Source organism: Nicotiana sylvestris, chromosome 7 (assembly GCF_000393655.2).
Source record: "Nicotiana sylvestris chromosome 7, ASM39365v2, whole genome shotgun sequence".
NCBI lineage: Eukaryota > Viridiplantae > Streptophyta > Magnoliopsida > Solanales > Solanaceae > Nicotiana > Nicotiana sylvestris.
This window is the reverse complement of record NC_091063.1, coordinates 28,918,799-28,990,887: the sequence shown is the minus strand read 5'-3', so window position 1 is coordinate 28,990,887 and position 72,089 is coordinate 28,918,799. Positions and strand designations below refer to the sequence as shown.

General features: G+C 40.5%; 4 protein-coding genes and 1 long non-coding RNA gene across 5 annotated transcripts; all 5 read right to left on the bottom strand.

The window, feature by feature from the left end:
* Positions 1–28,902: 28,902 nt before the first annotated feature.
* Positions 28,903–30,343, bottom strand: LOC138872653 (uncharacterized). Its single transcript, XR_011401128.1, has 2 exons — positions 29,889–30,343; positions 28,903–29,123 (listed from the first exon to the last, which is right to left on the bottom strand). It is a non-coding gene; the product is annotated as an uncharacterized lncRNA (long non-coding RNA).
* Positions 30,344–34,205: 3,862 nt separating this feature from the next.
* LOC138872914 (uncharacterized) lies at positions 34,206–34,718 on the bottom strand. The gene has a single exon (XM_070151334.1). It carries the CDS (start codon positions 34,716–34,718, stop codon positions 34,206–34,208), a length of 513 nt encoding a protein of 170 aa, XP_070007435.1.
* Positions 34,719–35,684: 966 nt separating this feature from the next.
* LOC138872913 (uncharacterized) lies at positions 35,685–37,637 on the bottom strand. The gene is made up of 3 exons (XM_070151333.1): positions 37,128–37,637; positions 36,276–37,034; positions 35,685–36,053 (listed from the first exon to the last, which is right to left on the bottom strand). Exons 1-3 carry the CDS (start codon positions 37,635–37,637, stop codon positions 35,685–35,687), a joined length of 1,638 nt encoding a protein of 545 aa, XP_070007434.1.
* Positions 37,638–51,547: 13,910 nt separating this feature from the next.
* LOC138872912 (uncharacterized) lies at positions 51,548–52,015 on the bottom strand. The gene has a single exon (XM_070151332.1). It carries the CDS (start codon positions 52,013–52,015, stop codon positions 51,548–51,550), a length of 468 nt encoding a protein of 155 aa, XP_070007433.1.
* An 11,937-nt stretch (positions 52,016–63,952) lies between these two features.
* LOC138872911 (uncharacterized) lies at positions 63,953–66,180 on the bottom strand. The gene is made up of 3 exons (XM_070151331.1): positions 65,229–66,180; positions 64,637–64,856; positions 63,953–64,199 (listed from the first exon to the last, which is right to left on the bottom strand). The coding sequence occupies exons 1-3, from the start codon at positions 66,178–66,180 to the stop codon at positions 63,953–63,955; spliced, it is 1,419 nt and encodes a 472-aa protein (XP_070007432.1).
* Between the last annotated feature and the right edge of the window lie 5,909 nt (positions 66,181–72,089).

Here is a 72,089-nt window from a genome sequence, read left to right as displayed (position 1 = left end):
TAGGTCTGAGAACTTAAAACTGAAACTAGGAACATGAAAGAAGAAAGCTGATCACACTCATCTCACCCTAGAAGAAAACTTAGGAAAAATAAATGATGAGCTATACAGGAAAGATAAGCAGATAAGAGTACTAAAAGAAGATATAGGGAAGGTAAAACTTGAACTAGACAAATCTTGCATATGGAACAATGCTTCTGATGCACTCTCCTGGTTACACGAACATCACAGTGTCGACGCCCCCTTTTCCTCTAACCGTGGGGTAAGAAATTGGGTATACGACATTGGGAGGACAACTCTATTCCCTTTCGAGAATTGGGTTTGGAAGTTGAAGAGTCGCCACCTAATGATTATAGTGCATTAGGACACTTTAAGAAGGGTTTGAGATGAAGAGACCAGAGATTAGGGTAAGGGCTAGAAATTATCCCGAAGGGAAGGTGTTAGGCACCCCTCAAGATCCACTAGTGTGGTTCCCGGCCATGTTGTAATTGTGACTTTACAAGTAAATAATCAAGGCTCAAATAAGAATTCGCACATAAGATTGCGACCAAGTTGAAAATTTTCAAAGATAAGTAGAGAAGGCAGAAATTCATGAAAAAGAGATTTGAACAGTTTTACAAGGAGAGATGAAAGCAAGTAAAGGGAGAGGAGTCCTAAGTTTATAATTAATATGGATCACTTCAATGCAATACCCAACGATCACTCCTCAGAAGAGGGGTCGCACGTGATATTAGCGCATCGGTCATCATATCTTACGAACATATTGTTTAGACGACCACCTTCACACCACCCGGAGAGAGCGTCGGCCCTGTTTCGCCAAAATCGTAAAACCCCTCGCAAAGGGCAGAACTAAATTAAGTCGACAGAAAGTGATACACAACAAGAGGATGTTCTTCACCGTGTGACACATCGCCGGTATCAATGCCCCACCCTAGGGAGGATCGAAGGGTAAGAAAACCACATCTTCAGCCAAGCCTAATAAAACACGACGGAGGGCTGAACGGGCTCACACCCCAAAGGAATAGAAACATAACTAATCTCAAAACATCGCATATACATCTCGCGGTAAGGAAGAACTGCTTTACTCCCTTGTTATTTTTTTGCTAACCTGTATGCAAACAACTGGACAGGATATTCAGAGGTTCTAACTCTACCCGGAGACCCCTAGGCCTTAAAATGGGGGGAGCCGCACTCTTACTCCTTAGTCGGGATTCCACCCCAAAGAGGGCCTTGTCAGCAAGATTATTAGCGGAGAAACATACCCCCAGAGGAGGATCCGATAAGGTTGCAGGCCTTATTCTACAGTCCAACGATGAAGCAATGATCTACTTCTAAGGGCACCGTTCCCTCGGGAGGACCGGGAAATGGCAGGCTAAACCCCAATCGGTAATTATGTACCGAATCAAATGATCCGAGAAGCCGCACCCGCGGGGGCCGAGCTTACGACAATGAAACAATGTATGTCTACGCGAAGCAATAAAAAGATATATTTTCAACATCTTATTCTCCAAGCAAGGATATCTCAAATATACCCCCGACAGGCGCCTCTCCACCAAACGCGTCCTGAGATACTCGGAGACTTAACATCAGCAATTCTGCACACGCACGACCCTGGGGCTGGAACTCTGGTCTCATAAAGCCCCTACAAGGCAACTCCGAGCTCACAAAAGTGGTCTTCACGCTTAAACAAATTCGATGACTCAGAGACTGTCAATCATCGCCAATCGCCATCGCTGGAAAACCCGAAACTGAAAGACCCCTTGCGGGCAGATTTGACGTAACCAGATCAATTCTACAAAAACTGTAAGACCTCAACAGGCATGACAAACTGTAAGACCTCAACAAGCATGAAAATTCCGAAGTTCAGACTATACGTCGCATTTGTAAGAATCCCAAAAGGGCATACCCTCGGTGTACACGCCTAAACTATCACTCGGAATAAAAAATAGCTACAGCCAAACGCATATGACTATGGTCAAAACGGTTGATACAACCAAACTAATACAACTCGGGGATGCCCGACCATCGCTAAACAATCGCAGGCCACTACTTCGAATATACTTCGGAAAGAACCGGTTAAAACAGGCTTCCCTAAATAGGCAAAAATGAGCTTCAACCATGTCAGTTCCAAATCACAAGGCTTTGACCTACTCAGCCTCCGAGATATGAACCTTCCTAGGTTCTCAAAACATCGCCGATAACGACTTGAAATCGAGGTTCTCCGAAATCAACGACGAGTCAGGAAAAAAACTTTCAAAAGACCTTAACAAGCGGAAAACAAAGCCTACAAAAAGGCCACGGGCAAAAACAGAGTAAGAGCTATTGTCGCCAGCTAAGCAAGCTTTCGGGCCACATATTAAAAGGTCTCTACGACCAAACAGCGTAAGAGCCATTGTTGCCAGCTAAAAAGTTTATAACTCAAAGATTAAAATGAGCTCGAATCGTAACCCGTTTCGGAGACCAGATCCAAAATAGTTAACCAAGCAAGCCTCCGGGCCACATATTAAAACGTCTCTACGACCAAATAGTGTAAGAGCTATTGTCGCCAGCTAAAAAATTGACAACTTAAGGGTCAATTCAAGCTCGAATCGCAACGCGACTCGGAGACTGGACCCAAAATATTTAAACAACAATATGCCTAAGGGAACGACATAAATGCCACTATCGCCAGCGAGTGAGCCTCCGGGCCACACACCTGTATGGTCACTCCGACTCGAAGCATAAAAGGCCATCACCATCCGCCCATGCAGACAAGAAGGAACTTGAGGGCCAATTGAAGCTCGAATCGCAACGCGACTCGGAGACTGGACCCAAAATAGTTAAACCACAATATGCCTAAGGGCATGGCATAAATGCCACTATCGCCAGCCGAGTGAGCCTCCGGGACACACACCTGTAAGGTCACTCTGACCCGAAGCACAAAAGGCCATCGCCATCCACCCATGCAGGCAGGAAAGAACTTGAGGGTTGACCTAAATTAGTCCAAATAGCAAAATGCCCAAGGGCAATAAATGGGAGCAATTACTACCTACCTACACATGCATAAATGATTTAAGGGCAAAAAGGCTCGAGCGAAAGCCCGACTCGGAGACTAAGCCTAAACAGCCGGGAAAAGCACGGAGGCCCCAGAACCCGCTCACGTCAACGATCACACTTAAGATCCCCCGAGCCTATCCGATCAGTTTTAGACCTACAAGGATCCTGCCAAACACCGAAACCAGTCTGCCTGGTCGAAAGCAATAACAGAAAAAAGGTATAGGAGAAATAAAGCTTCAAGTCTCTTCTTATATTACATATGGCAGAAAAAGGCGCATTCTCCATCCACAGACATGCTCTACATATATCAAAAACAAAGCGACAAAGTGGCAAAGTTTACGCTCTGCTCCAAAGGGCTACAGCTTGCCGGGTTCGCTCTTCGCCTCATCATCAAGAAGAGACCGCGCGTCGTGCTCATCCGCCTTTGCTCGAGCCAATTCCTCTGATAGAAGGAAGCCCCTCGCACCAATCTCATCGAGTACTTCTCTTCGGGATTGTCAATGAACATATTCCTCGATCCTCTTCTCCCGATCAAGGGATCACTTCAACTCGGCTTGAGCGTCCGCAACGTCTTTCATATGAATCGCCATCTCCTGATCAGCCTTGGTTCGTCCTAGCACCGCTTTAGCCCGGGCATCAATTATTTCAGCCCTGACCTTTGAGAGATCAGATTCAAGTTTCCCTATCATATTCACTTGAACTTTTGCATTATCACGAGTCACGCGGAGTTGGGATTCAAAGGCGGAGACCTTGGCCGAGGCTCCTACCTCCTCTAAAGCTTGAGCTTGCACCCGAGCCCTTAGCTCACCACAGGCGATTCTGACGTAGTCGATGTCACCCTTGAGGTACTATTGGGCATTCGTCCCTTTTTGCAGCTAATATAACAAAAAGAGGGTTAAACTTAAGGTCTAAGAAGAGCAAAGCACGAGTTGCAGGAAGTTACCTGCCCCGTCAAATAATTCTCATAATTCAAGCTCCGGTATGCCTTATATCGCCAATGCTGCAACTCAACTTCCTTCTCCTCGATAAGGAGCCTAAGGGACTCGCCCTCGCCCAGAGTTTTCTAATGCTTGGCCCATTGACGGAGTAGCTCAGACATAAGCCTATCACAGGCCTGCACAAGGAAAGTTCAATAAAGGGAGGAGGACACAGAATATAGCGGATCTTTGCCCAAACTCACCACAAAGTAAAGTCGACGAACTTCATCGAAGTCGGAACACACTCTTGTTGATCCTTCCTCTTCGGCCCCAGGAGAACCGACCACAGGCATAGTATGCTCACTCAAAGGAACCATCAATCAAAAATTAGGTACTCTAGGAGCAGCAAACTCGGATGATGCCCTCTCCTTAGAAACACAGGCCTGATCAGCACCACTAAAAGCTCTATCACACCGCGGACGCCGATCCCCCTTATTGCCGTCGTCCCTCAGCTCGGAGGTCGACGACTCTTTCCCCTCTTCGGAAGAGCATCGCCTCATCCCAAGGAACCGCTCGATAGATGCAAGAGACAAATCTAGTACAAATGGAAGGGGAAAATGTTACCTCAAATATACGAAGGCCAAGGCAAAGGCAGCGTGCGCACATACCTTGGGATTTCGCTCCCCATCTGTCATGGACTACAACTCGCCACCGACGCTCATCGCAGGACGAATGGGTCACCAGCCTCCGGACCCAATCTGGTAGTTCAAGGACTTCGTCCGACGTCCATGAAGTTGCTGAAACAAAAGAGACAACGTTATTACTCAACTGATTTTCGCTATAGGCAAAATCTGAAAAAGCACCAGACGCTCCACTCACGTGCATAATCCCACCCTTCGGGGAATGGCAAAAGCTCCACAAGGATAATGTCGACCGTTCGGACTCGGATAAACCAACCAGCCCACTCTCGAACCCCCATTTTCTTCATCGTCAACTACAAAAGGCATGGACGAATGGCACCTCAGGGTTAGCAGGCCCTAGTGATGAAAGGGACGGTATAGCCTGACGAGATGGTTAAGCATAAATTCAAGTCCAGCCTTCTCCGCAAAAAACCTCACCATCAGCACCACCCGCCAAAACGACGGATGTATCTACTCCAAAATCAAGCACAACCATATCAAGGGAACCAAACAGGAAAGGATATAGATACACGCTTAAGAATCCATCTGCAGAGTCCTTGATACTCTCGTTTGGGGGAAGCACCTACAACGCTAAGCCCTCGCTTCATCCATAGTATTTCCTCACCATCTCCAGATGTTCCTCTCTTATCAAAGACGTCGTCTTTAGAGCGAACTCCCTCGATTCCTGAGCGCCAGGAGCAACACTCCCCATTCCCTGCCGGACCGACCCCGAAGTGGTTTCCATGACTATGGTAAAACTAACAGGTCAAGGCAAGGGCGTGCACCAACACTTTTTGCGCCTAAAGAGATGAAGTACCATATGCCAAAGTGGAAAAGTGGCTATCTAAAAATAGTAAGGTCTTGCAAAGAAGCCGAAGCCTCCCTACATATATGCAAGAAGCAGCGACGACTCGCCTACTTGGAGCGAGCCCTGAGAAACCTACAGCCTCAATACAGATCGACGGGGTCATACCCGATCCTGAAAGCATCCTTTGATGAGGAGTTAAAGTTTGAGAAATTGTCTGTATTATCTCCAATCTCGAGACAACGCTCTACCCCGAGGATCCCCGCCAAGGAAAAGTCGGACTTCAGGAAGCTTTCAATGCCATCACTTGACGCAAGGCAAATACCTGGTCTTGTGGTTCCCTCTTTCTAAAAAGAGGAATAAACACAGAAAGCTCCAATCATGAAAGCTCCACGGAGGACCGAGACAGTGCCTGAGTAAAAGATACTCCTCAGCAGAAGTTTATCCTATACGCTTTAAAAAAGGTCTATTTACATCAAGATCAAAAGGGACCCCCGGGTACCCGAAGCTAACCTTCATTCAGGATAACATTCCCGAAGGCCCGGAATTCGACGCATTATCTCTATACAACTCGGAAGGCCTCGGTAGCCCGGGCCTATCAGATCAATCCAAGATTGGTCCGAAGTATGACGATAGGTTAGAAAGAGAGCCATGTCGATCCGCAGAGAACGCTCATGCCCAAGTTAGATATCGGTAGTTAACAAATAAAAGAAGGCATTCAAAGGGCCTCAAGGGCATGAGAGCATACAAAAGTGAGGAAAGCAGAGGTCAGTAAAGTGTATTCTTATTCATAAAAAATTGTGTACAAGCAGCGCTCGAGGGGTCATTACATATAATTACAAAATCCTACAGAAGTCTACACCTAAAGTGGAGGAATGGAAGGATGTACATGTGATGAATCCGGGATGCCCGGTCTACCCTCAAAGATTCATCTCCGATATCAGCATCCTCGAGCACCGCCTCCTCGAGCACGCGTCATCAACGGTGATTACTTCAACCTCCAACTCCTATAGGTTCCCAGCTCAATCCCCCGAGGGATTCCCACCGGAGAAGATGAAGAAGAGGAGAAGGAGGGGACTCAGAGAAGGCAGAGAAAAGAGACATGGCCTGCCGAAGCCAAAGGTTGAAGATTCGGCGGGCCCCTGCCTCAACGGCCGGTCGCGCCACTTTATCCTTTGGGAAATAACAAACCATAGGGATGAAGTGCAGCACCAGGATTAGGTAGGAGAGTAAGCTGCGGTGCATAATTCGAACGACTATCTACATAAGGGGGAAAACAACTCCCTATCCATCATCAACTCGGACCAACAGCAGTAGCCACATTGAGCATGTTAACAGCCACAACATTAGCGGGATAACATGGTTATGCTCGACGAAAGGAAGCCCCAGCAGAAGGCCACAACACAGTCTAAGGAAACTCTGCCAAACGGCCTTGAGGCCATGAGCCTCAAGCATAATGTTTAAAGGTAGAAGAAGATTGTAAGAGGGAATAGGTGAGCAAGCCAACAAAGGCACTAGGATAAGAAAGACAATGCAAAAACATCCCTATTTATAGGGGGCTATGATACGGTCGTCGAGGCCTTAGAAGATTGACCAACGGCCGCAGTTAATGCATCCTTGGAAAAACAAACCGAAGGCAGTACCTTCACCTTGGAGAACGGGAATCAGGAGTGCATTGAATAAAGTCGAAAATGCATGAGCCCATAGATGCCCCAGTCGCCGCAAAGCTCGCTCCAAAAGTTGCATCATCAGAATGACATCGCTGTAAAGAGCTCGAGGAGTCATTTCCCATCACTTCGTTATGGAAAATACAAAGACTATCTGTATGCGGCAAAATTAGAGGACTTGATTTCTTGCTGTCAAGTAATTTCAGAAGAACGCCTCGAGACCCCGAGGACGGGAGGCGACGACCGAGTTCCCAACCTCGAGCCTGACTCAGAAAAAACCGAAGATCGAAGCCAGGACGAAGGGGGAAGCTCCCAAGGCACATGGTTAGGCCTGACGGGGCCGACCTATATAGAGCCTATGTTGAGGTATCGCGTCAAACCATCCCATCTCCATACTTAGTAATTAATCTCCACGTACTAGTAGCCGATCTCCCCTTTCCTATATAAAGAGGACTTATACTACCTTGTAACGGACTGATGTTGCTCCATTTCTCCACAAGTTCAATAATATCTCTCTTTCTCTTTCTTTCTAACTTGTTCGTTCTCACTCCCCCGAGGTCGCCTCGATATTCATCGCTTTCTTATTTGTTCTTCATCATATAACTTAGTATTGGCCATAATGAGCCTTGTTTATTTATATCTTCAACTGTTATCCCATCCCCGACCGTCCCCGATAGCTTGAACTCGACCCTGACATCGACTCCGAGGTTTCTCATCGACCAGACACACGTCCGGGAAGTAGGCCCTGCTGTTCGATCATCATCCCATTTTAGCTTGTACTTAATCTTTAAACTCCATATTATTAGCATCAACTGCTCTAACAACTAGCTCGGGAATAGATCACGTATTTTTAGAATCCCATTTACAAATTTAATTGTTGTTACCATTTTCACGGTAAACACCATTCTTTTCTCGTCAATGAGCATGAGTTGTTCTTGCCTGACTTGTATCCACTCGACGTTGTCCAATTGTGCATCTTGAATGACTCTTAAGGACGGTATTTTGACTTCTACAGGTATCACTGCTTTGGTTCCATCTACCAACATGTATGACGTTGCCCTAGTAGATGTTCTCATGGTAGTCCGATAACATAATAAGTGAAAGGTAGCTTCTCATGCCATTGCCCATGATTGTCCACTATCTTTCGTAGAATCCTCTTGATATTCTTATTGGCTACTTTGACTGCCCCATTCATTTGTGGTCTATAAACTTTGGAATTGCGGTGGATGATTCTAAACTTCTTGTAGATTTCCCTCAGGAGGTCGCCATTGAGGTTGGCAACATTATCAGTGATGATGGACTCTGGTATCCCAAATCTGTAAATGATGTTGTTCTGGACAAAATATGCCACCACTTTCTTTGTGACGACCTTGTAAGTAGATGCCTCGACCCATTTGGTGAAATATTCGATGTCTACCAAAATGAAATGATGTCCGTTTGATGTTTCAGGCTCTATAGGTCCTATCACATCCATGCCCCAGGCGACAAAAAGCTAGGTTAAACCAATTACATTTAACTCATTTGGTGGAACCCTGATTAAATCTATATGAATTTGGCACTGGTGACACTTCTACACATAACGGATGTTGTCGCTTTCCATAGTCATCCATCTTGGCTAACATGAACAGTTTCATGTTGGGTCCACACGTCCCTGCATATATTTCTTCCAACAGTCTAGTTTGGTGGCGTCTACACATCTCAACAAACCTAAGTCTGGGGTCCTCCTGTACAACACTTCCCCGTTGAGGAAAAAGTGGTTTGCCAACCTTCTGAGGGCTCACATATGACCATTAGTAGCATTTTCTAGGTACTCTTCAGTCACAAGTGTTGGCCCAAGTAAAGGTTAGTTTTGAAGACTGACAAAGGAACTCCGGATGAATCAGGTTCATCCCTCAAGCGCACAAAAACGGGCAGATTTGAGCATGCGGGTTGCACGTGAAGGAGATAAGCTTAACTTGGTGTATTTAATATCTCCTAATCGAAAAGGTTGATAACTGATAAGGAGAAGGACTCCTTAATCAAAGACAACACTATCCAAGATAGGGAAGGAGTTAGAAGTTGAAATCAACTAGAACTCTTCCACCAAGGAAGAGTTGCATCAGAACTACAATTATTTCTTTATCTACTAACTCTATAAATTATAGGATGTTCTCACATTATAGGTGTTGCACAAAAATGCAGAAGTTAAACGTGAATTGGGAGCAAAATAGCAACACTTTTGCAAGCAGTTCGCATGTGATTCAAGTGTGCAAACTTGAAGCTACATGAACCAGATTGAAGAACCAGCTCCATAAAGAGTTTTATGTGTCTTTCTTTATTTCTAGTTCAATTGTAGTAGGTGTTTTCATATTTTACTTTTCAGCTTTATCTAGAAGCAATTGTAATAGGTACTTTGAGTATTCAAGTTAGAGTTAACTTGAAGTTATCGCAACAGTTAGAGGTTGGTTGCTACAAAGGGATTAGAGGTAATCCTTAGGTTTACAAAGAGTTTTTTAAATGCTGTTTTGTCTTAGTGATTTAGTGAAGTGTTAGGGAAAATCCTACTGAGTAGTAGGTCGTGGTTTTTTCACCTTTTGAGTCGGGTGTTTTCCACGTAAAAATACTTGTGTTCTTTACTTTCTTTATTTATTATTCCGTAACAGTAGTAGTTGGAACACATTGAAGAACCAGGTCCTTCCATAAACACTTTAAGCGAAAAACCGGTCGCCACACAAATCACTCCCCCCCTCTTGTGTGGTATTGACGCTTAGAACATCAATTGGTATCAGAGCAGGTTATCCTTGAAGAGGCTAACACCTTAGGAATAGATCAAGATGAGCACACCACCTGGAAACTGGGAAGGGCAATCTACTGCCAGGCCTCCACTTTTCAATGGTCAGTACTATTCTTGGTGGAAGAACAGGATGAGGGATCACATCATAGGAGAAGACTATGAGCTCTGGGACATAGTCACTGATGGTCCTCTAGCAACTACAAAGAAGAATGCTGAAGTAGTGGATGTGCCTAAGACAAGGGCTGACTGCACTACTGAAGACTTGAAGACGTGGGAGAAAAATGCCAAGGCCAAGAAATGGCTTGTGTGTGGACAAGGTCCAGATGAGTACAGTAGAATTTAAAGTTGTACTACTGCTAAGGAAATCTGGGATACTCTGCACGTGTCTCATGAAGGAACACCTCAAGTGAAGAGGTCCAGAGGAACACTGCTGTACTCCTAGTATGAGAACTTCACCATGAAGGAAGGAGAAACCATCCAAGAGATGTATACAAGGTTCACCATACTGACAAATGAACTTAAATCTCTTGGAAGGATTATTCTCGAAGAAGACAAAGTTGAGAAGATATTGACTAGGGTTTTGCCAGTCTCTTGGGAAAGCAAAATCACTGCTATTCAGAAATCAAAGAACATTGGTACCCTCAAGCTGGATGAACTAATAGGAAACCTTACTACCTATGAACTGAGAAGGCAGACCATGAAAATGGATGCACCCAAGAAGGAAAGAAGTCTGTCTCTCAGAATTGCTGAAGGTTCAGATCTGGAGGATGATGAAATGACTATGATCACTAGAAATTTCAAAAATTACTTAATGAGAGTAAAGGATTATTCAAGAGGTACAACCTTCAACAAACCAAGGGCTCCTGAGAAACAGACCAATGAGAGCTGCTACAAGTGTGGTAAGACTGATCACATGATCAAGAACTGCCCTCAATGGGAAATTGAGTGGAGGAAGGAAAGGGCTAAACGAAGGAGCAGGAAGAAGGAATAGGTTCAACCAAAAAGGAACAAAGGATCAACAAAGGCTATGGTTGCTGCCTGGGGAGAAACATCAGATGAGGACTTAGAAGATAAAGCTGGAGATGAACAAGCTCTTATGGCCATAGGAGAATCAGATGATGAACAAGAGGTAAGTGTTCTTAATCTCAAAGACAAGATTAAATTCCTGTCTAAAGAAAGGTTGTCTGAGCTATTGCAGGATTTCATTAATGAGTTTGAGATAATTAACAATAACAAGGAAGAGTTGTTTAGGGAATGTATGATCCTAAAAGCTAAGTGCAAAAATCTAGAGTCTAGGGCTAATGAGAGTGAAAGTGAAAATACTGAGTTGAAGAACCAGGTTCTTCAACTTGACACTAGTGTCCTAGAACTTAGGTCTGAGAACTTAAAACTAAAACTAGGAACATGAAAGAAGAAAGCCGATCACACTCATCTCACCCTAGAAGAAAACTTAGGAAAAATAAATGATTAGCTATACAGGAAAGATGTGCAGATAAGAGTACTAAAAGAAGATCTAGGGAAGGTAAAACATGAACTAGACAAATCTTGCAAATGGAACAAGGCTTCTGATGCACTCTCCTGGTTACACGAACATCACAGTGTCGATGCCCTCTTTTCCTCTAACCGTGGGGTAAGAAATCGGGTATACGACATTGGGAGGACAACTCTATTCCCTTTCAAGAATTGGGTTTGGAAGTTGAAGAGTCGCCACCTAATGATTATAGTGCATTAGGACACTTTAAGAAGGGTTTGAGATGAAGAGAACAGAGATTAGGGTAAGGGCTAGAAATTATCCCGAGGGGAAGGTGTTAGGCACCCCTCAAGTAGTTCCCGACCATGTTGCAATTGTGACTTTACAAGTAAACAATCAAGGCTCAACTAAGGATTCGCACATAAGATTGCGACCAAGTTGAAAATTTTCAAAGATAAGTAGAGAAGACAGAAATTCATGAAAAAGAGATTTGAACAGTTTTACAAGAAGAGATGAAAGAAAGTAAAGGGAGATGAGTCCTAAGTTTATAATTAATATGGATCACTTCAATGCAATACCCAGCGATCACTCCTCAGAAGAGGGGTCGCACGTGATATTAGCGCATCGGTCATCATATCCATATCTACTCTTCCCACCCTGTTAAGGTATTTAAACGCGATCAGTCTCGTTTACTTATTGCATGCTAGTACCCGTCCCAATCTATCAGTTCCGGGGTATCAAGACTTCTAATCCTAAAGGGGAAGGAAAGGGATATAGGCATATATGGGGTTCAAAGGTTAAAATTCTAATTGTGACATACAAAACAAGTAACAAATATAAGGATGAACAAAACAAATAGGTAAGGCTCAAGTAAACCCCTTAACCAAACAAACACTTAGTTTAGCATGTCTTAGCATATACTGATTTGGTCATAAGTTAAAAAATTAAGCGGCGAGCGGACTAGTTCAACACATACATTTAGACAGAAAGTCTATATTAGGCAACTCGGATCCGATTGTCAGAGATTAAGGTATTTCAAGCGAGTGATTTAAAAGGTACTGGTTTCAGGAAAAAGGAGTCCAATGCAGAGGAGTTTTGAAAAGAAAGTATGGACTGCAGTAAAAATAAAACACAGAAATGGTTATGAAGGAGTTTCAGATATTGAAATATCTAAGGAAAGGGTAAGTTGCAACTGTTTTAAAAGACAATTTCAGGGTTTGAGTAAAACATTTAGACAGAATGTTTAGAAAGAAACTGTTTCAGAAAAAGATGCCGATTTGAGGGATTTAAAAGCATACTTAGTCAAGAGAGTTTTTGTCAAAGAATTAAGACTTCTGAAATCGTTGCTGTATTAAGACGTTAAGGACCAGTTAATAGATTATTATTACTTTAAGCGAATCAGACGAGTTTGATGCTGATCCTATAGGTATGATATCTATTTTGATTTTTTAAAACCTGTTATTGAACTTGTAAAAGACGATTGTGTTAATTAACCCTACAGTTTACCTAATGAATATGCATTCCTTATAGGCATGATCTCTATATGCATTGATTACATGAACGTTAAGTCCTATAGGCATGATTTCTATGTGATTTGTAACACAATGAAGCATTAACCCTATAGGCATGGTCTCTAGGTGATGTGAAACCAGAAATATTGAACAGCCCTATAGGCAGGATTTCTAAAAAATTACAATCCTAAAGCATGGTTTCTACCCCTACTGATTCAGGAATATAAAACCCCTCCCACACCCTTTTACTATATTCCCCAAATCCTTTATACAAATTATTAGAGACCAAAAGAAAGAAAATAAATACATTAAAAACTAACAGTTAGATCCGAGCAGCCTAATTCAATCTTAATGTCCAATAACATGTGATTAACCAATTCCGAATTTCCAAAGCCTTCTCTTTATCCAAAGTTTTTCAAAGTTCCAAGGAATCTCAAGGATTCCCGGCATTGCTTACACTTAGGATACCATTTAGAATTAGAATAGTGCAGTGCGGAATAGCCAGCCCTCAAGCATCCAAGTTTAGTGGGAGCTCAAGGGTCCCAAAACATGGCTTACTAGAGAGGGGCAGAACTTAGAACTAGGAATGAGTGCAAAGTGAAAGAGGGATTGGGGAGCCATAGCAAATGGTGGTCATACCCAGCCATAGGTGTTGACTGGCACACCGCTGACCATTTGTTTGGTCCAAACAAGTTAAGAGCATACCTTAGAGGTCAAACCAGAGTCTAGATGGTGATTAGGACACCACTAGACCCAAATCAGGCTCAGCATATAAAGGGAAAAAGGGAAGTGGGAATTGATTCGAGTAAAGGGTTCAAAAGAACCTAGTTCAAAGTCATGGGCAACAATAACAGAGTGTTTTCATGGCTAGAACTGTACTCTCATACAAAGGAGTAAAGGGAAGGGATTCACATGAGAAGAGCACATACAGAGTTGCAGAAACATAAGGAAAGACAGCATAACAGACTAGGATGCAAACACATGGTGGAAGAGAGAGCATGACAGGCTAGGAAATAAACACATAGTTAAGGGGCATTATTTAACTAAAATGACATACCAGTTGCAAGTGCTAGAATAGCAGAACAACAAAAGCTAGTAAACAACCAGAAGTCAGTAGGAGCAAAATCGAGTCTTCAGCAAATACTTGAGAGTTCAAAGAGAACTCAAGAATGTTTCAGAAAGTAGAAAGAGAAGAGGAGCAGAGTGCTCAACACTAGAAGTTGAGAAAGTAGTAGTAGAGAAAGTATTGAAAAGTTCGAAGTCTTTCTGTGTATGTCCGTCTTAAGTGCAAAAGGGGTAGCCCCTTTTATAGTGCAGAAGACAAGTGAGAAGAAGGTAAGAAAATAATTTTGAAAGTCAATCACACATATTTCCCTTCAGCCAAGGGATTGATTTCAAACGGGCATGACGAATAAGGAAAGGATTTGATTTTAAAATCTTTTCTAAGGCAGTACAATAAGGGTAAATACACAGAAACTTATTTAAGGAAAGCGTCTAGTAGTACACGGTTTGGGCAAATAAGGAAAGACAATCAATCAACAGTCAGTAAAAATCAAGGTTTGAGCCTTGGCACGAATGGATCCAACCCAGAAAAGGTGAAGAGAAACTTATTTTAAAGAAAATCAGTAACACTCAATCAATCCTCATAAAAAGGAATTCGGAATCAATCACAAGTTGGCAAAAGACCTTTTGAAAGAAGAGTTTATCATATATAAAGCAAACACTTCAAACAGAAGAGTCTAACATCGAAGTATTTAGAATCATAAACAAAAGAATACAAGTTCAACCAGAGACTCATAGTGAGTCTGAAGGTACATTGTCCCAAAGTGGAACCCTAATTTGATTTTCCAAGAAAAAAACCCCAAATTCTAAGGTTTCCCTATTGAATCAAACACAGAAATGAGAAGGCAAGTGAACAGACTCAAGGAGTCTTATGAGAATCAGGCAAATACAATAGAAGGCTTGAAACAATCAAAGAAAGAAAACCATTTTAAGGCATGAAGAACATGTTCAGACAACTTCGGAACTTAAGAAAGGATGGGGGTTTAAACAGAATAGACGAAACATGCTTAACAAGAACACGAACATAGTTCAGAAAAGCAAAACATCGAGAAACACAGTAGTAAAGAGTGAGAAAAAAAAGAACAGACTAATCATGTGAACATACGTATAAAAGTAGGAAGACAATACATGCGTAAATAGAGGAGGAGAACATACGAGCATACTGCAGACAAACAACTGAAAGAAAAGAACAACAAAAATCGAAAGATTTTCAGAAACCCTAATTTGAAAAACCAACGATTTTGAAAAGGAATTTTTTGGGAAAACACTCAAAACGTCAAATATAGCATAGATCTATCACAGATCTGAAAGAATAAAATGAAAAGCAACCTCGAATAGGTTAGGGTTTCTGAGAACCCTAAAGGACGAGAAGGCTTGGAAGAGGTCTGATCTGAGTCGGATGAGTCAGAGATAGGATCATAGGACCAGGACATGCCGGAGCAAAGCCGGAGATGGCCGTGAAACATGAATCGGCGGAGATCTGAGCGAAAACCTTCAAGGTCAGACCTCGATTCTTCAAGCAGCAAGTGTACAAGAGCACATGGAGGTGAGTACAGGTCACCCAGGGCTTGGGATGCCATGGGTTCCGGTGAAACGGGTAGAAACCGGTGGGGAAATTTAAGGTTTCGGAGAAGGCTAGAGAGAGTTTGAGAGGATGAGGGTTTAGAGGCGGCGTATCTGATAGAAGTGATTTAGGGTTAGAGTGTAAGTGGGAATTAAAAAGGAAAGAACTGATCCTGGCCGTTGATCAGAATGATCAACGACTTGGATTAAAAGGGGAGGCCGGGCGGGTTAGGTTAGTTGGGTCAGGGCGGGCTAAATTGAAATTGGGTCGTTTGATTTGGGGATTGAAATTGGGTCGAATTGGGGTGCAATTTGGGCTGTAATTGAAATGCAACTGGGGCTAGGTTTTAAATAGCCACTTTTCCCCTTTCTATTTTATAAGAATAGTAATAACGATTTTAAAAGCAAATTAAAAATACTAGGTAGACAAATATTATATAAATATTAATTTAAAAATATTGGAGAAAATTTTATTGTTATAAAATGCTATTAATTACAAAATAGGCTATAATTGCAATTATATGCAATTTAGCTTTAAAAATGCCAAATAAATTGGTAAAAATATGCAAAAATCACCTTAATTATATTTTGGTGTAAATATGAGAATAAAATAAGTTATTCATCAAAAATTATAATTTCGAGAATGCTTTTGGATTTTTGTGGTATTAAAATAGGCAGTAAATTTGTTTAAAAATCACAAAAATACCAAAACTCTTGGGTGTGCTTATATATGCACATATATGCTATTTTGAAAATATTTTGGGTATAAAATACATAGGGAAAAATTGGGTATCAACAGCTACCCCTCTTTACCCGAGGAGGATGAAAGAGTTGTCGGGTAAAGACAAGATGGCCAATTTTGACTGGAAACGGTGATTGAAAAAGAACTTTGACCGCGCTTTGGTTTCTGAGCTGCCTACATATCCCTAGTTTTATAGGAATCAGGCCACATGTAGTTCAGGAACCATTGACGGAATGTGTCGATGGAGATTCGAAAAGCCGAACGCGATGGTCAGATTTAAAAGGTGTTTGGAGTCGAATAGATTGCGGAGAACCGGAGCGGGATCGCTCCTGCTGAGGCGGCCGTGGGCCAGCCGGTGTACCTGCAAATGAGCAATGCGGCGTATATTGTGCATAATTAAAACATGATGCAAGTTCCCATTGGACCATGAATGTTGTCTTCGGACGGTTAGGATGACGTCCTCAGATTATGACGTCCTGGGCCATGAAGAGCATAAAAAATAAAGATTCGCAGGCCATGAAATGGTGTTCTCGGGCTATGCAAATGGTGCCTTCGAACAATGACGCCTTTGGATAATTTGGCGATCTTTCAGCCCATAAAATGTAGAAGGTGGCGATCTTTCAGCCGATGCAAGACATAAATAAAAGGTGGCGATATTTCAGCCGATGCAAGAAAGATAAGGTGGCGATCTTTCAGCCAATGCAAGAAAATAAAGTGGCGATATTTCAGTCATGCAAGAAAATAAAGTGGCGATGTTTCAGCCATGCAGGATGGAGACAGAGCTTAGTCTCGGAAGGCAGAGAGGTAGCCTTATGCAATGCAGGAAATGCAAATGGAGACAGAGCTTACTCTCGGAAGGTAGAAAGGTAGCCTTATGAAATGCAGGAAATGTAGATGGAGATAGAGCTTAGTCTCGAAAGGCAGATAAGTAGCCTTATGCAGGTGATGATGGAGGTAGAGCTTAACCTCGGAAGGCAGAAAAGTAGCCTTTTGCAAAATGCAGATGGAGACAGAGCTTAGTCTCGAAAGGCAGAATAGTAGCCTTATGCAATGCAAAGATATGCAGATGGAGGTAGAGCTTAACCTCGGAAGGCAGTTAAGGTAGCCTTATGCAAAATGTAGATGGAGACAGAGCTTTGTCTCGAAAGGCAGAAGATTGCCTTATGCAGGATAGAGGTAGAGCTTAACCTCGGAAGGCAGAAAAGTAGCCTTATGCAAAATAGAGATGGAGACAGAGCTTAGTCTCGAAAGGCAAAAGATAGCCTTATGCAGGATGGAGGTAGAGCTTAACCTCGGAAGGCAGAAAAGTAGCCTTATGCAAAATGCAGATGGAGGTAGAGCTTAACCTCGAAAGGCAGAAAGGTAGCCTTATGCAATGCAGGGAAATGCGGATGGAGACAATGCTTAGTCTCGAAAGGCAGATAAGGTAGCCTTATGCAGGTGATGATGTAGGTAGAGCTTAACCTCGGAAGGTAGAAAAGTAGCTTATGCAAGAATGTAGATGGAGACAGAGCTTAGTCTCGAAAGGCAGATAAGTAGCCTTATGCAGGATCGAGGTAGAGCTTAACCTCGAAAGGCAGATAACTAGCCTTATGCAAGAATGCAGATGGAGACAGAGCTTAGTCTCGAAAGGCAGATAAGTAGCCTTATGCAGTGCAGGAATGTAAAGGAGCAAATAGTAGTAATTTTCTTAGCTGATAGGCGGTTGCGATATCATGACTGCTGGGGAATGTTGGGTGTAGATAGTAGACCTTTGTGAGTTGAGTGATTGTTTCGAGGGTTTCGACTTTGAAGAGTGAATGCGTTTTGCATTGCGATCTGAGTTCCTGCATCCAAAGAAAAATTGTGAGTTCTGTAGAGGGGGAAGGTTAGTTCGTATCCCTTTTCTCCTGGCGTTACGTATAATTGGGGTAGCATTGCTAAACGACGGTGATGCAAATGATGTTTATGCATGATTCAGTAAATGTAATGTAAGTATATATATTTTGAAAATAATGATTTTATTTTGGATGAACCAACAACTTCAACGTGGTTCAAGACACGGCAACCTTGCTTGCTCCAAAATTTTGAGGGTCTTTCTCAAAATTCTGCCCCAGTTCACTGGGCTGGCGCTGCTGACGGCTATGTTGAATAACTGAAAGCGGATCGATTCCAGAATTTTGAGGGTCCTCCTCAAAATTCTACCCCAGTTTACTGGGTTGATGTTGATGCGAAAGCCGACAAACTGACTTCGGAATTTTGAGGATCCTCCTCAAATTCTTCCCCAGCTCCAATAGCGGGGAAAATGGAATTTTTATTAAAATGTGACCGAACCTATAGGGCTGCCTACGTATCCCCTCTTAAACGGGAATCAGGTCAGGCGTAGTTAAAATTACATCATAAATAAAAGCATACGATCAAATATAGTATCTCTTTACTGCGTCTGAGTTGATCGGCTTCGGCCAAACTTCTCCGTCCATTTCTGCATGAATAAGGTCTCCTCCGGTTAGAACTTAGTGAACCATGTATGGACCCTGCCAATTGGGAGAGAATTTCCCTTTGGCTTCGTCTTGAAGTGGAAATATCTTCTTCAACACCAGCTGTCCTGGTGTAAACTTCCTTGGTTTAACTCTCTTGTTGAAGGCTCTGGACATTCTGTTCTGGTATAACTGACCATGACAGACTGCATTCATCCTTTTCAATCTATGAGGGCTAACTGCTCGTAGCGACCTTTTACCCATTTTGCGTCATCTAACTCGGCTTCTTGTATGATCCTTAATGATGGAATTTCTACCTCAGCGGGAATGACCGCCTCTGTACCATAAACCAGCATGTAGGGAGTTGCCCCGGTTGATGTGCGGACTGTGGTACGATAACCCAATAAGGCGAATGACAACTTCTCATGCCATTGTTTGTGCCTCTCGATCATCTTCCTTAGTATCTTCTTGATGTTTTTGTTGGCCGCTTCTATGGCTCTATTCATCTGCGGTATATAAGCCGTAGAGTTCTTGTGTCTAATCTTGAAAGTCTCACACATTGTTTTCATCAGGTCGCTGTTAAGATTGGAACCGTTGTTGGTGATGATTGACTCTGGAATTCCGAACCGACAAACAATACGGTCGCGGGCGAAATCTACTACCACCTTCTTGGTAACTGCTTTGTATGATGCTGCTTCAACCCATTTAGTAAAATAATCAATTGCTACCAAGATGAACCTGTGCCCGTTTGACGGGGTAGGCTCGATTGGACCGATAACATCCATTCCCAAGCGGCGAACGACCATGGTGATCTTGATGCATTAAGCTCGTTTGGAGGCACTTTTATCATATCTGCATGTATCTGACAGCGATGGCACTTTCGGACATACTAGATGCAGTCTGTTTCCATAGTCATCCAGAAATATCCTGCTTGGAGTATCTTCTTTGCTGAAACAAAACCATTCATGTGCGGTCCGCAGGTCCCTGAATGTAGTTCCTCCAATAACTTGGTTGCTTCCCTTGCATCGACACACCTTAGTAAACCCAAATCAGGAGTTCTCTTATACATGATTCCTCCGCTATGAAAGAAATTATTGGATAGTCTCCGAAGCGTGCGTTTTTGGGTAGCATTGGCAAACTCTGGATATTCTCCTGTGGTCAAATACTCTTTGACGACTTCTTCCTCAACATGAGCACAATAAGCTGGTTGGTCATGAATATTGACCTGGATGGGGTCAATGAAATTTGTATCTGGATGCTGAATCATAGATGACAAAGTGGCAAGTGCATCGGCGAACTCATTCTGTACCCTGGGAACATGCTGGAATTCCGTCTTTCTGAACCTCTTTCTCAATTCCTGTATGTGATGCAGATAAGGGAGTATCTTGGGATTCTTGGTTGCCCATTCTTCTCGAAGCTGATGTATGAGTAGGTCCGAGTCTCCGATTACTAGTAACTCCTGAATGTTCATATCAATGGCCAGTTTAATCCCTAGAATGCAGGCTTCATATTCGGCCATGTTGTTGGTGCATGGGAACCTGAGCTTGGCGGATACCGGGTAATGCTGACCGGTTTCTGATACCAGGACTGCTCCTATGCCAACTCCTTTGAAATTTGCAACTCCGTCGAAAAACAACCTCCAACCATCATAGGATTCTGCAATATCTTCTCCTATGAAAGATACCTCTTCATCGCGAAAATACGTTTTTAGGGGCTTGTATTCTCCGTCTATGGGATTCTCGGTGAGATGGTCCGCCAAGTTTTTCCCTTTGATTGTTTTCTGGGTTACGTAAATAATGTCGAATTCACTTAGCAGGATCTGCCACTTGGCGAGCTTGCCAGTGGGCATGGGCTTCTGGTAGATATACTTCAGAGGGTCCATTCTGGATATGAGATAAGTAGTGTAAGCACATAAGTAATGCCTCAACTTCTGCGCGACCCAAGTCAGAGCACAACAAGTGAGTTCTAAAAGAGAATACCGAGCCTCGTACGGTGTGAACTTTTTACTGAGATAGTAGATGGCTTGCTCCTTTCTCCCTGTTTCATCATGTTGTCCTAAAACACAACCGAATGCTCTATCCGATACCGCACGGTAAAGCAATAGGGGTCTTCCTGGCTCAGGTGGAACCAAGACCGGCAGCGTTGATACGTATTCCTTGATTCTGTCAAAAGCTTTCTGACAGCCATCAGTCCATTTGGTAGCAGCGTCCTTCTTCAACATTTTGAAGATAGGTTCACAAATGACCGTGGATTGAGCTATGAACCGGCTGATATAGTTGAGTCTTCCCAGGAAACTCATCACGTCCTTCTTGTTCTTTGGCGGTGGCAATTCTTGGATAGCTTTGACCTTCAATGAATCCAATTCTATTCCTCGACTGCTCACGATGAAACCCAATAATTTTCCAGCAGGAACCCCGAATGCACACTTGGCAGGATTTAGTTTCATATTGTACCTCCTCAGTCTGTTGAAGAACTTTCTCAGATCTGCCATGTGATCCCTGACTTTCTTGGATTTGATGATGACGTCATCCATATATACCTTGATCTTCTTGTGTATCATGTCATTAAAGATGGTAGTCATGGCTCTTATGTAGGTGGCACCAGCGCTCTTCAAACCGAATGGCGTCATTTTGTAACAGTACATTCCCCACGGCGTGATGAAAGCCGTCTTCTCTGCCTCTTCCTCATCCATCCATATCTGATGATACCCAGCGAAATAATCAACAAAAGACTGCAACTCATGCTTGGCGCAGTTGTCGATAAGAATATGTATGTTAGGCAAGGGAAAGTCGTCTTTGGGGCTGGACCGATTAAGGTCTCGGTAGTCAACACAAACTCTAACTTTCCCATCCTTTTTTGGCACTGGCACGATGTTGGCTAACCATGTCGGATACTCTACTACCCTGAGAACCTTGGCTTTGACTTGCTTGGTAACCTCTTCTTTGATTTTCAAACTCATGTCGGGTTTGAATTTCCTGAGCTTCTGCTTTACCGGCGGGCATGTTGGATCTGTTGGCAGTTTGTGAGCTACAATGGATGTGCTGAGACCAGTCATATCATCATATGACCAGGCGAATATGTCTTCATATTCCTTTAGGAACTCCTTGTACTCTTTCTTTTCTGATGGTGACAAGTGAACACTGATGCGCGTTTCTTTGACATTCTTTGCATCTCCCAGATTAACGACCTCAGTTTCATCCAAATTAGACTTAGGCCTATTTTTAAAATTCTCAACTCCTCTAACGACCTCTTCTGGTATATCATCCTCTTCGGAGTCCGTATCCGTTTGTTGCGTTGTCTCGTTGCAAGTCACAATCATTGGTTCATCATCAAGGCAAGTAATAGTAATGTTGTGTAAAATAAAGTGAATGATAGGAAAATAATAAGAGCGAGATATATAATAAATTGAAATGCTTCGATTAGATTCATAATTGTTTTGAATATCAGAGTTTTTTTCAAAATTAAAGACAATGAGGAAATAAAATCAGCTAGTAAAAAGTAAAAATGTGATGCATGGTGCTTTTGTTTAGCCTTGCTACCCCGAAGCTTTCCAGGCCCTGGTGGTTCTGATTGACCAATTGCTGACTGAGCATTGGATCTCTTACTGTATGATGATGGTGCAAAAATGCACAAACTGACCTTTGGGGAGGGGAATAAAAATAAAGAAAAACAAAAAAGGTAACAAGTTAGTGCGGGTTATGAGAAGAAAATTGTTGCAATATTTAAACACATTGTGAAAGAATATAAATCACGTCCTAATTTGGGTGCCTCGTTGTGCCCGAGGTAGGCCTAGCGACAAATTAATTTGGAGAGCTTATAATGCTAAATTCCTCATTTTATTGATAAAAATAAGACGAATTCATAACGATGCTAAGAAAATAAAATGTCACTAGTGGCCATTGGCCTTATTACATCATTAAAAGCAAAATAAAAGACTCCTGACTACTTGGTCCTAGAAGGACCTTCCCCAGATTTGGCATCTTTATCCCCCTCGAACAGCTTCACCAGCTCGCGCAGTCCTAGCAGCAGATAAGCTTGGGCCAAATGTCCGCCTGCATTCCCTTCATCGAAGCGGAACACGGACCTATCACTATCCCAGAACAGTGTCGCAACCTCTATGATTTTGTTGTCAGGCTGGATTTCTAGAAGAGAAGGCAGATTCCCTAAGTATTTGCGGACGAGTGTCTGATCACTGGAGTGAAGATCTTCCCACCAATTCAGCAGCCTTGGATGAATGTTGGTTACCATGCCAAATCTGGGGACTTCGTGCCTCATTTTCTGCAAAACAGAGTGTTAGACCCTTACCCCGCCAGAATCGACTATTTAAACCAATAATTAGCATAAAAAGCATTTAGTTCACCAAATAAATGCACAGAACATGTAGGTGTCCGTTTGGGTTTCAGGGAAACCCGATGGACTTTGGACAAGGCTATCTTAATGAGTCATTATGTGGAAAACATAACTGACTCGGCTAGGTTTGACAATGATGCATGCACAATTAGACAGAGTAAGGTTTAGCCCCTTTTATAGTGCAAAAGACAAGTGAGAAGAAGGTAAGAAAATAATTTTGAAAGTCAATCACACAGATTTCCCTTCAGCCAAGGGATTGATTTCAAATGGGCATGACGAATAAGGAAAGGATTTGATTTTAAAATCTTTTCTAAGGCAGTACAATAATGGTAAATACACAGAAACTTATTTAAGGAAAGAGTCTAGTAGTACACGGTTTGGGCAAATAAGGAAAGCCAATCAATCAACAGTCAGTAAAAATCAAGGTTTGAGCCTTGGCACAAATGGATCCAACCCAGAAAAGGTGAAGAGAAACTTATTTTAAAGAAAATCAGTAACACTCAATCAATCCTCATAAAAAGGAATTCGGAATCAATCACAAGTTGGCAAAAGACCTTTTGAAAGAAGAGTTTATCATATATAAAGCAAACACTTCAAACAGAAGAGTCTAACATCGAAGTATTTAGAATCATAAACAAAAGAATACAAGTTCAACCAGAGACTCATAGTGAGTCTGAAGGTACAGGGTCCCAAAGTGGAACCCTAATTTGATTTTCCAAGAAAACCCCTCCCAAATTCTAGGGTTTCCCCATCGAATCAAACACAGAAATGAGAAGGCAAGTGAACAGACTCAAGGAGTCTTATGAGAATCAGGCAAATACAATAGAAGGCTTGAAACAATCAAAGAAAGAAAACCATTTTAAGGTATGAAGAACATGTTCAGACAACTTCGAAACTTAAGAAAGGATGGGGGTTTAAACAGAACAGACGAAACATGCTTAACAAGAACACGAACATAGTTCAGAAAAGCAAAACATCGAGAAACACAGTAGTAAAGAGTGAGAAAAAAAAGAACAGACTAATCATGTGAGCATACGTATAAAAGTAGGAAGACAATACATGCGTAAATAGAGGAGGAGAACATACGAGCATACTGCAGACAAACAGCTGAAAGAAAAGAACAACAAAAATTGAAAGATTTTCAGAAACCCTAATTTGAAAAACCAACGATTTTGAAAAGGAATTTTTTGGGAAAACACTCAAAACGTCAAATATAGCATAGATCTATCACAGATCTGAAAGAATAAAACGAAAAGCAACCTCGAATAGGTTAGGGTTTCTGAGAACCCTAAAGGATGAGAAGGCTTGGAAGAGGTCTGATCTGAGTCGGATGAGTCAGAGATAGGCTCATAGGACCAGGACATGCCGGAGCAAAGCCGGAGATGGCCGTGAAACTTGAATCGGCGGAGATCTGAGTGAAAACCTTCAAGTTTAGACCTTGATTCTTCAAGCAGCAAGTGTACAATAGCACATGGAGGTGAGTACAGGTCACCCAGGGCTTGGGATGCCATGGGTTCCGGTGAAACAGGGTAGAAACCGGTGGGGAAGATTAGGGTTTCGGACAAGGCTAGAGAGAGTTTGAGAGGACGAGGGTTTAGAGGCGGCGTATCTAATAGAAGTGATTTAGGGTTAGGGTGTAAGTGGGAATTAAAAAGGAAAGAACTAATCGTGGCCGTTGATCAGAATGATCAACGGCTTGGATTAAAAGGGGAGGCCGGGTGGGTTAGGTTAGTTGGGTCAGGGGCGGGCTAAATTGAAATTGGGTCGTTTGATTTGGGGATTGAAATTGGGTCGAATTGGGGTGCAATTTGGGCTGTAATTGAAATGCAACTGGGGCTAGGTTTTAAATAGCCACTTTTCCCCTTTCTATTTTATAAAAATAGTAATAACGATTTTAAAAGCAAATTAAAAATACTAGGTAGGCAAATATTATATAAATATTAATTTAAAAATATTGGAGCAAATTTTATTGTTATAAAATGCTATTAATTACAAAATAGGCTATAATTGCAATTTATGCAATTTAGCTTTAAAAATGCCAAATAAATTGGTAAAAATATGCAAAAATCACCTTAATTATATTTTGGTGTAAATATGAGAATGAAATAAGTTATTCATCAAAAATGATAATTTCAGGAATGCTTTTGGGGTTTTGTGGTATTAAAATAGGCAGTAAATTGGTTTAAACATCACAAAAATACCAAAACTCTTGGGTGTGCTTATATATGCACATATATGCTATTTTGAAAATATTTTGGGTATAAAATACATAGGAAAAAATTGGGTATCAACACACAGTAGCAATAAAAGAGGACTTTGTTATGGAACTCAGGAACCTAAGTGGGATCCTAAAAGCAAGTACCTCACTCTTCCCGAAAACAAAATTTGCACACATTATGGCAAGACTAGCCATTACATAAATGAATGTAATGCAAAAGAGAAGGCTAGTCAAAAGAAAAAAACTTTTGTTCAAGAAAAAATAGGCTGCCTGGGTGGGCTAGAAGGAATCTGATTTATCCCTTTGCCCATAGAAAGGGACCCAAACTAGTTTGGGTTCCTAAGACTAACCCCTGATTCCTTTTACGGGTCCAAGTGAAGGGGAGCAACCAAATATGATATATGGATAGTGGCTGCTCAAAGCATTTGACAGGAAGCAAGAACCAGTTCCTTTCACTTAAGGACTTCAAAGGAGGTAATGTCTCCTTTGGAAATGGGAAGAAAGGTGAGACCATTGGGGTTGAAAAGGTAGGTAAGAGTGATTATCACTCTATTGAGAATGTCTACTTGATAGATTGCCTAAAGTACAACCTAATCAGTGTATCACAATTATGTGATAAAGGTAACTTGGTAGCATTCACCTCTACCAAATGTTTTGCTATTGATCTTACCACTAATAAGATTATTTTGCAGGAAAAAAAGAGTAACAATATATACATTGTAGATTTGTCCACACTTTCAGAAAATGAACTCACTTGCTTAAGTGTGTTGGGCAATGATCCCCTCCTTTGGCACAAGAGACTTGAACATGCCAGTCTAAGTCAACTAAACAAACTAGTCTCCAAGGACTGGGTGATAGGACTGTCTAACATTAAGTTGAAGGAAGACAAAATTTGTGAGGCTTGTGCAAGGGGGAAGCACGTAAGATCCTCTTTCAAAAGCAAGAAAATAGTAAGCACCACCAAAACGATGGAACTGGTCCATATGGATCTCTATGGTCCAATAAGAATATTAAGCAGGGGTGGTAAAAGATATGTGATGGTGCTTGTTGATGATTCCTCTAGGTTTACTTGGACATTGTTTTTAACATCTGAAGATAAAGAATTTGACATGTTTACTTCTTTTGTTAGAAAAACTCAGAAACAACTAGGTAATCAACTTGTATCAATTAGGTCTGATCATGGAACTGAATTTGAAAATGCTAAGTTTGCTGTATTTTTTAATGCTACATCATAAATAGTTGCATGACTAGACCTCTTGTTAAGAAGATTCCCTATGAGTCACTTAAAGGAAGAAAGCTAAATAAATCTCATCTTAGGGCATTTAGATGCAAGTGCTTTGTGCACAACAATGGCAAAGACTCCCTAGGTAAGTGTGATCCCTAAAGTGATGAGGGAGTATTCTTGGGATACTTTTCACATAGTAAAGATTATAAGATATACAATAAAAGAACTATGTGTGTAGAAAAAAATGTATATGTTATTTTATTGAAAAACTAACATTCTTTCTAAGAGGGAGGAACAAGATAATGAAGAGATTGAGCTGATAAGAAATTCAATGGTGAAACCATAGTCCATCCTGAATATGCATCACAGGAAGGAACAGGTGATAGAACAGGTCCTTCCACCCAGGGCAACGTGACAGGGGGAATTGACTAGAGAGGAACTGATCCTCAATCCTCAGGGGAACCTATTCCTCAGTAACAAAACTAGGAAGGAACATTCAAAGAAATTGACACTCCTATTGCAACATCCACGAAATTGGATATAGATGAACCTGGTTCATCTATTGATCAGAAGTTGTATAGGGATAAGATTGATTCTCTTTTATATCTCACTACTAGCAGACTTGACATTGTGTGCAGTGTTGGTCTTTGTGCTCGATTTCAGTCAAATCCAAAGGAGTCCCACTTGACTAATGTAAAGAGAATATTGAGATACTTGAAAGGCACCACTAACCTTTGCCTTTGGTATCCAAAAGGTAGTAATTTTAACCTAGTGGGATATGCTGACGCTGATTATGCAGGTTTCCTAGTGGATAGGAAGAGCACCTCAGGTATGGCACACTTCCTTGGTTCATATCTTGTGTCATGGGCTACTAAAAAGCAAATTCAGTGGCCTTATCTACTGCTGAAGCTGAGTATGTTGTTGCTGCTTCATGATTATGCGCAATTGTTGTGGATCAAGAAATAGTTGATGGATTTTGGTATTGAGGTTGGTTGCATCCCTATTTTATGTGATAACACTAGTGCTATTAGTATGACTAAGAATCTGATTCATCATAAGAGAACTAAGCGCATAGATGTTAGACACCATTTTTGAGGGACAACTATTGTCACACCCTTTTTTTACCCCTCCAAAAGATATGTACAAATGTAACGTGTTATGCTACAAATTTGTGGGTTAAAGAGTTTTTCCAATTAAAGTGACAATTTTGAAATAGGGATTATTTTTGTTATTCAGAGTCGCCACTTGGAATTGATTTGTTGGTGTTCCAAGTCACCTTTTATTTGAATCCCTAGTCAAAGGAAGGTTTGACTCTTTTATTATTGGTCTGCGAAAACAAAGTCCAGACAAGGAATTCTGTTGACCGAGGAGAAGGTGTAAGGCATTCCCCGAGTCCCGTGGTTCTAGCACGGTCGCTTTACTGACTACATTTGGCTTAAATTAATTTTGGAAAAACTGTGATTTATATTATTTTTCATATTTTTACCTATCCGCTTTTATCTCTTGATTATTAGAAAAATTAAAGAATATTTTTTAATAAGAAGATGTCATAACCACACTACGCAAGCGAGTGCATGATCGACGAAATTTATTATTTAGTCATAACGGCGCTACGCAAGCGAATCCGCAGTCATGACAAACGATTGTTAGCATGTTATTTACGTCTGGAAAAATTACTACATTCGAAGAGATTTGTTTTGAAAATAAAATAAAAAATCAACTATCGCGCTATGCAAGCGAATTCGCGATCTTAACAAAAAAAATACTAAATTAAGAATTAACTAAAATTAATGGGCATGGTATGAGATTATTAAATTAATTTATCGAATATTCAAACATCACGCTACACAAGTGATTCCGTGAGTTAAAGCGCGTCTACTAATTGCCTAGCGTTTAAAAAGGAAATGAGTTAATTAAAAATAGTAGAAAAATCTGATATTATTACTATTTTTCTAGCTTTATAGTTGGGAAAAATTAAGCAAATAAAAGTTGGACCAACTTAATCTATTGTAAAAGAAATGAGCCAACTTCTTGTTAAAAAAAAATGGGCCAGCTTGTAAGGAGCTCTTGGGCTGCTGGAATTTATTATTAAAATAGGCCAAGAAATGGATTTTAATTGGCCCAATGCTATATAGAAGAAAAGGGGGTAATTTTGTTGTTTAAAGGTAAATGGGCCAGCTTTTATTTTTTGGTTCAAAAAGGCCCAAAGTTGATACAATCTTGGTTCTTTACTTAGTTTGCATTTATGACCATTAACTACATAGTCACAATTGTATAAACGCACACTTTACAAAAATAGCCACTTTTGCAAATCTGGAAAAATGGCCAGATTAAAAAAAATTTATCATAACATTCCTAGAAGCATATGTTGGCAGTGAAATTTCAGCAACTAAAACGAACTCATGCTATGTGTTATACATCTAAAGTCATTCATGTCATACTTAGATATCACATTCAAAAAATTTGCAACTCAATATTCAAGTATTATGAAGGACTATATTCACATTATCACATGCTTGATACATAACAATAACATACAAGCTCTTTTGTTGTCAAATTATTCATCATATCAAACACATTTAAATGGTGCAGTATGTTCAAGTTGTTCCCATTGCTGAAAATACGTACGTTACGAGTCTTAAAGGATTACCTGGATAGCAAAAGAATAAACAGTAGTTCAGCAACTAAAGCAGCATAAAAACAACAGCAAAACAGCAGCAAAACCAGCAGCAAATCCGTGTTAAAACAACCCAAAAACTTAGAGAGGAAACCCAGAAACGAACTCTAAAGAGGACTTATACTTTTCTAAAAGTTTGCACTCTAAGATTCACTCCCAAAGCTCACCATTTCAGCTCACTTTCATGTGTTCAACTGCTGATTTCTTTTTATGTTTTTGTGTGTTCAAAGCAATTATTCCCTCTCCCTGGAAGTGTGATTGAGTCTCCCTTATATATCAAAACAACCAACTATTTCAAAAAAATAAAAATCAATCTTTTTGACAGATTTTCTACAAAATCTGCTCTTAAATTCAAAAGGCCAGACTTTCTGTTTCTAATCTTGTCAAGTATTTCAAACAAAATCTGTTCCCCACTGTTCAAAGACAGACTTTTATTCAAACACTGTCCAAAAGTCTACATTTTTTTACCAAACAATTTGACTTTTGAGTATTGTACTCAAAGAGTCTTGAAGCACTAAATAAACAACCAAACAAGTACCATATACTCTTAAGTATTCTACACTACCTCACTTTTATTAATACAAAACTATTTTACTACTTCAACAAGTGCAAAAACAGAAAATTGAACATTTCAAACTTCAAAAACTAATGCTAAAATAATTAATAATATACCAAAATAAAATCTGAAAATTAAAATTAAAAATAAAAATCAGCCATGAAAAAGAATAGGATTTTTACCATTTTTCAATTTAAGTGGCCGAAAAAATGGTGGTATACCAAAAGAGGGTGTTCGGGGAGGTCGCCGGAATTTGGCCGGATTTTGGTCGCCGGATTTTCAGGGTGAAATTGACATCAATAGCTAGGTCTTGAGGAGCTCTATCCATTGATGTAGGTATTGTGGGGTGGTAGTGGTTGGAGCTTCAAGGATTTGGGCAAAAAAGTGACGGGAAAGTTTCCAATATCTAAGATTCAAGGAGTTTGAGGGATTTTTGAAGGATTTGGTTTGGAGATATGGAAAGAGGAAGTTGTGGAGATTACATGGTGTGAATTTGGAGGTGTTTGGAGGTGGTCCGCCGGCGGCGGCGATTTCCGGCCGGCGACAGTGGGCGGAGATGGGGCAGCGTAGAGAGAGTGAAGAGAGAGAGAAGAGAGAAGAAGGAGAATGAAAGAAGAGAGAGGAAATAAGGGGGAAATGGGGCAAATTTTTGGGGATTTTGGGCTTTAAATACCTAGGATGAAGATCAAACTAGGACTGTTGGATTAAATCAAGATGGGTGGATGAGATTGAATCTTGTTACTTAACCAAAACGATGTAGTTTCAAGACCAAACTACGTCGTTTTAAGCTCTTCTTGGCAGCCCCATTTTGGACCGGATTTGGGCTCTTTGGGCTCAAATTTTGGGCCAATTTTGGCACAATTTTAATTAAATTACACTAGCCCAATCCCTACCACAAATAAGAACAAATACACACACACACACACACACACACACACATATATATATATATATATATATATATATATATATATATATATATATATATATATATATATATATATAAGGCAAAAATTAGGCATTTACAGTTGCCCCTCTTTGCTCGAGAACGTGAAGAGTTTTCGTGCAAAGAAAAGTGAATGTCATAGCTAATTTTTGCTCACATATCACTCCAATGGAAGCAATTTTTGAAAAAAGGTGACCGAACCTTGCTTCCGAGGTTACCTACATATCCTTGGCTATAAAGGAATCAGGTCAGTGTAGTTCTGGAAAAAATTGGTAGCTGGGACTACCGGACACTAGAGTTAAGACTGTTGCTATTGTTGTTGTCGTTGTTGTTGTTGCGGTTACTCGCTTCTTACATCAAAAGAAAAAGAGAAGGGCATTATATATGTCTGCAAACTAAGAGTACAAAATTCCTATACAAAATTCCTATCCATGTGTCTTCTGGAGTCAAATGTTGATTCTTGACTTGCTCGCATGTGTTGACCGTAGATTGGATCTTGATGCTCTTTGAAGAAAAGATTATGACTCAATCTCGATGGCTTGCTTTCTAGATCAGAATTTGAGAAGATGAATCTCGAGAAGCTGGGCTGCTGATACATTATCAAAGCTAAACTCCGACTATCTTGTGATCGAAGGATTTCTTTCTTCTGATGAGAAAACTGAAACTGCAAGCTTTAATCGTTACTTGCGCTATATGGCAGAGCCTGCAAAGCCATCAAAGACAAACAAAAACGAACAAAATTTTTCTGCCCCAGTCTGGCACTAGGAAAATTTTGTGAGTTATTAGACAAATCTGTAAATTATCTAATTTATTGAAAAGGCAAACAGAAATAGTAGTATAAACTAGCTAAAAGAGATAAAATTTGGTAACGAATGATAGTTTAACCAGGGATCGGTACCCTGTACTATTGAAAGGAAATGTAATCAGGGGTTGGTACCCTCTCTTACTAGAAGGAAATAGAATCAGGTGTTAGCACCATGTATTATTGATAAAGTGTTGAATCCCTCTAGGCGAAACGGTTCTACCTGAGTTAAACTATGTAAAATACCCTGAGCGAAGAGTACTTCTACCCGAAAACTATGAGTTGGATCCCTCTAGGTGAAAAGGTTCTATCTGGGTTAAGCTAATGTAAAACAACCTGAGCGAAGAGTACTTCTACCCGAAACTATGAGCTGGATCCCCCTAGGCGAAAAGGTTCTACCTAGGTTGAGCTACGTAAAACAACCTGAGCGAAGAGTACTTCTACCCTGAACTATGAGCTGGATCCCCCCAGGCGAAAAGGTTCTACCTGGGTTAAGCTAATGTAAAACAACCTGAGCGAAGAGTACTTCTACCCAGAACTATGAGCTGGATCCCCCTAGGCAAAAAGGTTCTACCTGGGTTAAGCTAATGTAAAACAACCTGAGCGAAGAGTACTTCTACCAGGAGCTATGAGCTAATCCCCCTAGGCAAAAAGGTTCTACCTGGATTGAGTTACGTAAAATCAACCTGAGCGAAGAGTACTTTTACCCGGAACTATGAGCTAGATCCCCCTAGGCGAAAAAGGTTCTACCTGGGTTAAGCTAATGTAAAACAACCTGAGCGAAGAGTACTTCTACCCGAAACTACGAGCTGGATCCCCCTAGGTAAAAAGGTTCTACCTGGGTTGAGCTACGTAAAACAACCTGCGCGAAGAGTACTTCTACCCGGAACTATGAGCTAGATCCCCCTAGGCGAAAAAGGTTCTACCTGGGTTAAGCTAATGTAAAACAACCTGAGCGAAGAGTACTTCTACCCGGAACTATGAGCTGGATCCCCCTAGGCGAAAAGGTTCTACCTGGGTTGAGCTACGTAAAACAACCTGAGCGAAGAGTACTTCTACCCGGAACTATGAGCTGGATCCCCCTTGGGGAAAAAGGTTCTACCTGGGTTGAGCTACATAAAATCAACCTAAGCGAAGAGTACTTCTACCCGGAACTATGAGCTAGATCCCCCTAGGCGAAAAAGGTTATACCTGAGTTAAGCTACGAAAATGGGAGGTGTGAACAATAGTGATGCATGCTGAAAATAAAAGAAAAATGGAGATTTTAAGGAGCTTACGTTTGGTGACATTCGTTCATTTTGGATCGACATTCTACACCACTTTGTTCCTACTTCAAGCAAAGAAAAATTTATGAGTTTTCAAAATGGTGGTTGGTTTGTGGCCTTGATGCCCTGAGTAGCTTGATTCATGGCCACTGCTGTCAAAAAATCGATTCAGTCAGCGTGGTACCGAGATGCTCTGCCTCTGCATCATTTTCTAGAGACCTTGTCTTTACAATTCTGCCCCCAACTGTTTCATACCCAGATGTTCATGGTACCGCTACCCTTGTCTCTAAGGCAAGGCGATTTTTCTTTAAAATCAAGCTCAGTTGTTTTGCACCTAGTATAAGTTTGTGTCCGTAGTTCTCATCAACTTTTCTCATAAAACAGGTCCTGCTTAGGCGACCTTTTCAGGTCTTTTTTTTAGACACTTTGTTTGTCTTATCGAATAAGATCAGAGATGGATTCGTGCCTTCGTAAATGCCATATATGCCCCAAATTGTGCTTGACATTACGGGGAAGCTGTAGCCAGTTTTGCAGCCCTTTCTTTGCTTCGATTTTGATGCAGGATTAGACCGAAGGGGACTCAAAGAAAAATTATGGGTAAAAACAGAATAATAATTGGAAGCGAAAAAGAACTGTGCTTAAACAAAAGGTGTCCCTTTCGGGGAAAGGAATAGGTAGACTTATCCGGAGGTATGTGCCGACTTTAATGAATCATGACATGCATTTTGGATTGGATGCCTGATTTGTCTGAGCTGTCTAATTCTCAAAATCCGCCGCAAATGTTCATCTTGAATTTGTCTTGGTTGTGCTCATGCCGGAGAATCAAAGACCCTTATTCGGCTAGTAGCGCCCATTGCAGGTTTTCGCTAACTAACCTCTCTCATTTCTTTACTAACCATCACCTTATGGTGCCCATCTGGGTTTTCACCAATAAGACTCTCTCATTTCTCTGTTCACTATCGCCTTATAGTGCCCGTACGGTTTTTCACTGATAAGACTCTCTCATTTTTTTTTTCTTTTTTTTGACTATGATACTATATGAGGGAGGTTTCCCAACGTCTTTGGCATGGGGACTTCAATCATTCTTAAAAAACATCGATAAGAAGTTCTTGAAAGGTAAAAAGGCGAAATGAACCTTGAACTGAATTACAACTTTTGGAATCATTTTTACAGAGAGAAAAAAAAATCGTGAAATAAAACAAACTTCTGCCCCAGTTTTGCAGTATTGGGAATATGGATTTTTTGTTCTGATGGGACCGAACCCAGGGTAAGGCTACCTACGTATTCTTTCGGAATCAGGTCGGACGTAGTTCAATTTTTTAGAGTTTTTTTTACAAGTTCCAAGAAGTGAGAAACAAGGAAGACAAATACGGCTCAAAAGGATTAACAAAAAGGGTGACACCTATTTGGAATAGCGAGCAAATGATAGCCTTCGCCACTTCAATTTGAGAAAATCAATGCGTGAAAATTCTACAATGGGTATATATCAGACATAATATCTTTTGACTGTATCTGCGTTAATAGTCATGTCTGGTACCCGTACTTCTTCATCTACCAAGTGCAAGGCCCCTTTTGGTAACACTTTCTTGATGATGTAGAGTCCTTGCCAGTTCGGGGTGAACTTTCCTTTAGCTTCTACCTGGTGCGGAAGGATGCATTTCAAAATCAGTTGGCCTACCTCAAACTGCCTTGGGCGCACTTTCTTATTGTAAGAGCGTGCCATTCTTTGTTGGTATAACTGGCCGAAACACACTGCTGCTAGCCGTTTTTCATCGATCAACATCAGTTGTTCTAATCGGGTCTTGACCCACTCAGTGTCTTCAATCTCTGATTCCACAATAATTCGGAGAGAGGGAATTTCGACTTCAGCGGGTATTACAGCTTCAGTTCTGTATACAAGCAAATACGGAGTTGCGCCAACAGATGTGCGAACAGTCGTACGGTATCCCAAAAGAGCAAAAGGCAACTTTTCATGCCATTGCCTGGAACCTTGGATCATCTTCCTAAGAATCTTCTTGATGTTATTGTTTGCTGCTTCAACTGCTCCATTGGCTTTTGGCAGGTAAGGGGTAGAATGGCGATGCATGATTTTAAATTGTTCGCATACCTCCTTCATCAAATGACTATTTAGATTGGCTGCATTGTCAGTGATAATGGTCTTTGGAATACCAAAGCGACAAATGATGTTGCAGTGAACAAAGTCTACCACTGCTTTCTTGGTGACTGCTTTGAAAGTGACGGCTTCCACCCACTTGGTGAAGTAATCAATAGCAACCAAAATGAATCTATGCCCATTTGAAGCCTTTGGCTCGATCGGCCCAATAACATCCATTCCCCAAGCAACGAAAGGCCAAGGAGAGGATATGGGATGCAACTCCGAAGGAGGCGAGTGAATCAAGTCACCATGAATCTGGCACTGGTGACACTTGCGAACAAATCTAAAGCAATCTCGCTCCATGGTAAGCCAGTAATACCCTGCCCGTAGAATCTTCTTCGCCAAAACATATCCATTCATGTGAGGTCCGCATACCCCTGAATGCACTTCACTCATGATCCGCTCTGCTTCTGTAGCATCTATGCATCTCAACAAGTTTAAATCTAGGGTCCTCTTGTACAGAATTTCCCCATTCAGGAAGAAACCACTGGCGAGTCGCCTTATAGTTCTTTTTTGATCTCCTTTGGCATGCTCTGGATATTCTCTTGTTTTCAGGAATTGTTTTATGTCATGATACCATGGTTCACCATCTGGTTCTGTCTCGATTGTATTACAGTAACCGTGCTGATTCCGAACTTAGATTTCTAGCGGATCAATATGGGTGTTGCCTGGATAAGGGAGCATCGAGGCTAGAGTAGCCAAGGCATCGGCTAGCTCATTGTGAAACCGGGGAATGTATCTGAACTCGATAGATTTGAATCTTTTGCTCAAGTCTCGTACACATTGTCTGTACGGAATAAGTTTGATATCTCAAGTCTCCCATTCGCCTTGGGCTTGCCGAATAAGCAAGTCAGAATCTCCCATAACTAATAGTTCATACACATCCAGATCGATGGCCATTTTCAAACCCAAGATACAAGCTTCATATTCTGCCGTATTATTAGTACAGAAGAACTGAAGTCGGGCAGTTGCAGGGTAATGGTGTCCAATAGGTGAGATGAGGATTGCCCCGATCCCAACTCCTTTGATATTGACAGCCCCATCAAAATACATTTTCCATATAGGGTGATCGTCTGGAACCACTTCCTCTATCGAGTTGACCTCTTCATCCAGGAAGTATGTGCGAAGTGGCATGTACTCATTATCAACTGGATTCTCTGCCAAATGATCTGCCAAAGCCTGTGCTTTCATCACTGTGCGAGTGACATAGACGATGTCAAACTCTGTGAGCAGGATTTGCCATTTTGCGAGCCTGCCAGTGGGCATTGGCTTTTGGAAGATGTACTTCAAAGGATCCATTCTCGATATGAGGTAAGTAGTGCAGGCCAAAAGATAATGTCTCAACTTCTGAGTGACCCAAGTCAAGGCACAACATGTCCTTTGTAAAAGGGTGTACTTAACCTCATAATCGGTGAACTTCTTGCTCAAATAATATATTGCCTGTTCCTTTCTGCCTGTTGCATCATGTTGCCCTAGAACGCATCCAAAGGAATTATCCATCACTGATAGATATAAAAATAAAGGCCTACCAGGTTCAGGCGAAACCAGTACAGGGGGTTTTGACAGATAATCTTTGATCCTGTCAAAGGCCTTTTGGCAATCGTCCGTCCATCTGACAGCGACATCCTTTTTAAGCAACTTAAAGATGGGCTCGCATGTGGTTGTAAGCTGAGCAATGAACCTACTGATGTAGTTCAACCTAGCAAGCAAACTCATGACCTCTTTTTTGTTCTTCGGGGGTGGCAGATCTCGAATGGACTTTATCTTAGATGGATCCAATTCGATGCCTCTCCGGCTGACTATAAAACCGAGGAGTTTCCCAGATGGGACCCCAAATGTACACTTGGTTGGATTAAGCTTAAGGTCATACCTAAGAAGTCGTTCGAAGAACTTTTTCAAATCACACACGTGATCGGCTTGTGTCTTTGATTTTATGATGACATCGTCGACATATACCTCAATCTCTTTATGCATCATGTCGTGAAAAATGGTGGTCATGGCCCTCATATAAGTTTCCCCTGCATTCTTTAAACCAAATGGCATGACCCTATAACAATAGGTACCCCATGGTGTGGTGAAAACGGTCTTTTCTGCATCATCCTCATCCATTAGAATTTGGTGGTACCAAGCATAGCAATCCACAAATGATTGGATCTCATGCTTTGCGCAATTATCTACAAGAATGTGGATGTTTGGCAAAGGAAAATTATCCTTTGGACTTGCTTTGTTCAGGTCCCTATAGTCGACACAAACTCTAGTTTTTCCATCCTTCTTTAGCACGGGCATAACATTTGCCACCCAGGTGGTGTATCGGATAGCTCTGACCACATTAGCGCTTAGTTGCTTTATTATTTCTTCTTTGATTTTGTCGCTCATGTCTGTTTTAAATTTTCGTTGCTTTTGTTGGACTGGTGGAAAACCAGGATACGTAGGAAGCTTATGAACCACCAGATTAGCACTTAAACCCGGCATATCATCGTAAGACCAAGCAAATACATCTTTGTATTCAAATAAAAGTTGAATCAAGATATCTCTGGTTTTTTGTTCAGTGTGAATGCTTATCTTTGTTTCTCTAACTTCTTCAGGACTTCCGATATTAATCGTCTCAGTTTCATTGAGGTTTGGCTTAGGCTTGTTTTCAAATTGTTCCAACTCTCTTTTTATTTCCTCAACAATCTCATCTTCCTCATATTCCTCTTGATGCGTTATTTCGATATTAGACAGCTTTTCAAGATCTGGGCATGAATTCCGCATGCATGTCATGTTATTAAAGCCGACATTAATAAAACTAAAATGAGAATAAAATGACAGGAATTAGGAAAAGGAAAAGATAGGAAACTTAATAGGAAACTAAACTGCATTTTATTGAATTCGAAAGGATAGAAGGGTTAACATCAAACAAACAATCATCCTGAGATATTTGGATTACAACCCTGAAAGTAACCCAGAATACAAAAAAGGAAGCTGCAAAAGCAGACTACCAAGACTCTTTCCTTGTGGGGAGAGGAGTTGCTTCTCAGTTGGCGAGCATGGTGTCTGGGTCAATTAGTTGCACAAAGGCACGACTAGTGCCTTCACCAACCTGGATCATATTCACTTCAGAAAATATCTCGCTGAGGTCATGGCAAATTTCATCAATGTTTGCATGCGTCGAGGAATTTTAACCCTCTCGGAGTCGTGGCTTGACAAAAGTGTAAAAAATATGAGGGATATGCTGTTGCAAGACCTATCCACTTTTTTTGCGGTGTTTGGATTTGTTTTTGTCTGCATGTGTTAGCCTGAAGCCTAAGCCAAAAGTACCCCGGTTTCCTAACGAACAAATAGGCTCTGAAATCCCTTGCAATGATGCCCTCAAACCTTTTCCTGGCTCATAACCTTGTCTTATCATAACCGTAGCCACCATTACAGATGTGGCAGAAAGACAAGGATGCAGAATGGGCTTTCCTTCCTCGACATGGTCCACAACAACCACTTCAAAAGCCTGATAGACAATGGACTCAGACTCTTCATTGGCCTCAATACAGGGGATTAACGGGTCTTTAAAAACGGAAGACTCGTCTTCTCTGTGAACAATAATTTCTTGCCCGTCATGTTCGAATTTGAGCATCTGGTGTAAGGTGGATGGCACAGCTCGGGCTATATGGATCCATGGCCTTCCAAGAAGAAAGTTATAAGAAGTGACCATATCCACTACTTGGAAAACAATCTCAAAGTCCACCGGCCCAATCGTCATGGTGAGGTTGATTTCTCCCATGGTGTCTCTCGCTGAGCCATCGAAAGCCCGGATGCGAACATTGCTGGGTCGGATTCTGTCCGTATTGATCTTCATGCTTTGCAAAGTAGAGAGAGGGCATACATCTACACTTGAGCCTCCATCAACCATGACTCTCTTTACATAATGCCCCTCACATTTTACTATCAAGTTCAATGCCCTATTGTGCCCGGCTCCTTCCTCGGGAAGTTCATCATCGGTAAATGAGATTCTGTTTACCTCAAAAAATCTATTGGCCATCTTCTCTAACTGATTCACTGTGGTCTCTTCTGAGATATGTGCCTCGTTCAGGACCTTGATTAGTACACGGGCATGCTCTTTGGAATGTATGAGCAGAGATAGTAGAGAGATTTGGGCAGGAGTCTTTCTTAGCTAGTCAATGATTGAGTAATCCTGAGCTTTCATTTTCTTCAAAAACTCTTCTGCCTCTGCTTCAGTGACTGGCTTCTTTATTGGAAATTGGCCTCCTCTGATTTGCTTTGCCTTCATCAACTCTTCTGGAGAATAACACTTCCCCGATCGAGTCAAACCTCCAGTTTCCCCCACTTCCTCTATGATTTCCTTGCCTTTGTAGGTCATCACAGTTTTGTTGTAGTTCCAAGGGACAGTTTTCGTGTTTGTCACAGGGGGTTGCATGGCAGGTTTGATTATGATCGGCTCTGTTATGCCATTCGCACCGCCCTGATTCTGCCTTGTGAAGGGGTGTCCTACAAAAACATACAACCTTGGGCTTGGAACATTGGAGCGAACCTCTAACCTCGAGACCTTGGGCACAAATAAAGTTACCTTTTTTGAGTTCGGGACGCCTTTCACAATCAACGGCACATCTCAGCTTGGTCTTACTTCCAGACTTATTCCTTCTTGAATTGCTCCCACTGTCATTTCTGTTTGGCCGACCGGCTTGTATTCCTGATCTTGGCCAATCATTCCCACAAAATGAACATTGTTGTGTTCTGGCAACGGGTTATTTGTCACATTAGGAGGGTCCTCGCCATTCGTTACTACAATTAATTTTTCAGAAATGAGTCTTTCTATGGCTCCTTTCAGAGTCCAACAATCATCGGTACTATGCCCTGGGGAACCTGAATGATATTCACATCTAGCATTTGCTTGAAATCCATGTGAATTCGGATGCATATGGTGGGGAGAGATGGGTCCAATCACGCCCATTTGCTTAAGTTCTGGAATAGACTAGAGTATGATTCAGCCAATGGAGTGAATTTTTCTGTCGGCCTCTGCTCTCGACCATAATCCTGCCTGGGACAAGCATTGTAGGGTGCCCAAAAATTTTGTTGCTAAGGTCGGGGGCCCCTTGGAGTTGGTGCCCGTACCTGATGATTGGGAGGCCGAGCATATGATTGAGCATTGAACACCATACATTGTGGTGGGCCCACAGAGTATTGAGGAACTGGCGGGGGATAGTAATGTTGAGGGTAGCTGGATCGCCCCTGCTGAACTTGCACATAAGGGTGTGATGCCCCTCTTTGAACTTCCTTAGATCCCGAGGTCATCATAGAACCTTCATCTCTTTTTTTCCTATTTGCAAAATTTCCCGACCCATTTTGGATGGCTTGGGTGGTGGCTTTGAGAGCAGCCTGACTTACAATTCTGCCAGTCTTTAAGCCATTTTTGACCATTTCCCCTATCTTGATTGCTTCAGCAAAAGGCCTACCCATTGCAGACATCATGTTTTGGAAATAATCAGGCTCTTGAGCCTCCAAAAAGACAGTGATCAACTCATGATTATCCATGGGTGGCTTAACTCTGGTCGCCTGCTCCCTCCACTTGATGGCGTACTCCCTAAAGCTTTCCGTCGGCCTTTTCTTCATATTGGATAGGGAATTGCGGTCTGGTGCAATATTAATGTTGTATTGGAATTGCTTGACGAAGGCCTGGGCCATGTCATCCCAAACATGCCAGTGAGAGATGTCTTGGTCAATGAACCATTCGGAAGCTACCCCCACAAGGCTTTCCCCAAAGTAAGCCGTCAGCAGCTCTTCCTTTCCTCCCGCACCCCTCAGCTGGTTGCAGTACCTTTTCAAGTGGGCGATAGGGTCCCTGTGTCCATCATATTTCTCAAATTTTGGGGTCTTGAACCCTCGTGGGAAATGGATGTGAGGGAACATGCATAGATCACTGAATGAAACACTTTTGTGACCACCTAGTCCCTGTATGTTCTTTATATTCTGTTCAAGACTTTTCATTTTCCTGGCCATCTCATCGGGCTCAATCGTCGTGGCAGGCATTTCATTTTCCACTGGTGATTCGTATCGAGGAGTCTGATTGTATGGAGACGAGACCCCAAAAGCCATATTCGGAGAATAGTATTGTCCATCATAAGCATGAGATGGTGGCTCATTATTTGGCTTCGTCACAGGAGGTGGTGGCGGGATTATATATACCGGTGCACCAGACACGACGAGAGGGGTGTTCCTGACCGGTGCGGTTGGAGGTCGCATATTAGAGGTACTGGGGCAGCATGGAGGCTGCAATTCGGCACATACCCTGGTGGTAGAATGGGGTCGCTCGTTGCATGGAGCGGTGGTTGAGTAGCCTGGGGTATGGTGTAAGTTCCCTCTGAGGGACCCTGGGGTGGAGGTCGACCGGAAACCCAAGCTTGATATACATCTGACAGTTGTTGTCTCAATTTTCTTATCTCCTCAGACTCTTGCTCAACTGAATGACCCTGCGGATTGTCACTGACCAACTCGATTTCATCACTGTTATCCATTACTGCTGGTCCCTTAGATCTTGTGAAGTAATGATGTGCTGCCAGATTTACCACAAACCAACCACCTTAAACTTACTGGATTAAGAGCTAACAAACGCGTTAGGGTTAGGCATTTTATAGATATGAATTACACGTTATTTGTCATGCTCCTAACATCGCCACCATTTCTAAAATGATTTTGGAAGGCTTCAATGTTTCATTCCGGCTTATCAGCTTGTTGCTTATTGGCACTGTTATTTCCTTCTTCTCTTTTTTTCATTTTTTTTCACTCGCCTTATTTGATCCCTTACTTTAGCGTCATTTAAAATAAAAACTTGATCGAACCTTTTGTGGGTTGCCTACGTATCATGTCACCGCATGAATCAGATCATTACATAGTTCAGTTGTTGTTTTTTTTTACAAAACAAACATCTTTTTGGTTCAAAAAAAAATCTTTTCATTGATTTTCAAAATAATTCTTTTTTTTATACAAGACTCAAAAGGCAAGAGTTACATAAAGATAAACAAGACCAAGCCTAACTAAAACAGACTTTTTAGGATAAAGGCAAAACAACAAGACTCAAAACGCCAAAAGACTCTTACAGACTCGAAAACAACAAAAGCATAATGAAAAAGGGCTGATAACTAAAAGAAGACTTTGATTTTGCAGTAGAATCCACCAACATCACAGTAATCAAGGCTCTTGTTCCTGTGCCTGACCCCCAACATTGCGGTATATCCTCTCTAAGTCTGCAGATATATGACGAGCAATGTTTAATGATACTTCTGCAAATCGCTTGGGCATCATTCCCTGGCAACTCCTGCGTGCTCTTGAGGTATATGTGGCTACCTTGAGGATCTTTCCTTTAATGTATTCCTGAGCCACATGCAACTCTTGATTTTGTTGACCACGTGTCTCAGCTAGATCCAGCGCATCACGCTCGCGGTCCAAGGCCATATCTTTCTAGCGCCGATTTTCTAGTAACTCCCCCTCCAACCGATTTATCATACTCTGGTAGTGATGTCTTTCTACTTCAAACTCCGCGATCTGTCTCTCCTTGCTTGATTCAACTCACTCTAACTGATCCCTTAAACCTTTGATTAGAGGAGCGTAACTCATGCGCTCATGATCACGGACTACCCTGAACTGGGCTTCTCTCTCTTCTTGTTGCTGTGCGGTTGTGACCATGTTCTTCTTTCGAATTTGGGATTTGAGTGCTTGCCTCTCTCGTGCCCACTGAGCTTTCTCTTTCTCAAAAGCATCATACAGCAAATCCTTGTCTACTTTAACGATGCTGAGCTCTTCTTGCAGTGCTCCAAAGTCAAATTCATAACCCCTTTTCATCTCTTCCGTAGCCAGCCCAACTCTGTTTCGAATTTCAGCCTCCCACTCCGCGGTGCTCTTCACGACTGTACCTGGTCTATATGCGAGAGCATCTTGGTTATAGAACCACTCAAGATAAGAAGGATTCAACTCACCACTTCCTCGATCTGCCACCATGGTTCCATGCTCGAGTATCTTAGTGCCATTCCAAACACGTTGGGCATAAGCTTCACGAATGGGTTCCTCTAATGTTGCTTCCCAGATAAAAGTTTCCATAGTCTCTACCGGGGGAACTATTTGTTTGTGACCCAGCCGACATAGAACTCTCATGGGAACATATGGCTGATAACCTCGAAGCCCCATTAAGATCAGAAATGGATGGCAAGATGACTTATAGATGGCATATTCCGCGGTGAACCAAGGATAATTCCATGTGATCTGATCATCTGTTAAGGAGTGAAGATACTTTCTCCAATCATTGACACTTTCTGGGAAATTGCGGATCTCCGACTCACTCTTCAATCTAGCATTATACTGGCGAACATGATTACCCCAACAAGTACGATGGTCTACCTGATAAGGACGACGGAAAAGATGATCCATGAACCACATCTGGAGCAGGAGGTTGCAACATTCAAAGAAACCTTTTCCTTCCCAACACCTGGTCAAGGCGCGAAAGGTATCTACTAACACCATTGGAAGAATATAGGAATCATTTCTTTTCATCATCGCTGTGACTATCCCATATAACCGAATGTTGATCTTCCGATCCTCTCTCGGGAAGACCATACACCCCAAGAAAGCTACAATGAATGCTTTCCGTCCATGGCCTCGCCATGTGTGTTGGTTTTGTTTGTTAATTAGCTTCTTCCCATATTCTGAGAACCTCCTTTCATGCCCGTACCTGTCATATAAGAAATCTAGGTAGACCTGCCCTTGCGCCACATGTGCTATCTCGGTGTGGCTGATCCACATCTGCTCAAGGAACTTGGTAGCAGTAACGTCCCTGGGAGCCAAAAGTCTCTTTGTTCGACTCTTATGCCCCAGGTCAGTATATTCAGCGAATTACTCCAAGGTAGGATTCATTTCAAACCCATTGAGACGAAACACATTATTCTTCGGGTCCCAGAAATAAACCAAAGCCTCAATGAGTTCTCGTTTGGGCTCAATCTCCATAATGTTTACCAAGTTTTTCAAATAATCTTTGATCTTTCCTTGCTCAAATCCATCCATGTTGTTCCACCATCGCTTCAATAACCTGGGCACTTTGTCGACAATCTTAAACGGCGAGTGCTCTTCATCTCTCAGCCTCTTGTCAGGTCTCCCACTAACTGAATCCATATCGTACCTATATAAATAAAATTATGAGGCCGGGTCCAAATCTTAACTCGAAGAAATGACACCAAACAGACTTCTAGATAAGACAACGGACAAACTTCATATGATAAGAGGCCTAGACTCTGGAAGGATTACTTAGGTATCTCGCCGAGGAAAAAAAATAGCTGGACAAAGGGCAAATAATAAAAGGCGACGAAGAGGACAAGATGGTTATTTTTATGAAAATGGCTCTTCAGCACCTCCAAGAAAAGTACTAATGCAGTCTTGATAAAAACATCTGAATACATGGATAAAAAATAAATAAAAGCTTAAAAATGTAATGTTGACATTGGCAAAAATGGCTGGGAACAAAGGACGACATGACAAAAACAAAATGACTATTTTTACGAAAATAGCCCTTCGACACTTCCGAGGAAGGTTGAAAGGCGGTCCCGGCAAAACGGTCAAAAATAAAAACGAAATGGTAAAAGGTGTTAAAAACGACCAAAGTAATCATTTTGTATGAAAATAGCCCTTTGGCACTTCCGAGAAAGGTTTTAAGGCAATTTCCGCAAAAATGGTTCCACATTGGGGAAAAAATGGTAAAATATTAGCTATATCTACGAAAACAACCCTTCGATGGCTCCGAAGAAGGTTTCGAGGTTGTATTGAAAAACATGATCAAACGTAAAGACAAAACAATGAAAAAGTAAAAGAAAAAGAAAAAGAAAAAAAAACAAAACTATCGATTTTTTTTTTATTTATTAAAAGAAAAATATTATGGACACACCGATTTCAAAAACTCTTGCAAAAATGGGGGCCAACCCTTATGAAGGTTTCCTACGTACCCCACTAAAATTGTGAGAATCGGACCTGCGTAGTTCAAACCAAGACTAGACCATTTTTATATTATTTTTTTACTTGGTAAAAATGAATTACCTGTACAAAACTGGGGAATGACTTTTCTTTTTTCGCTCAACTAATTTTTTAAAGTCGGTCAACAAATGCAAGCAAGTCTTCCAAATGATGCAACAAGTAGCACATAAGTGAACATGATAGTCTCAAAAAGAATACCTGTCTTATACGGACTCGGCCCCTATGCCGAGCTTCGCTAAGTCAAGTGCATATGATGCAACAAAACGATCCTACTAGGGATAACCAGTCATGTGGCTTGTTCTTCTATGTTTCAAAAGTCCTAGGGGATGAGGCGTATCTAGACTGGCCATAAAACGAGCGAACAACTCGAGTAGGAAAGGGGTAGCATACCGGGAGCAATACTTCTACGGCTTAACTACTGGACCCTCCCCGTTCTTAAATATGGGTGACTAATAATCCTTCACCGGGAGCCCAGGCCCACCGGCTTTATCTCAACAAAGAATGGGGAGCGTATCCGCGATTCCCGAGGTTGTATTCAGAAGACTCAGAGGGGGGTGCGCAAGAAGACAATTTATAAAATAGTTCAACAATATCAAAGCGGTAAAGAGCAAGCAAGTAGCACATTATGCCTAAATAGATCACAGTTATAAACAAAAAATTAATAAAGCCAAATAAAGTCAATGTACAAGCTCGAATTCACGCCGGATGTCCCCAGCAGAGTCGCCAGAGCTGTCACACCCCTTTTTTTACCCCTCCAAAAGATATGTACAAAATGTAACGTGTTATGCTACGAATTTGTGGGTTAAAGAGTTTTTCCAATTAAAGTGACAATTTTGAAATAGAGATTATTTTTGTTATTCAGAGTCGCCACTTGGAATTGATTTGTTGGTGTTCCAAGTCACCTTTTATTTGAATCCCTAGTCAAAGGAAGGTTTGACTCTTTTATTATTGGTCTGCGAAAACAAAGTCCAGATAAGGAATTCTATTGACCGAGGAGAAGGTGTAAGGCATTCCCCGAGTCCCGTGGTTCTAGCACCGTCGCTTTATTGACTACATTTGGCTTAAATTAATTTTGGATAAACTGTGATTTATATTATTTTTCATATTTTTACCTATCCGCTTTTATCTCTTGATTATTAGAAAAATTAAAGAATATTTTTTAATAAGAAGATGTCATAACCACACTACTCAAGCGAGTGCATGATTTACGAAATTTATTATTTAGTCATAACGGCGCTACGCAAGCGAATCCGCAGTCATGACAAATGATTGTTAGCATGTTATTTATGTCTGGAAAAATTACTACATTCGAAGAGATTTGTTTTGAAAATAAAATAAAAAATCAACTATCGCGCTACGCAAGCGAATTCGCGATCTTAACAAAAAAAATATACTAAATTAAGAATTAACTAAAATTAATGGGCATGGTATGAGATTATTAAATTAATTTATCGAATATTCAAACATCACGCTACACAAGTGATTCCGTGAGTTAAAGCGCGTCTACTAATTGCCTAGCGTTTAAAAAGGAAATGAGTTAATTAAAAATAGTAGAAAAATCTGATATTATTACTATTTTTCTAGCTTTATAGTTGGGAAAAATTAAGCAAATAAAAGTTGGACCAACTTAATCTATTTTAAAAGAAATGAGCCAACTTCTTGTTAAAAAAAATGGGCCAGCTTGTAAAGAGCTCTTGGGCTGCTGGAATTTATTATTAAAATGGGCCAAAATGGATTTTAATTGGCCCAATGCTATATAGAAGAAAAGGGGGTAATTTTGTTGTTTAAAGGTAAATGGGCCAGCTTTTATTTTTTGGTTCAAAAAGGCCCAAAGTTGATACAATCTTGGTTCTTTACTTAGTTTGCATTTATGACCATTAACTACATAGTCACAATTGTATAAACGCACACTTTACAAAAATAGCCACTTTTACAAATCTGGAAAAATGGCCAGATTAAAAAAACATTTATCATAACATTCCTAGAAGCATATGTTGGCAGTGAAATTTCAGCAACTAAAACGAACTCATGCTATGTGTTATACATGTAAAGTCGTTCATGGCATACTTAGATATTACATTCAAAAAATTTGCAACTCAATATTCAAGTATTATGAATGACTATATTCACATTTCACATGCTTGATACATAACAATAACATACAAGCTCTTTTGTTGTCAAATTATTCATCATATCAAACACATTTAAATGGTGCAGTATGTTCAAGTTGTTCCCATTGCTGAAAATACGTACGTTACGAGTCTTAAAGGATTACTTGGATAGCAAAAGAATAAACAGTAGTTCAGCAACTAAAGCAGCATAAAACCAGCAGCAAAATAGCAGCAAAACCAGCAGCAAATCCGTGTTAAAACAACCCGAAAACTTAGAGAGGAAACCCAGAAACGAACTCTAAAGAGGACTTTTACTTTTCTAAAAGTTTGCACTCTAAGATTCACTCCCAAAGCTCACCATTTCAGCTCACTTTTCATGTGTTCAACTGCTGATTTTTTTTTATGTTTTTGTGTGTTCAAAGCAATTATTCCCTCTCCCTAGAAGTGTGATTGAGTCTCCCTTATATATCAAAACAACCAGCTCTTTCAAAAAAAATAAAAATCAATCTTTTTGACAGATTTTATACAAAATCTGCTCTTAAATTCAAAAGGCCAGACTTTCTGGTTCAAATCTTGTCAAGTATTTCAAACAAAATCTGTTCTCCACTATTCAAAGACAGACTTTTATTCAAACACTGTCCAAAAGTCTATATTTTCTTACCAAACAATTTGACTTTTGAGTATTGTACTCAAAGAGTTTTGAAGCAGTAAATAAACAACCAAACAAGTACCATATACTCTTAAGTATTCTGCACTACCTCACTTTTATTAATACAAAACTATTTTACTACTTCAACAAGTGCAAAAACAGAAAATTGAACATTTCAAACTTCAAAAACTAATGCTAAAATAATTAATAATAGACCAAAATAAAATCTAAAAATTAAAAATAAAAATAAAAAATCAGCCATGAAAAAGAATAGGATTTTTACCATTTTACAATTCAAGTGACCGAAAAAATGGTGGTATGCCAAAAGAGGGTGTTCGGGGAGGTCGCCGGAATTTGGCCGGATTTTGGTCGCCAGATTTTCAGGGTGAAATTGGCATCAATAGCTAGGTCTTGAGGAGCTCTATCCATTGATGTAGGTATTGTGGGGTGGTAGTGGTTGGAGCTTCAAGGATTTGGGCAAAAAAGTGACGGGAAAGTTTCCAAGATCTAAGATTCTAGGAGTTTGAGGGATTTTTGAAGGATTTGGTTTGGAGATATGGAAAGAGGAAGTTGTGGAGATTACATGGTGTGAATTTGGAGGTGTTTGGAAGTGGTCCGCTGGCGGCGGCGATTTCCGGCCGGCGGCGGTGGGCGGAGATGGGGCGGCGTAGAGAGAGTGAAGAGAGAGAGAAAAGAGAAGAAGGAGAAGGATAGAAGAGAGAGGAAATAAGGGGGAAATTGGGCAAATTTTTGGGGATTTTGGGCTTTAAATACCTAGGATGAAGATCAAACTAGGACTGTTGGATTAAATCAAGATGGGTGGATGAGATTGAATCTTGTTACTTAACCAAAACGATGTAGTTTCAAGACCAAACTACGTCGTTTTAAGCTCTTCTTGGCAGCCCCATTTTGGACCGGATTTGGGCTCTTTGGGCTCAAATTTTGGGCCAATTTTGGCACAATTTTAATTAAATTACACTAGCCCAATCCCTACCCCATTTATCAAACAATTACTCAACTCTTAAAACCTATACATACAAAAATAAGAAAAAATACACACACACACACACACACACACACACACACACACACACACATATATATATATATATACACACACATACAAGGCAAAAATTAGGCATTTACAACTATGAGAGAGGTTTGATAACTGTGGAGTTTTATGCTACTGATAAGCAAATTGCTGACATCTTCACAAAAGACTTAAGTAGAGATCACTTTGAGAGGAACATGTTGGAATTAGGGATGATTAAGATCATTTAAAAGGACCAGTTCAAGGTTAAACGAAAAAAACTGAAAAAAAAACTGAAAAAAAAAAATATATTTGGTTAGAAAGTCTGTAATTGTGTATAGTTAGATTAAATCTTGCCCAGTCACATACTTTCCATAGTATACTCTTGTGCCATGTGTTAAAATGACTCATTAATCTCTAATGATATTTTCTCTATTTTGGCAAATTTAGACTTACACAAGAGAATTATCAGTGAAGAACCTTGTTCATCAAGATAACACAGTATGTTTTCTACACTCTGCATAATGTGAAATAACTATATTTGGATCATGAGCAGAGTCCTACCAAATACCAAAGTTTTTGTGAACTTATCCGTTACAAGTGAACCGGTTAAGTTCAAAACTCCTAACCGTATTAAACTACCTTGATTCTTTTAAGTCTGCTACTCATGGGGGAAGAAAGTGGTTCTTCCGAAATTGAACAGGTATCTTCTGATTCAAAAGTTTCTCCTGAGAAATTTCTAAAGTTGCTGCAGATTTGGAAACTAGATTTGTAGGATCTATAGCAGGTGTTGAGACTATAGAATCTAGAAAAGTTGGTGGTAAAAATAAAAAGAAAAAAAAAGGAGAGCAAGGGTGCTAGGATTACTGTGAGGGGAAAGGGGACAAGAGTGGCTGATTTTTCACCCACTCCTATGAGTTTAACCAAAGACGCATATGCAATGGTTGTTTGGGGAGATGAATCTGGTTCATCTGTAGAGGAAACCCTCGCAAGACCTGCAAAAGAAAGTGACTGAAAGCTATAATCCAGCTTCTTGATAGAGTTATCAATGGCACCAAAACTCATACCATTCCCTACGGCTTCATTCTCACAATTGTGCTTGCACATTTCAATGTACCTATGAAAAAAGTGGGAGGTTAGTACAAACATGGATCATTTTTGGGTTAATACTCTGCTTGCTTAAGATCATGAAGTTAATGTCACTCCTAAAGAATCTAGTTCATCCAAAAAGGTACCAGTGAATAACAAGGCCAGAGCCTTGGTACAAAAAAGTGAGGCTAAGGATGCTGAGATTGAAAGGCTGAAGAAAAGGTTGGTTGAGATGGAGACTAAGAGAGATGCTCTAAGAACTAAGCTGGTAAGAGAAAAATAGAAGAATGATGGCATTCTTCAAGGTGTGTTGAAACTTCTCCAAGTTAAAAACCAAGCACCTAGTTCTTCCCATCCTTAAGCCTCCTAGCCTAGTGTAGATTAACCAGTGACCCAGTTCGGGATTTTTTCTTCCTTTTGCTCATGTTTTCAGTATTTTTATTTCTTCTTATGATTTGTGGTAGAATCTTATCAATCATCAATGAAATTCACTCTCTTTTGCTCTAACTGTTTGTTTATATTTCTTTGATGGTTAAAATTATTAGCTTGATCTATGATGATTAATCAATGATTTCATTTGAAGTAGCCTCAGTGACCATGAGTAAGCTTTAAAATATGGTTATCTCACATTTTTTATGCAACTTTTCGATGATGCCAAAAGGGGGGAAAAGGTTGTGCTTTAAACAAGTGATATTTATAACCTAATGTATCCGATCCTTGATGATAAGTGATAAAAAGGAAAAATGTTTCTAATATTGTGTTGATGTTGAGCTAAGTTGAAACAGGGGCTAATCTTATGAAAAGCACAGAGTTTGTCATCATCAAAAAGGGGGAATTTGTTGGCCCAAGTAAAGGTTAGTTTTGAAGATTGACAAAGGAACTCAGGATGAACCAGGTCCATCCCTCAGGTGCAAAAAATGAGCAGATTCGAGCATGTGGGTTGCACGTGAAGGAGATAAGCTTAACATGGTGAATATAATATCTCCTGATCGAAAAGGTTGCATAATTGATAAGGAAAAGGACTCCTTAATCAAAGAGAACACTATCCAAGATAGGGAAGGAGTTAGAAGTTGAAATCAACTAGAACTCTTCCACCAAGGAAGAGTTGCATCAGAACTCTAGTTATTTCTTCATCTACTAACTCTATAAATTGCAGGATGTTCTCACATTACAGGTGTTGCACAAAAACGCAGAAGTTAAACGTGAATTGGAAGCAAAATAACAACACTTTTTACAAGCAGTTCGTGTGTGATTCAAGTGTGCAAACCTGAAGCTACATGAACCAGATTGAAGAACCATCTCCATAAATAGTTTTATGTGTCTTTCTTTATTTCTAGTTCAATTGTAGTAGGTGTTTTTATATTGTACTTTTCAACTTTATCTAGAAGTAACTGTAATAGGTACTTTGAGTATTAAAGTTAGAGTTAACTTGAAGTTGTTGCAATAGTTAGAGGCCGGTTGCTACAAAGGGATTAGAGGTAATCCTTAGGTTTACAAAGAGTTTTGTAAATGCTGTTTTGGCTCAGTGATTTAGTGAAGTGTTGGGAAAAATCCTACTGAGTATTAGGTCGTGGTTTTTTCACCTTTTGAGCCGGGTGTTTTCCATGTAAAAATATTTGTGTTCTTTACTTTCTATATTTATTATTCCGCAACAGTAGTAGTTGGAACACATTGAAGAACCATGTCCTTCCATAAACACTTTAAGCGAAAAATTGGTCACTACACAAATCACTCCCCCCTTTTGTGTGGTATTGATGTTTAGAACATCAGCAAGGAACTTCTTGATGTCGTGATACTAAGGTTTACCATCTGGTTCTTCATTCACATGTAAGCAATAAGCATGTTGATCCTTGATTTCTATCTCGACCGAGTCGATATAGTTCTTATCTAGATGCTGAATCATGGATGATAAGGTTGTAAGGGCATCTGCAAACTCATTCTGAATTTTGGGGGCATGCCTGAACTCTATCTTCGGGAACTCCTTGCACAGTTGCTTTAAGCAGTGTAGGTACGACAGTATCTTGACATTCTTAGTTGACCATTCTCCTTGGACTTGGTGTATCAGCAAATCGAAATCTCCTATGACCAAAAGTTCTTTGATGTTCATATCGACTGCCATTTTGATTCCAAGGATGCATGCCTCGTGTTCTGCCATATTATTAGTACATGAGAATCTTATATTTGCCGATGCTGGATAGTGTTTCAAAATCAGGACTGCCCCAATCCTGACTCCTTTGAAGTTTGTTGCTCCATCAAAAAACATTCTCCATACAGGGTATAATTCTGCAATATCCTCCTTGCCAAATAGTACTTCTTTATCGGGGAAATATGTGGTAAGCGGTACGTAATCCCCATCCACTAGATTCTAAACGAGGTGGTCGGCTAAAGTTTGTCCTTTGATAGCCTTCTGTGTTATGTACACAATGTCAAATTCACTGAAGAGAATTTTCCATTTAGCTAGCTTTCCGTTAGGCATTGGCTTCTGAAAAATGTACTTGAGCGGGTCGAGATGAGATATCAAATGTGTGGTGTATGTTGACATGTAATGCCTTAGCTTCTAAGAAATCCAAGTCAGAGCACAACAAGTGCGTTCTATCAAAGTATATTTGGCCTCGCATGGTGTTAACTTCTTGCTTATGTAGTAGATGGCCTGATCCTTTCTCCCAGTGTCGTCATGCGGCCCCAATATGAAGCTGAAGGCATTGTCCAAGGTTGACAAATAGAGCAACAATGGTTTCCCCGGTTCTGGAGGAACCAACACTGGTTTGTTTGAAAGATACTCTTTGATTCTGTCGAAGACTTTTTGGCAATCCTCTATCCATTTCGTGGCAGCATCCTTCTTTAGCAGTTTAAAAATGGGTTCACATATTACTGTGGGCTGGGCTATGAAGCGACTAATGTAATTCAATCTTCCCAAGAAACTCATGACATCTTGCTTGCTCTTTGGTGGTGGTAATTCCTAGATGGCCTTGATTTTTGATAGGTCCAGTTCTATCCTGTTCTTGCTTACAATAAAACCCAATAGTTTTCCAGCATGGACTCCGAACGCACACTTTGTTGGATTCAGCTTCAAATTGTACCTTCGCAGGGTTCGAAAAATTCCCTCAAGTCATCCAAGTGCTCTAAACTCTTTCAAGATTTTATGATGACATCATCAACATACACTTCAATCTCCTTATGAATCATGTCGTGGAAAAGGGTTGTCATGGCCCTTATGTAACTGGCATCAACGTTCTTGAGACCGAAAAGCATAACCCTATAGTAGTAGACTCCCTAGGGCATGGTGAAAGATGTCTTTTTTGCATCCTCCTCGTTCATTAAGATGTGATGGTACCGAGCAAAACAATCCTCAAACGATTGCAGTTCATGCTTCCTACAATTGCCGATGAGAATACGGATATTTGGTAAGGGGAAATCATCATTTGGACTAGCTTTGTTGAGATCCCGATAATCCACACATATTTTAATCTTTCCATCTTTTTGGGCACTGGGACGATGTTTCCAACTAGATTGGATATTTGGTGACCCTTATTACATTTGCTAATATTTGTTTGGTCACCTCTTCCTTTATCCTCAGACATAAATCAGGTTTGAACTTCCTGGGCTTCTACTAGACCAACAGTCTGGTAGGGTTAGTAGGTAGTTGATGTGAGGAAAGGTCGGTGCTTAATCCTGGCATGTCATCATAGGACTATGTGAACACGTCGGCATATTATCGTAGGACCTCAATCATTTTTTCCTTCTGGTCGTCTTCTAGGTGAATGTTGATTCTAGTTTCTTTCACGTCTTCTTCGCTTCCAAGATTGACTACTTCCATTTCTTCGAGGTTGGGCTTCTTCTAACTCTCCAGCTGTTCAATCTCTTATAGGAGATTATCTGGTATCATACTATCGTCATATTCCTCGTATCCGGATCGTGGCCTCAACAATTTCATTACATGTCATAATCGCGGAATGCGGTTTTTTATCGGTTTGATTACTGAGAAGAAAAGATAGGTATAAATAAAGCACTAAAATAAATTTGTGATATTTAGGAAAATGTTTCTTTTTATTTCATCAAAAAGGGAACGTCTTAAGCGTTCGCAAGAGGCAAATGACAAAAATTGTATAGACACAGTACATGCCTCAATTGACTGTGGTCTTTCAACAGAAAAGTTTTACACTTCCATACTACCAAGACTCCTGGAGAACCAAAGATGGACTGGTTGTCCAATTCTGCAGTTCTCCTCCTAGTTCGACATCCCTGATGGTCAGTGTTTTGATGTCAGTTCTTTCACAGCATCCTTCAATAATATTCACGAACAGCTTCCCCATCCCGTCGATGATATCATCTTCAAGTGTTGAACTCTGTCCCAAACTTGCAACATGCTCTGGCACAAAAACCTTTTTCCCGGAGCTAACGGTGCGAGTTTTCCTTTCTGGAGGCTAATATCCTATGCCAGCCCTTCCTTTCTATCCATTGTGTTCAATTGGATCTGTGATTCTATTTGATCCCAATCTTGTTCCTGGCCTGTATACATATTTCATCATCCCCCTCATGGGCATCTTGGGTCTGTACGATGATTGCATTCCCAAATTATGTTCAGTCTTCTCCACCTCAGTAGCCTACATGATTTCTACAATGTGGAAGGCAACTTTGTCTAGCCCCTCAATGAATGGGACAACATACTCCAAATAGGCGGAGTGACCCCACTCACCGTGGACCACGATCTCCTGGCATCCCCACTTGAATTTTATGCATTGATGCAAGGTAGATGGCATAGCCCCTACCATATGTATCCAGGTCCTGCCTAGCTGCAAATTATAAGAAGAGGAGATGTCCATCACTTGAAATAACACTGGAAAGTCGACCGGACCAATTTGCAATGCTAGATAAATTTCCCCAATAACATCCTTTTGTGAACCATCAAAGGCTCTCACCCTTACGTGGCTTTCCTTGACCTCCCTCAAATGAATTCCCAACTCCCACAAGGTAGAGAGCGGACAAATTCTGACTCCTGATCCTCCATCAACCAACACTCGGGATACCACTTTGTTCCCGCATTTAAGAGTGATGTGAAGAGCCTTTTTGTGACTTGCGGCTTCGACAGGAAGTTTGTCTCTTCTAAAAGTGATCATGTTTGCTTCTACCATTTTCCAAATTATAGCGGTCAATGCCTCACTGGTGGTGTTACTTAGTACACTTGCCCCGCTTAGTATTTTCAATAAAGCGTCCTTATGTCTGTCAGAGGTCATCAGTAAATCCATGATGGATATCTGCACTAGAGTTTTCTTTAACTGTTCTTCCACATAATACTCTTTACTCGACATCCTTTTCCAAAACTCTGTGGCTTCTGGGTCTGTTATGTTCCTCCTTGGAATTTGTTCTCTCCCCGGATTCCCTCTATTGACCTCTTTAGGGGCGTAGCATCTCCCAGACCTAGTCATACCATGGGCTACAATAGTGTCTATCATTTTGGCCTTTCCCTTTTGCTGATAGGCCCATGGGATGGTTTTGTATTCCTGATCTTCTTCACCCAGAGTAATATCGGCATGTTATTACAGATAGGTTTGAACTTTCACTGTATGACTTAGATATACTATAATGATTACAGCCTTTTGAGGAAGGATCCTTTCGGTTTCTGCCCTATAGTGACAATAGTTCCCTTCAGGTCATATTCTTCATATAATGTGATCATGTTGGCTCCATGGTTTTGATTATTTGGCAATGTGTTGCAATTCACATTAGGCGATACTGGCGTGCACTGGATGGCTCCGCCCTTGATCAAGGTTTAAATTTCATTTTTCAACTTGAAACGGTCTTCAGTGTCGTTCCCTGGTATATTGGAATGATACACGCATCTCTTAGTGGCATCAAAATATTTGGATGGATGTTCAGGAGCCCTTCCCTCAATTGGGTGTATCAATCCTGATCTTCTCAACCTTTCAAATAATAGGGCCAAAGGCTCAAAAATTGGGCTATATTCTGGACCCCCTCTTTAAAGTTGGGATAAGGACATGGTGCATACATATGTCAGTTTTGGTGAGTAGTGGTTTGGACATGAGCATATGGTCGTTATGGGTTTTGGTTGTTGTTATCTCGAGGAGGATTGTATTATGGTTGAGGGTGGTAGTATGGTTAGGTATTATAGTCTAGAGCATAAGTGGGTGGTGGTGAGTGGTTGTTCGGCGAGTACGAGGTGATTCTATGAGATGGGTTAGTTTGATAGTAGGGGACGACTGCTGAGACCTCTTGTTTCTTTTTCTTTCTACTACTGATCGATCCTGACTGGATGGCCTTGCTGGCCGCTTACAGTGCTGCCATAGATTACACCTTACCCGATTTTATGCCCTTTTCTAGGAAATCTCCCATCTTAACTAGCTCGGGGAACTTTTGACCCATCATTCCCATCATCTTTTTAAAGTATATTCCCTGTTGGGCTCGGATGAAGTACTTGGTTAGTTTACTGTCATCCAACGGCGGTTGCGCCCAGGCAGCTTTCGCCTCCACCATCGTGCATATTCTTGAAACAACTTAGATGGTCTTTCTGCAGGTTCACCAGAATGAACCGCTCAGGAGTGATTTCTATATTGAATCGAAAACGGTTCATGAAGTCTTCCATCATATCTTTCCAAGTTCTCCAATTTTGTGGGTCCTGTCGAGTATACCGGGTGAGTGTTTCTCCCGTCAGACTCCTTATAAATAATTTCATCCTTAATTTCACATTCCTCCCCACACCGACCAACTTGTCGCAATAAGCCCTTAAATATATGTAAGGGTCACCTGTTCCATCGAATACATCGAACTTTGGAGGTTTGTAACCGACTGGCATATCCACGTCTAGGTGAATACAAAGGTCTTCATAGTCCAAGTTTTCACTTCCTCGGGCAACTTGGAGACTCTTCATTTACCTTCTCAACATTTGCAACTACTCAGATACCGACTCTTCTTCCTTAAGCCTGGCTTCTCTCTCCATCTCGGCATACTGATCGATCACATATGGCACCCTGACTGTGAAGGGTGCTGCAAAAGTAGTAATAGCATATACAGAGGGAACATACCGCTCGTGAGTAGCGGCATGACCTACGGGTATGTCCTGGTTGGTGGTGAAAATGACTTTGTCACGAGGAAGGATAGTTGCATTAGTGGTAATAGACAGGTTTTGTGTAGTTTGAGGGTATTGTGGTATGTAGGGAGTATGAATAGGGGGATTTGGTGGGCTAGCGTGGGTTACTGGAGGTATGAATTGAGTGGAGTGGGTTGAGGTTGGAGTATTGTTGTTTTGGCGTGATGTTGAAGGAAAATGATCTGGAAGTGAATCCAAAGAAGGGAGTCTAGGTGGTTGAGGAAGTGATGTCATGGCCAAGTGCGCCAATTATCTGATATGTTGTACCTCATCTCTTAAGGATTCTATTTCTTGTGTCATCCTGGCCACATGTTCATCATTCCTAGTAATGTCCTTTTACCCCCACTGCCCCAGGCTGTCGTCTATGACCAGAGCATGTTCAATTGGGTCTTCTGCAGCTGATATATTTCCCTTAGACCTTAGATTGTATGGTCGCTTCGCCAGTTTTATTCAACGCAAACCAACTTTTTTTCTCTTTTTTTTTGGGGGGGGGGTGTAATAATAAAGCAAAAGAGAATAAGAGGAAAGAAAAGAAAAAGAGCAAGAGTTAGTTTCTTCATTTATTCGAGCAGGAAATCACATAGAGTATATAACTCATGCATTACAGCTAGCTCGTTCCTAGAATTTGTGGGGACCTCTCATTGCCAGAGGTAGGCCTAATTCGAGGATCTTTGACAGACATTTAGACTTGATACATTTAGATCCAAATTAATTTTGTTTTCCTTGATAATTTGGAGTGATATAAGTGGGAACAAGGATTACATCATAGAGGTGCATGGGCTTAGGCAATTTTCCCTTTTGGAAAGTAAAAGAGAAAACTAAGGATAAAGGTACATAGTAGGGAAAGGAAGGGAAATCAACCAATTCTAATAAACATCCCCTGAGTTGCTTCCTATTCCATTTTCTTCTTCTAGCTCCTCTTCTAGATCCTCCTTTAGGTCTTCCTCAAATTCTTCCTCATTATAGTTGAATGCAGACTCCTCTTATGGATCTTCTTCTGGTTTAGTGATTGACTCTATCTGGATGCATTCCACTACCCGATCATCCTCTTCAGCTGGTGGCAACATATGGTCAATGGATCCTAGGACCACCTGACGATGCATTGATGTGGTCACAAGATAATGTGGCAGGATCACATGGTAAATCTGCAAAGCAACCACCGCGTCCTCTAACCAGGCTATACCCTCTCTGATTGGGCAGGCTAGTTCTTCCTTTTAGTTATACCAGACATATGACTCGGGGGTGTACCATGAATTTTGACCATAGGCATTGTTACAAGGTCATTCCACTCTCTTTGCAATTTCCTTATCCCAGGGATTGGAATCTAGCCATTGTAGTCATCCTCGTATATCATCGTCCTTGTCCACAACGGCATATCTTGGATCATCCCAAATTGTCTAAGTACCCACATAGGTGAGGAATCGCAGAGGTGAATATGGTTGAATGCCTTCTAATCCGATCAACTCAATGAAGTACTTTTTGGGACCTCGAGAATGCCCTTCCATCTAACCAAGAGAGTTTCCAAGTTGATCCATTCTCCTGTCAGATTGGTCAGTTTTTCCCTCCATTCTTCCTATCCATGTGGGGAAATCCAGTGTCTCATTCTTTCATTATGGTTGTGGATCATATTGCTGACACTCACAAAGTAATCAACAGTGGCCTCCCGCTGGAAGAAGTGTTCAGTAGCCCAAATATGAAGCAGCAAATTGCATCCTTTGAAGAAATCATATCCTCGTGCACATGCGTATAAAGCTCTTAGCATCTCGGCTAACACCATCGGCACCAAGGTAGCTCGAAGATTATCGCGGAAGATATCCAGGACTATTGGTAACTAGTAGATGTTGATACAACCCCTTCACTGTGGGAAGACCAATAATCCCAACAGTGCCATTGCGAAAGTGATAAGCCTGAGTCTCTCACAGGTTGCTTGGTCACATTGAAACTCCCCTGAATACCACTCGCTTTAACGGTGCCCAAACCAATCGAACATCTGGTCGAGGCTCACCTATCCGTCCTTGATAGTTCTAAGGCATCTGTTGTTGGTAAGACCTAGAGTATCCAAGAACTGATAATCGGGCATAGTAACTGGTAACACTAGTTTTCTTTCATTGAATGGTAGCTTCGTAAAACTTGTGACTTCCTCCAATGTCGGTACCAGCTCACGGTTGGCAAATTTGAACACCACTTTAGCTGGATCCTAAAATTCTATCAATAGGAGAGTGAGCACTCTGTCTGCTTGGATGTTCATCAGTGCGGTTAATTCCGCTAGGTGCGTCAGAACTTCGTCTCTATGTTCCGGATGAATATTCTTCCACCACTGTTTCAGCTTATGTGGTGCTCCCATTACCATGCTAATGTCAGGGATTTTCTGGTTGATTTTCATTTTCTACCGTGGGTAGAAGAAAAATATTTGGGTAAGTGTTTTCTTCAAATTCATAAGTGTCTTGTCATGTTTTTTTGTCTTTCCACAGAAATTATGTCATTGGGTGCATAACCCGTTGACATCAGGGTGGCTTCCCTAATTGTTTGTTGGTGCTAGGGACCAACTCACCTAAGGTTTTTGCAGTATGACCTATTTTACTAGAGATGGGTGTTTTCTACTTTTGAATTTGACTGAGAACTGCAAGAAGTATGTTAGTTGACCCGACAAAGTCATTCTCTGAAACTAAAGAGTTTTGAAAAGATGGTTTGGAGGGGTGTAAAAGTCAACCCTCGCGTGCCATTGTGTGTGATAGTGTACAACCAAGCCATGATTGGAAGAGATGTGATGATAGGGTATATAAAGTAGTAACAAACAAGGGTGTGGCAGCAATAAGCAAGGGGATCATAGAGGTCAAATAATTGTAAAGAGCAAATAAGACACATAAGCATGTAATTGCAATTTTGATCATAATCAAAGCAATGTACAAACAAATCTAAAAGTCAAATTAGTCTAAATCTTCTAAGGTTAGAACCTAAGTGTATCACCAGCAGAGTCGCCATGTTATTGTGCACTAGTCAAGATAGGATTCAACTTGTGATTTTTCTGTTATTGATGAAAGAGAGTCGCCACTTAATATTTAAAGGTATACTAAGGTACCTATTCAATTACTAATTCATATTCTTTATTGGTCTACTAACCAGTGAGATTACGGTTAAGGGTTCTTGTTCTTATAAGGAGAAGGTGTTAGGCACCCCTTAGAATCTACCTGAGGTAGATCCATAGGATTTAGACTAAGTTTAGGATCAATTATTTATAAAAATGCTTTGATTAGTGATAAGGAGTGCTGCTTACTGTATACCTAAGCATGTTATTGATAAAAGGATATGAGATCCTAAAGGGATACGAGTTTATGAAGAAGTTCATGAGACATATTGAAAGAGTCTTGAAATTAGTTTCTAAGTGGTATTTACATCCTTATAAAAGAGATGAAGTTATGAAAAACTTTAATATGGAGGATGGTTATTTATATAACTCAAAAGGATATTTATGTTAGAAGGAGGGCCTAAAATTACCTTAGATTTGGAGGATTTTCTAAGAAGAGGTTATTTGCCAAAAATTTCTTAAGGGCAAGAGTTCTTGAAGTTCTGATTTTCTTTTGAAAATGAAGCTAGGATCTGTTTTACCCTTATGAAATAGAGCTGCTATTTTACTAAGTTCTAGGCTTTAAAAAATCTTTTTAGGAAAAGAAAAGATGAGTCAAAGCATAATAATTTGTGAGCAAATTATAATTAGCGAATTAAGGATCTATTACTAACTAATCTCCTTTTCTAAATCCTATATTGTTTAAGGCTTGCCTAAGTTTACATGATATTAAAGCATAAATGAAAAGCACGTGATCTAATATATGAGTGTTATATACATGAGATATAAAACAACATCAAAGACATAATAAATACAACTAACATTAATTTAAACTAACAGAAACAATAAACTATACTAACGAGATAATAAGTAATGATAAAGAGTTGAGTGAAAGAGGACTGGACGCTTTGATTGGACCTCAAGAAGGTAGGTCCAACAGTGAAGAGACACAAATACAGCTGATTTTTGGCTCCCCAACAGAACGCAATAAGGCTGGAATCGGGCCTGAGTTCATCAGGAATGTAGAGGCCCAAACAGATGTACATGTCAAAATGTAAGAAGGTCATTAGACACATATTCAATATATTTAGCATATTCTAACTACATATCATTCTTTGATGTACATGACAAATACACAAACAAATAATTAAACCAAGAATAATATTACTATGGTAGGGGAAATTATATATTAATGTGATGCCTTTACTTTGCAAATATTTCATATTTGAAACCTTTCATTGTCATTAAATGTCAAACCTTTAAAGAACTAAATACGTGAATGAATAAAGAGCTAAGGAGGGATCCCCACTTAAGGTCGATGCTCCCATTGGTTCCCCCGACACTTCAAAGTTCCCAAGAGACTCAAGGCCCAGGGCAATGCTTGTGCTGGGGAGGACAACCCAACCTAAAGTCGAACTCCGCTCCCAAATACCCTTAATCTTTGATGACATGTTTTTCTTACGGGTTTAAGTTCCAATGAGGCCCTTCCAATGCAAACTAAGTATTAAGGTATTATTTACCGCAAAATATATGCTTTCCTCTTAATGAAACTAATATAAGAGAATACAGATTACTTTTAATACTATACACACATATCAAGGAAACCTAAAGGGGGGCTGATTTTAGAATACATATAGATGCGAAAAGAGGATTCATAATCATACTATTGCAGGAATGAATCATTAAGGCACAACATATTCAAAAAGATATTAATAACATTATTTGGCACCTTAAAAATCAACAATGCAGATTCATACCAACAATCATAATCAGCCATTAATACAGAGAGGTTATCAAGGTCATGGGATTAAACTCTCCTTATGACTAAAAATTCACAGGTTCAAATATGGGACTCCTAAGGTCTCAATAGAGCCAGGTTTCTAACAGTATTAGCAATCAATGTGTTCAAACAATATCAACAAATTTACTTCATAAGGTTTGAGATTCAACTTCAATTTCAGGTTAATAATAAGGTGGAGGACTGAGCATTACTCAAGATAGAACATGGTATTACAGAGTTAAGCAAGAAGCTAGCAACATTCAGTCAATTGTTCATAGGCAAAGTAAATGAGGTACTGATCTCACATAGGTACAGGAACTTTACACATTGCATAACCAAATTGAACATGTCAATGAAGAAAGAAAATGGAAGTATTGCATCAAACAAGTTCCATTCAAATATAAGTCTAGCTTAGCATGTAAGTATAAAGTGACCATGATACAGTTCCTAAATTATCAATTGATTATAACAACATGTCTAAATGGTACTCTCATGGAAGATAAGTTAATGATAGGTGCATGTAAACTTTACAAAATCAACAGGGGCTCAAAAGATCAAGGACAAAGATGTACTGCAAAAATTTTGAATTACACATGTATGTGAAGATCTCGACTCATTATGGGACAAACAAACTTAGTTATGCATCAATTACTAGTTGACTTTATCCAAGCAAAATCATGACTTACACTAAGGGGAAGATAGCTTAATCTTAACAAAATATATATAACAAAAAGGTTCAGGAGAAGGAGACAGTTTGATGCAAATAAGATAGCTTCCTATAAATGTATACAACAGCTGAGTATGATCATGAAAAGGTCATAGTAATAGCCCAGAAATTTCTCTCATAATTAGTAGATATAGAGACGAAGAACATCTAAACACTTGAATTCTTTCAACTTAGTTAGGTGATATGGACTCGTTAAACTTTTAGATGTATACCAATTAAGATTACAAAATAATGAACCTAATCATAATGCAAATAGGATGCAGGGAATAATATGCAGAAGTGAATATCACAATAGTATCATTAGTGAAGAGGAAAGATAAACATGATTGGTTTAACAATAATAATAATCAAACAGAGTTAGACTATAGTGGTAACTTAGAAACAGTTTAACAAATATAGGCAGAAAGGAAAGTATTTAGACATTTTAAGTTCAAACTTAAGGTTAAGAAACAGGGGATTATAAGTTATCTTAGTTCAGGTTTCATTTCAATCATAACTATTAGGTAGTAAACTGATCTTCCAAAACTCACAAAATTACAGAAGTGCAATAAGATAGAGATAAGTTTACTGCAAGTCGCTGAGAACTATAAAGTTTATATTGAATATAAACATATAAGAATTCAGGCATGGAGACTGTAGGAAAACCCAGAACAATGATCAACAATTATCAATGACTTAATTGATTATCAATTTAATGAATCATAACAGAACAAGCCTGTGGGCGAGATCACAATTGCCCGAATCCATATGCCTTTGTTATTTACAGCTCCATCGAAGAACATTTTCCAGGCATTGATGTTTCCTAGAATCACTTCAACCGAGTTTACTTCCTCGTCAGGAAAATAAGTGCTTAATGGTTGGTATTCATCATTAACCGGGTTCTCAACTAGATGATCCGCCAAGGCTTGAGCTTTCATCACCGTGCAAGTGAATAGATAATGTCAAACTCTGTGAGCAAGAACTGCCATTTTGCTAACCTTCCAGTGGGCAATGGCTTTTGGAATATATATACTTCAAAGGGTCCATCTTGTTTATGAGATACGCTATGTAAGCCAACAAGTAATGTCTGAGCTTTTGGGCGACCCAAGTTAAGGAGTAACAAGATCTTCCCAACAAAGTGTACTTGGCTTTATTACTGGTGAAATTCTTTCTCAGATAATATATGGCTTATTCTCTCTTCCCGGTTATATCGTGTCGCCCCAGACACAAACAAAAAAATTTTCCAGGATTGTTAGATACATGAACAAAGGTCTTCCTGGCTCATGTGGAACCAACACTCGTGGATTTGACAGATATTATTTGATTTTATCGAAAGCTTCTTGACGCTCATCTATCAATTTAATTGATGCGCCTTTCTTCAACGGCTTGAATATGGGCTCACAAGTGGTGGTAAGCTGAGCGATGAATCTGCTAATGTAATTCACCCTCCCTAATAGACTCATAGACTCTTTATTTCTCTTGGAGGTGATAAATTCCGAATAGACTTTATCTTTGTTGAATCTAATTCGATGCTCCTCCGATTGTCTATAATCCCAAGAGTTTCCCAGACGGAACTCCGAATGCACATTTAGCTGGGTTTAGTTTCAAGTCGTACTTGCGTAGACGCTCAAAGAACTTCCTCATATCTCGCACATGGTCTTCTTGCATTCTAGATTTAATGATCACATCATCCATATATACCTCAATCTCCTGATGCATCATGTCATGGAAGATGGCAGTCATAGCTCTCATAGAAGCTGCCCCGGTATTTTTTAGATCAAATGGCATGACCCTGTAACAGTAGGTGCCCCAAGGTGTGGTAAAATTAGTCTTTTTTGCATCTTCTTCATCCATCAGAACTTGGTGATACCCGACATAACAATCCACGAAAAATGGTATCTCACGTTTAGCATAGTTGTCAACAAGAATATGGATATTTGGCAATGGAAAGTTATCCTTGGGACTCGCCTTGTTCAAATCCCGATAATCAACACAAACTCGGGGTTTTCATCTTTCTTTGGCAATGATACCACATTATCCAACTATCTGGTGTATTGAACCACTCGGATCACACCAATTTTCAGTTGTTTAGTGACTTCTTCCTTGATCTTATTACTGATGTCAGTTTTGAGCTTTCTTTGTTTCTATTGGATGGGCGGGTAACCAGGGTAGGTAGGCAATTTATGTACTACAAAATCAACACTCAACCCTAGCATATCATCATAAGACCATGCAAACACGTCTTTGAATTCAAACAAAAGTTGGATCAAGGGATCTCTATTTCTCTCATCAGCGTGAATGTTTATCATGGTTTCTCGGATCTCTTCTGAATTGACCAAATTAACTGGCTCAATTTCGTTTAAGTTTGGCTTTGGCTTAGGCTTATTGTCAAATTGCTCCAATTCTCGATTTATTTCCCTAAAAGCCTCATCTTCATCATATTCTAGTTCTTTATTTATTATTTTAAAGTTAGACAACATTTTGGGATCTAAGCATGAAGTCCACAAGCATGTCATGTTATTTAAATCCGCTTTATTTGAATTGAAAATAAAAAGAAAAGAAAAATAGCAAAATCAAAACAAAGGAAAAGAGACATCTATGAACGATAAAATATTGATTCTATTTCATTGAATTGAAAGATAAGAGGGTTTACATCAGAATTAAAAGGCAATAAAGTAAAACATTCGAGTTACACCCTGAAATAACTCGTAATGTAGAAAAATGGCAAGACTGAACTACCGGGATTCCTGCCTGAAGGGGAACGGGGTAACATTCTAGTTTTGGAGTTTGAAATCTGATCTCATATATTGCACCTCGGTACGGCTCGTGCATTCCTCTGGCTGGACCATGTTGGAATCATATAGCATTTGTTTCAAAGCTCCACATATATCATTAATTTCCTCAGCCATGAAGGTCGCTTCTTCTTCCTCCACATACTTTTTCTTGATAAACGATTGGGCGAGATGTGGAATGGGATGGGACAGGACCCACTTGTTTTCTTCGCGGTTGTTAGCCCATGTTCTGATGGCCTTTGTATCTTGGAAACCTAACCCAATAAACTTCTCATTTACGACCGGAGAAATGGGTTTAGTAATGCCCTGCAAAGATGCTCTGAGCCCCTTTCCAGGCTTGTACCCATTTCTGATTATTTGGGTGGCAACCATGATTGAAGCATTAGACAAGAAAGGTTGAGGTAATGGGTCCCCTTCTTCAAATTGGGCAACGACCACAATTTCAAAAGCTTGATACACAATGTGCTCACTACTTTCCCTGGCTTCAAGACACAGGACTGAGGGGTTCTGGTAAATAGATTGCTCGTCTTCTCCATGGAGAACGATCTCTTGATTATCATACTCAAATTTGACCATCTGGTAGAGAGTGGAAGGAACAACTCCGGCGGCATAAATCCATGGTCTACCAAGAAGGAAATTATACGAGGTTTCCATGTCCAAGACTTGAAAGGTCATCTCAAAGTCCACGGGGCCAATTGTTATGATTAGATCGATTTCTCCGATTGTGTCTCTCTTGACCCTATCAAAGGCTCGTACACAGACATTATTGGCTGGAATTCTTTCTATACCGATTTCCATTCTCTGGAGCGTTGAGAGAGGATAAATATCTACTTCAGACCCGCCATCAAGCATGACCCTTTTCATATAGTAGCCCTCATATTTAACAGTCAGGTGGAGGTCTTTGTTGTGGACAGCTTCCTCTGCAGGCAAATAATCACGGGTGAATGATATCGTATTGACCTCAAAAAATCTTTCGGCCATCATTTCCAATTGTTCGATAGTATTTTAAACTAGGACATAGATTCATTCAAAGTTTTAAGGAGAACTTTTTGGTGTTCATATAAACTCAACAACAAAGATAGGAGTGAGTCTTCCGGAGTTGGGTGACTATTGAGTACTTTTGAAGTTTTCATCTTCTTAAAGAACTCCTCCGTTTCTTCATTGCTCACATGTTTCTTAAATGGCATCTGTTTGTCCCTGTTCTATTTGGATTTCCTTAGCTCATCCGAGGTATAGTACCTCCCAGACCGAGTCATCTCATTCACTTACCCCATAATTTCTTTTCCCTCATAAGTAACCACAATTTTGTTGTAGTTCCAGTGGACTATAGTGGGATCTTTCATAGAACTCTGTGGTGCGGGACTGATAACCACGAGCTTAGTTAGCCTTGGTGAAATTACCGCCCCCCGCACAACCTATGTCCCCTTCGGTACATACAACCTTGGCACATTCGATGTAGCTTTCCTTTCATCAAACTTCTTTGGAGTGTTGAGGACAAGTTGTTTTTTTCTCGGGGCCTTAGGAACATAAAGAACCAAATTCTTGGCAGGTGCCGGCCCAAATTTTGTTTCAACGGCCTTAAGAACTAGAGCTACTTTCTTTTCGGTTTTGGACGGTTTTGCTGCTACTTTATATCTTTCTTCTGAACTAGCGATGGCAACAATGGCCTTCATTGCTGGGTCAAAGTCTTTGCCATCACAGATCATACTGATAACTAGACTATTATTATGAGCAGGCAATGGATTATCGGTCATATTAGGGACCTCCTCATCCCTCAGCACAATTCTTTTTGTTGCGATCAAGTCTTCGGTCGCCCTCTTGAAGGTCCAACAATCTTCTATATCATGGCCTACTACCCTTTAATGGTATGCACATCCGGTATCAACCTTGTATCTTGGAGGTTTGGTATTTTGCCGATTGGAGCAACATGTTGCAATAAACCTAGTTGGATTAACTTTTGGAGCAAATTGGAGTAAGATTCACCAATGAGGGTGAAATTGTTTCTTCTGGGAGGCTCTCGGGGGCGTGGATAATATTGGGGTGTTTTTTGTGGTGGGCAAGGACTATATAGAGCTTGGTAAGGATTGTTATTTCTTGGAGGTGGAGCTTTGCTTTGGTTGTAGTTTTGCTGGGGCTGTGTGTGGGGTTGTGCATTCATCACCGTATATGGAGGCAATGCCACGTCGTATGTAGCGTCATGGTGTGGGTAATAATGTTGTGGGGTTTTCAGTGCCATACAAGAGTAGTTAAATGATCAGCGAGACCCCCTTGAACTCAAAGCCATCATGGCTCTCTCTTCTCTCTTTTTGCGATTGGCCAGATCCCTTGAGCCATTCTGGATGGCTTGTGATGTAGATTTAAGGGCAGCTTGACTCAATATCTGTCCTGTTATCAACCCGTTCTCAACCATTTCCCCGATATTTATGGCTTCAGCAGATGGTTTTCCTATGGCGTACATCATGTTCTAGAAATAACAGCCTCTTAGGCTTGCAAGAAAATTGTGACCATTTCTATCTCATCCATCGGTGGCTTCACACGGACGGCCTGCTCGCGCCACTTAACAGCATACGCACGAAATGTTTCTGTCGATTTCTTCTTTAGATTAGATAGATAATTTCTATCTGGAGCAATATCCACATTGTATTGAAATTAGCGGACAAAATCTCTAGCAAGGTCATCCCACACGTTCTAGTGAGCGATTTCCTGGTCCATGTACCATTCAGAAGCAATTCCCGCCAGGCTTTTTCCGAATAATTCCATCAGAAGTTCCTCTTTTCCACCATCCCATCTTAGCTAATTGCAATACCTTTTCAAATGGGCAATTAGGTCTCTGTGCTATCGTACTTTCCAAATTTCGGCATATTGAAACCAACTAGCAAATGAACGTTTGGAAACATGCACAAATCCGAGTAGGAAACACTTTTTTGGCCACTTAGGCCCTACATGTTCTTCAAGCTCTGCTCCAAGCTTTTCATTTTCTGAGCCATTTCTTCCTGCTCAAAATTTTGACTATTCTTTCTGGTTCAGCCGGAAGCTCATACTGTAGTTGTTGGGCGTACGAGTCTGGAGTTACATAAGTCATATCATGCTGAAATTGCAGACCCTAGAAGGTAAATGTTGGGGTTTCAAATCATGGCTTGGGCACAGTTGGTTGTGTCACAGTGAAGACCGGTGCGGCGTAGAACAATGCTGGAGGTGCCTTGGATATTGGCGCCTAGGGGTGAACTGCAGAAGGCATTCCGAGACCGTTAGATGACATATAAGGGTACCCGCATGGGATGAAAGGGTTGGACACATGGACATTGGTAGATCCACCCGACCTTGGAATCAACTCAGGGAACCCAGGGATCGCACTTGGTAGTTCCCTACCATTATACTAGGTGTACCACATTTCCATCATGCGGCGACACAATATCCTATTCTCTCCAGTAATTGCTAATTCAGGTTGTTGAATAACCAATGCTGGGCTATCCTCATAATCGATGATTGGTAGATGACTTTCGGATGCCATCGAGACTTTGCCTTTAGATCTTGTGAAGTATGGATGAAAAGCCAGATTACCAACAAGAAGCAACCACCTGAATAAAACCTGTCTAAATGGCATGCACATCAACCTTATTAGTTTTGAAACATTTAACAAATAGTAAATCGCGCATTGTGATGCAATGCACCTATACAGTTAGACGTTTCTACCATGTGTTTGAACGGTTGCATGTTTCATCCTAGCTTTCTTTTACACTTTGTAACTCTTTTCCTTCATTTCCTGCTCTCTTTTTCTCTTTTGTTTTTTCGTTCCTGGTTTTTCTCTTTTTGTTGTTGTCACTCTTTTATTTCTTTTCTTTTTGTTTATTTTCTCTCAATTTTTCTCTCTTCTCTTTTTTTTTTGATTTTTTGCTCAGATTAATTATGGCTATAATCGAATCTGATGGGAATTGCCTATGTATCATGATGCTACATGTATCAGACTATTACGTAGTTTAGGGAAATAAAAATAAAAGCAAAGAAATTTTGGAGTTTTCAATATTTCATTAATAAAATATTTTTGGGCTTTTCATTACAAGGACTCAAAAACATCGACATGTGACTTAAAAAGGAAGACATACAAACTCGAAGCAAAATAACAACAGACTCGAAATGGACAAAAGGACAAACAGATTCGACGAGAGAGAAAAAGGTAAACTACAAACTCAATGACTGAACAATTAAGAACACAGATGACTCTCAAACGTTATTCCAGGGGCACGAGTGACTTCAATCGGTCTCGCAACATAACCTTGATCTATCACCTCTTGCGGGATCCGGCACCTGGTATCATATTTCAATTACTAGCATCCATCCCAAATTTGTTGGATTAAAGTCTCGGGGAGTGTAACTTCTAGGTGTAGCTCAATCGCTTGCACACTCAAATCTTCATCCTTGGGCACTATATGGTACCTTTCTAGATGTCTTAGAACTCTCTGTGGTGCATACGATTGGACACTTCTCAAACCCATCAGCAGATAGCTTTTCAAGGCCAACATGTGTATCACTTCCCTTACTGGGAGCCATCCCAAAGTCCACTCAATTTGACTTGCGTTTAAAGATCTTAAGTGGGATATCCATGCTTCCTTCCCTTCTGGCGAATTGTAATATTTTACTCTTTCCTCATAACTCCCGATGAAGTTGTTCTTGCTCGAGCCATAGATCATAAATTTGTGGTGATGACGGAGATGCTCAAGCAACCAAATCTACGACAAAGTATTGCACCCGTTGAAGAACTTTGCTTCAGTTATACACAACGGCAATGCCGGATAAATGTCTGATAGAATAATCGGGGCAAGAGTGTGATGTTCTTTGGTAGTGAGGACCTGTACAATTCTGGCTATGCAGATATCAATTGTTTCGCTCTTCATTTGGAAAGACCATAATTCCTAGAAATGCCATTTTGAAGGCGAAGCGATGGTAAACTTGCTATGTGTCTTTGTGCTTCTTGTTGTTAAGGCCATTTTCATGCATTTCGAAACCATTTAGCTGTCCAAACCCGGAGTAAAAGAAGTAGAAAGAACAACACCCTCTATCTGCATTATTTTTCTGATTTGCTTACTAATATTCAGAAGATCAAATAAACGATGCACAGAGAGAGTCCTTGGGAATATGAGTTTCTGGTTTCTCAAACCCCCGTCGAAACTGGAATATCAGCTATTTCTTCTAAGGTTGGAGTAAGCTCAAAATCCAAGAAACGGAAGACATTGTGAACGGGATCCTAGAAGGTTACTAGTGCCTCAATAAAATCGTCTCGTGGTTTATCTTTCATAATATATGTGAGGGAGCCCAAGTTCTTTGTACCCCATCCTAACCATCTTAACCCAAATCATACCACCACATTTGAAATTGAAGTGGAGCTTGGTCTACAACCGTTAACGGTGTGTTCTGGACAATGCTCATTTTGTACCTGTGGATGATTAGGGTTAGGGTTGACACTGTTTCAAAAGACAAACCAATGGACTCCTTTGCAAAATAATATTTCAATTTTCTAAGAAAATCCAAAGGAATGGTGGCTATTTGTGTAACATTGGTCAAAAACAAAAGTGGCTACTTTTGCAAATATGGCCCCTTCGTACTTCCAAGGATGCAACCGAAGCTAGGTCAGCTTACTTATTTGACCCAAACACTAGACACGTTTTATTTCTTTTTGGTTATTTTTTGCAAAAAATGAGGCTGAAACCTATGGAGGTTGCCTACGTATCTCACATCTAGTAAGAATCAGACCTGCATAGTTCAGTCAGTTTTTACAAAAACATGGGAAACCTGACAATTGAAAATTTTGGCTCATTTTCAAATGACTTTTCTCTTCTTCTTTTTTTTTTTCAAAATTCGACAGAGTTTTGGGATTTTCCAAATATCGGGATTTTGGAAACTGGATGAATTTTCTCTCTCCTACCTCTCGCTCTCGTTTTTTCTCAATTATTTGTACTTATTCTAGAAGTCAGTTAACATGTAAACCAGATCAAACAAAAATGCACAAGTAGCACGTAGGATGCATCAAGATGGTCTTTTATTTTTGAGTATACCTATCCTAGACGGACTCAACCCCTATATTGAGTCCCCAAACTCAAATGCATGTGATCCAAATAAATATTCCTACTAAGGATCCGGTATGGGGCTATGTTACTCTAGGTTTAAAATCCTGGGGTATGTTTTAGACCTAGCTTACCCAAGCGGACAGCTTGAGACGAGGTGGGGGCAACGTACTGGGAGTACGAAAGTCTACCAGGCCTAGTTACTAATCCAACCTTGTTCTATTTGGTATGACCTTTAACAAAAAAGTGGGTCACACGCACGTGTTTCTCCATAAATTCAGAAGACTCAGAAGGGAGTCGTAAGAAGCCAGTTTATATAGTTCAAATAATATCAAAGTTGTAAATGAGTGGCAAATAGCACATTAGGCCCACAAACACAGTAATATCAATAATCAATAAAGTCAAGTAGATATTACATTACAAGATCGAATTATGAACCTTGAACTAGTGGTTCTGGGTTTTTTTCTTAATAGAGTCGCTAGAGCTGTCACACTTCCCTTTTTTGAAGATAAAGGAGTTTTTCCAATTAAAGTGACATTATTCGAAATGAGATTATTTATTTAATTAGAGTCACCACTTGGAATAATTATTATGGTGTCCCAAGTTACCGATTTTTTTTAAAATCCTAAATCAAGGAAATTGACTTTGTTTAAAGTCCACAAAACATAGAAGACTGAGTAAGGAATTCTGTTAATCTGGGAGAAGGTATTAGACATTCCCCAAATTTCGTAGTTTTAGCATGGTCACTATAATCATATATAGATTAATTAATTGATAAATAAATATTTTTTAGAACCTATGTGTATTTTACTTTTTACCGCTTTTAATTAT

Excerpts from the sequence above, each read along its gene's own strand:
- LOC138872914 (XM_070151334.1), bottom strand. The coding sequence starts at position 34,718 with ATGATCCAAGGTTCCAGGCAATGGCATGAAAAGTTGCCTTTTGCTCTT.
- LOC138872913 (XM_070151333.1), bottom strand. The coding sequence starts at position 37,637 with ATGACATGCATGCGGAATTCATGCCCAGATCTTGAAAAGCTGTCTAAT. Across the intron at positions 37,035-37,127 it reads AGAAGGATGGAAAAACTAGA|CATGAGATCCAATCATTTGT; the intron begins GTTTGTGTCGAC and ends AATTGCGCAAAG. Across the intron at positions 36,054-36,275 it reads AGAAGTTCACCGATTATGAG|GCTTTGGCAGATCATTTGGC; the intron begins GTTAAGTACACC and ends ATGAAAGCACAG.
- LOC138872912 (XM_070151332.1), bottom strand. The coding sequence starts at position 52,015 with ATGTTTTTTGATGGAGCAACAAACTTCAAAGGAGTCAGGATTGGGGCA.
- LOC138872911 (XM_070151331.1), bottom strand. The coding sequence starts at position 66,180 with ATGGCCGAAAGATTTTTTGAGGTCAATACGATATCATTCACCCGTGAT. Across the intron at positions 64,857-65,228 it reads GCCAGAGGAATGCACGAGCC|AACTAGAATATGATGAAGAT; the intron begins GTACCGAGGTGC and ends TAATAAATAAAG. Across the intron at positions 64,200-64,636 it reads TTCAAAGACGTGTTTGCATG|GGTCATGCCATTTGATCTAA; the intron begins GTCTTATGATGA and ends CTACTGTTACAG.